Source organism: Lissotriton vulgaris, chromosome 5 (genome assembly GCF_964263255.1).
Source record: "Lissotriton vulgaris chromosome 5, aLisVul1.2, whole genome shotgun sequence".
Taxonomy (NCBI): domain Eukaryota; kingdom Metazoa; phylum Chordata; class Amphibia; order Caudata; family Salamandridae; genus Lissotriton; species Lissotriton vulgaris.
In genome coordinates, this window is record NC_141693.1 from 251,023,917 (window position 1) to 251,096,005 (window position 72,089).

Here is a 72,089-nt window from a genome sequence, read left to right on the forward strand (position 1 = left end):
TCAATGATATGGGTCAGGACACAAACATTCAAAGATTTTTATTTACTCTTTATGAAAGTGACCAAAATGATTTTCATCAATGCAAATGTAAAATGCAATTTCAAACTGGAAAAGTGGCGTTTGTCAATGTTATGTTATGTTAGTATGAATTTGTAGAGCGCACGTTCACCCTGGGGTTTCTTGGCGCTGTGTACCGCTGGGGAACCCGTCCCGGCTTTCCCTGTGAGATGGTCCCTATTGGGGATCCCCAAGGTGAAGCCAGGCATCCCCGGCTGTGAGGGGGCCGTTGTGGAGATTAAGCAAGCTATTGCCCAGAGTTGCAGCGTGGGACCCATGGTTAGAGAGGCACCGAGGCGAGATTTATCGAGCCCGCTGACATTGGGTCCGTACCCTGCCGTGTCGGGAATTGAACCCTGGTCGCGGGCCAACCTCTGCTTCTGGGTCTGCCGCCTCTAACCGGTGAGCCACACTTCTCCACTCAAAAGTAGGGAGACAACATGAAATGCCAGTATTTGCAAAGCACAAACAATTACCCCAAAGGGTGTCAAGGCGATGGGGGCTAGGATGTCATACAATGTGTCTTGTATTTTATTATTAATTGTCATGATTTTATGTAATTTTTATAATTGATGTATTGAAATATTTGCATAAATACTTTCATATCTTGAGTAGAGTGGTTCCATTTGTTTATGGGGACAGTTGGACTGGTATGAAATTGGATGCTTGATACAACGGAAAAAGTGCTATAATTTCTGTAATGATTATGGGCCATATGTAGGTAAATCAAGAATACAGATTCCTTAATACCGAATTTTACCGAATCGGTATTAAGTATTCGGTAAACGCGATGTAGATAACAAAAACAAAAAAAAAAAAAAAAATCGCTAAACATTACCGATTCGTTAAAATTCGGTAATAAATACCGAATGCGGACAAAGCGGTAATAAATTAAAATACCGAAATACAAATACCAATTCGGAGTTACAGAATACATTACCGAATCGGTAAATACTGAATCAATAATTCAAAAAAATCGTAATTCGTTGAATCAGCCAATCCTGTATCACCCAATTACCTCCCAAACAGGAAGTGGCCACACCCAGGCAGCTGCACAGGACCTGGAGCACACTGTGAGGCAGGCAGGCAGGCATGTGAGCTGAGGAGCCAGCAGCAACAGAGCCTCACAGCTACCAGCAAGAAAAAAAAAGACAACAACAAGCATTGAAATGGCAAGCCAGGACAGGGAGAAGGAGGGCAGTGACATGAAAAGAAAACTGAAGTTCAGTGACAAGGAGCTGGAGGTACTGATCCAGGATGTCAGCCAAGAACATCACAAGCTGTTTGGAGCACAGTCCCACCAAGTGCCCGAGTCACAAAAGAGGCAAATCTGGAGTGGCATTCGTGACAAAATCAATGCAATAGGTGTGACCCAGCACACCATAGAGGACATCAGGAAGAGGTGGTATGACCTCAGGAAGACAGCAAAACTAAGGATGGCAGAGAGACAGGGGCAGGCTGCAAAAACAGGTGGAGGAAAGAACAGAGCCCCAGCACCAACACCACTGGAACTGATGGTGGAGTCCACCATCCAGCCGGAGAGTGTGAGTGGCGTGGGAGACCCGGACAGCTCCGCCAGAGCAGCAAGAAAACAAGGTAAGAAGCATGCCAAGCATGCTGTGCTACCCCCTCCCCAACCCCATTCCCCATAGTGGCATAGGGGCTCCCACTCCACGTCTTACTGATTACCTGCAATGCATTATGGATGATGTAGTCAGAGGGAACTGATGTATAGGACAGTCAGGCTAGCAAACACAATAGCATGGTAAAGTAATTGGCTACGTCAGGACAATCACTGTGCTCTGTAGGCATGATGTTTAATGTAATTCCATTGCAGACAGAGCAGTGAGTACTTCTACATTTGTGTCATTACAGGCGATTCATCTCGCAGTGCAGCAGAGGCAAGTCAGCCAGGCCAGAGGGGAGGCAACATCAGGATGACAGCATGCCTACAGGGACCACAAGCTTGGCGCCATCACAGCCATCCAATCCTCCACCACAGCCATCACCACAGTGCCAGGGAGGGCCGCAATCCCCTCTCACCAGTCCCCACTGCGACGATAACCAACACCACCACAGTCAGGCAGGAGGCATGCCGTGCCCACCCTCCAGCAGATGGAGGAGTCGTCAGAGGAGGGCACAGTGGGCGGACATAGTCCAATACATCAGGGATCCAACAGGGATAGGGCTGGTACTCCATCCGAGGGCGCCCACAGTTCATCCCGACGCCGCAGGGCAAGGCCAGACAGTCCTGAAGCATCCGAACAGGGAGAAAGTGTGTTTGCTGGACTGGAAGGCAACATGCTGAAGGTCCAGCGCCTGCAATGGAGGGAGATGAAATCAATGCACAGGGAGGTGACACACATCAACAAGCACAAGCAAAGGATGGAAAAGGGCATCAGTGCTATGGAAGAGAACTTGTGCGCGGGGATAGAGAGAGTAGCAACCTCTGTGGACAACCTCTGCAGCCAGCTAGAGCAGGACCGTCTTGGCAGGAGCACGGAGAGGCAGATGCTCCAGGCCTATAACAAGTCCGTGAACCGGCTGGCCACTGCAACATCACTGATGTGTCGCAGGTCCATCGCCATGCAGGAGGAGATGGCGCATTGCAGCAGGGATGTGGCCAGGGGGATGGTGTCCATGACCTCAGCTTTAGAGCGCCTACAAAATGCTAAGGCAGCCACAATTGAAGGGAGGTGGGGGCGGGGGGAGATAACAGTGAGGAGGCTACCAGCCGTGGTAGCATTATGCCCTCAACCGCCGAGTGCAGGAGGCGCAGTGAACGCCACGGGGCTGCACAGGAACAGTCCAACACACCAGACAGTGTTGCTAGTGAACGTGCAGCGCGTGGACGCAGGAAGTAGAGACCTATGCCTGTTGCCATACAGGAGGATGGGTGATGTAACCCATGTCGGATTGGACATTGATCACAATACTGGAGGTGTGCCTAATAAAACACCTTAACATGTAACTGCTACTGGCTCTGTCTCGTTACTCACTCAGAAATAGTTTGCCGTAATCTCTGCCCGTCTCTTTCTCCCATCATGTTCATTTTTAACACCGGCTGCACAGAGCTCTGGCTGAGGGTTGTCCTCGTCCTCTGAGTCAGTTAGTTCCACTGCTGTTCCTTTTTTTGTGGCCAGATTGTGTAGCATTGCACATGTAGCGATTATCTTGCAACATTTGATGGGGCTGTACAGACGTGCACCTCCTGTTTTGTGGAGGCAACGGAATCTGCTTTTAAGCAATCCAAAAGTGCGCTCCACCACATTGCGTGTGCTCCTATGTGCCACATTGTATCTCCTCTCCCTTGGGGTGGTTGGGTTGAGATATGGTGTGAGTAGATAAGGCCGGAGGGCATATGCGCTGTCAGCTATGTACAGAAGAAAGCGCCATTAATTTGTGTGACCAACAGCTTGGGCCAGGGTGTACATCAGGGTTTGTCACATTGTCTTACCTAGTAGGTATCCGTCTCCAAATTCACCAGCAAGTAGACGTGTACGGATGCCACTGTTTGGAAGATGTACGAGTCGTGGCTACTCCCGGGGAATTTGGCCACAATGTCAGTTTTGATGTACTTGGCATTACATATCACCTGCACATTGAAGGAGTGGGTGGATTTTCGGTTTCTGTAGATATATTCACTTGCTGCAGGTGGGCAGATGGGTATATGGGTCCCATCGACGCAGCCAATCACGTGTGGGAACTGCGCAAGTTGGTAGTACTCCAGCTTGGTCCTCTGCAGCTCCGCCTGTGTACTGGGGAAGGCGATGTAATGTTCCATTCTGTCCATCATGGCATCACGGAAGGTGTTAAAGGAACGTGATAGACAGCTCTGTGACACACCACCCACTGCGGCTATCACACCCTGGAAACTTCCTAATGCAAGGAGGTGCAGGCAACAGAGTACCTGGACATGGGTGGGGATTGCGTGCGCCCTTGGTGTCTGATGCTCCAGATAGGTTTGTAGGTCCCGTATTAGGTCAAGGATGGTGTCTGGGTGCAATCTGTACCTTTCATGGATTTCAGGTTCAGTCAAATGGAACAATGTGATGCGTAGTCTGTACACCCGCTCTTCCCGTCCCCAGATCCTCACTCCTGCTGCTCTCAAGCGTAGCCGCCTTGTTAGGAGGTAGAGGCCTGCCATTGTGTTCACACTGTAGCATTTTGGGGCTGTTTTTATGCACTGCACCAGATTACCACCTGCTCTTGAAAAGTGGTAAATACTGAATCGTTATTACCGATTTTGGTCATATTCGGTAATAACGAGGTTTGCTACATCACATTTTTGGGGTTTTTACCGATTCATTATTTGTGATTCGGTATTCATTGTTTCGGTATATCAGGAATCGGTAATTATTTACAGATTCGTTATTATCGATGCTATTCGGTACTACGTACATCTCAAATGGCTAAAAACCGGTCAGTAATGCCGAAAAAGTCCAGTTTTCGGTTTTACCGACCGGTATTTGGCCACCTACATATGGCCCTATGTTGGATAGTTCCAAAGGGAATTTTGTTTTTTTAACTACCCAGTTATTTTGGTGCTGTGTCCCTTTAGACTCGAAGAGCTCCTCTTTAGTTTCAAGGTAAAGCTATATGCGGTCAGTGCAGTCTATGCCTGAAAGGTAAGTAAATAGCAAATAAAAGGGGTTGGCCGCCATGTTGAAAGGTAAAAATAATGTCAAGGCAGCCACCCCACCTTATTTTGGATTTATTTGTTATTTTTGCATTTGTGGCTCGCCTCACCGTGCTTAAGCTTCAGATGTTTAAAGCGCAGCACGCCGTGCTTTAGCATTATATGTCTAATGCGCGCCATGCCCAGATTGCTACATAAAATAAATAAATGGCGAAGAAAAGCAGTGTCCACCCGCCTTTGTCTATTTATTTACTTTTATAGCAATCGCAGCACACCACGCTTTAGCTTTAAACATGTAACGCTAAAGCGTGGCGTGCCGTGAATACTTATAAAGTAAATAAATAGTTAGAAAAAGCTTTACTTTGTACATTTTACAGTAAAGCAGACTTTAGTAAAATTACCTCCTCTGTAGCATCACGAGTTGTAGAAGTGGGATAACATGTTGTGTCTCGTACAGCAACTACAAACCAGAGATGGTTGCAAAAGCCAGATAGCACGCTGTGCCTACTTCTGCAAGACATTAATTAACTAAATAGTGCTCAGTAACTGTTAATGAAACCTAGAGTATAAGGACACATGTAAGAGGAGCTGTCCTTATGGGAGGTAACCGAAGAGAGGGAGGGACTACTAACCCTATTCACGAATCAAAAGCCACCATTTACAAAGGACAGTAAGAGGAGGCAATTGAAAAGATGAGAGGAAAATGGGCGGACCTTAAAGCCCATACCTGAATACTGCATGTCTGAAGACACAGCGCAAGCGCTGCCTAGTTGAGTCCTACAAATGAAGTGCGTTGGCATATATATTAGCTGGATTTCTATGCTTCCCACAGAATTTACACCACATTTGAGCGGTATCTGTATGCTTCCACTAGAGTTAGTAATTAGGGTGGAAGCCTAGAGATACTCCTCAAACAACACTAGCCGAATCTGAAAACTAGCAAAGTATTACAACTTGGCTTCGGGCAATAACCACGCCTCACACCAAAATGGGGTAAAAGGCAGCTTTATTGGAAAGGGAGGCAGAATAATAAATGCATACATATTATATACAAAACATTTCCTAAGCTAACACCCCAAACCCCTAAGCCCTGACCCCCTAACCACTATTTCCCCCATTGTACCTCCTGAACCTCCTTCCCAAAGCGCCTAACTCAGTCTCCTGCCTACTTCTTGGCTCCAACTTCTCTCCCCTGCTTCCCTCTGCCGGAACCTAATCCTAATGTCCCCAACCCCTTCCTGCCTGTCTTGCTTTCCTCCAAATCTGCCACCAGGAAAAACCCCATCGCAGGCGTTTTTCCTGTTTCCTGTCTCCCCCCCAAAGCCCATATTCGGAGGTACCTATTACATAAAAGGGGGAAAAAACAAAAATCGCCAAACAGGATAATCTTTATTAGATGAAAATAGTAAATACGATTAAAACCTACAAAAATTTGAAGCGCTGTCGCTATAACAGGTAGATATGTGTGAAGTAACGCTCCCAGGCATACAATAAATTACACAATAGATTAAACAAACAAACTAGTGCAGTTTAGAAAAAATACATTTTTAATATAATTAAAAGTTGATAATAAAATTCAGTGCAATTTAGTCAAAATTGATAAAATAACAATATGGTGATACATGTGTATTCACAGAAATTTTTTTTTTTAAAAAGGTAAGATGGCATCCAGTCGACGCGTTTCGACATTAAGAATATGCCTTCATCAGGACTTTACCATCAATTTCTAGAGTAGTACTCGTATACAAGAACTGTATTGTATTCTTGTGGTATTGATTTATTAAAGGTCCAGAGAGATGACACTTCCCCCTAAAGAGTTATGGTACGTTCCTCATCTGGGGTCTGTTTTTCGGTATGGCACCACGACTAATGTAGTTTTAAACAGATAGAAACCAGAGGTTATCTAAGCGCTGTTTCTTAAAGTTGCCACTCAATTATGTGTCTATTTCTTATAGGCGTAGTATCTACTGCTCAGTTAGACTGCCGTTTTGCTTATTACTCCTTTGTTTAAGCAAAAGGACGCTGGTTCTTTTTAAATCCGTTCTCCCCTCGTGGTCTCAGATTGCAGTATACGGCGGTAGCGTCACCTTCGCTCTCTTAGTGTTTCGCGCCGTACGCACGTTACTCCGGGACAGGCGGGGGTCTTTGTCGATAAAGGTTTCTCTTCCAGCGAGTCAGCTTTCAGGCTCCAACTTCTCTCCCCTGCTTCCCTCTGCCGAAACCTAATCCTAATGTCCCCAACCCCTTCCTGCCTGTCTTGCTTTCCTCCAAATCTGCCACCAGGAAAAACCCCATCGCAGGCGTTTTTCCTGTTTCCTGTCTCCCCCCCAAAGCCCATATTCGGAGGTACCTATTACATAAAAGGGGGAAAAAACAAAAATCGCCAAACAGGATAATCTTTATTAGATGAAAATAGTAAATACGATTAAAACCTACAAAAATTTGAAGCGCTGTCGCTATAACAGGTAGATCACATTAAGACCATCGGCTGTAGTCATAAGAAAAAAAAACACAACCAGTAAATCGAAACTGTCCATGAATGAAAAAACGAAAACAGTAACATTTTCATGAAAAAAGGAAAGGGTATGTGGAGAAGGAGGGACAGGTGAAAGAGAAGAGAAAATGACAACAAGGAATGTAGGGGTAAGAAAAGCTCAAATGTCAGTAAAACAGGTGCAATATTAATAAACTGAACAAATACAGGCCCACTGTCGCTGTAACAGTACCAAAAACCTTAACACCATGGATTCATGAGTAAAATACCAGCAAGCATGTCTTTAATATTCAAAAAATAAATTTTCTTGCAGATAAAGGACAGGTGTACCCCGTTGAGCCTGAAAAAAGGGAAATCCACTGAAGTCACTTCTTCATGCACTAACCAAAAGATTCTATTTAGGAAACCGAAACGCTGCAATTCTCGGTTCACTTTCCTACGAGCTCTTTCCACCGCCGTGTGGCTGTCTGCCCCTCTCCAAATTCTCCGAGGCATGAGCGCTGTTAATACAAGTTGTGATTTTGGCCATGTTTTCATAAAAAGTTCTATGTCGTTTTTCATCTCTATTAACAAACCCAGCCCCGAAAGTTGAACTAAATCGTTCTCCCCTAGATGCAGTAAAAAGGATGCCTGGCATGCTTTTATGATGAAATTCATCCATTAATGGTAAGAACTGGCCCCACTTCTTGCCGCTTTGACCCCGCCATGAGAGCGCCACTGCTTCTGAAGAAAAGCCCAAATTTCTTCCAAAATGCCTCTTACCTGCTTGTATGGCCGCCCATTTAATAAATGAATGGCCAATGAGCCACACTTTCTTAAAATATGACTTCAAACCTGTAAAGAAATAACAATTACATTCTTAAAATCAATTTACATGTTCCAACTTTCTAACATAACGTAAAAAGCTATCTGAAGACCACCTCCCCAATTTTTTTTATGTCCCCCACAGAAAAATCCCACTTGGCCGCTTTAGAGGCTGCCCCAATACGAAAAGAGTGTGTACCAACATGTTGTGGGTTCATACCAATGACTTTCAAAGCCGTTCTAAGGATCGCTAGCAATTGTGGCGCTGTAAAGCGAGACCCATCAATGTGGCGAAAAACAAATAAAGACACTGCGCCACCAAAACTCAAACCAGGCCTGTAAAGGACACAGAGAACCGCCTATAGCCTGCAAAGTAACAGTAGCACCTTTGCCCGTTTGGTCAGTCTTTCATTGTTCTAGAAAAATTTCAATGTGGGAAGCAGATCTTGAAACATTGGAAGTCTTCAAATCACCCTGAATGGCACTACCTAAAAGCTCCGACGCCCTGAACGCTCCAAAAAAGAGCCAAACCATGCATAACTTAATCAAATGGAATTCAAATTCAGAAAAACAAATATCAGAAGAACCATGAGAATCCTAGCTGACAAATGTAGGGATATGGGCTCCCTATGACATGGCACCCGCTTCCTTGCCTTAGCCCAACCCTGTAATATACTTTTACCCATCTCACCTGCTGAAGGCTCGCATCCCCAAAAATGACTTCCCATAGAATGCAATTCCTGCCAATTTGCCAGCAATAGTGGTTGGGGAAAGTTCTTTTGAATGTTAAGCATAATGACATTTACCATGTCATCTCTACGCTGCTGTAAACCCAATCCATTGCAAATTCTAAAAGTAGCACCTGCCCCTAAAAATTCCAGCCAAGCTCTTGTTTGCCAATTTGGTGCTAGAGAGTTCTCGACAAGCTGATAAGCGGTCATATCCCCAAACTCCATAGCTCGCTGGGAATGGGAGTTCTTCGCAAATACGCTCCGGGCGCCAAACCACGGAATCTCTCCCACTGAAAACGAGATAGGGCATCTGCAATGTCATTAGATATGCCTGCAATGTGTTTTGCCTTGAAGACAATGTTAAATTTTAAAAAACCCAACATGAATAGCTGCAACAACTTTAACATCTGTTTGTCTTTTGCCTTCTGCCCATTCACCAGATCCACCACGGTTTTGTTATCCACATTGAATAAGACAGTTTTATTAGCCAAATTGGGGCCCCATACTGCGAGTGCCACAATGAGTGGAAAAAATCCAAAAATGTTATGCTCTTCTTATGGGCAACCCAATTTTCAGGCCATCTCTCCGCACACGACTTACCATCCCAAAAAAGGCCAAAACCATGAGCACCAGATGCATCAGAAAAAAGTTGCAATTGCCAAACAAAGTCATCACCCAGGGACCAAAGAGATATGCCATTGAAATCTGCTAAAAAAGTGGATCATACCTCAAAATCAGCTCGCATGTGTGCTGTCACCCTAAGCCGATGATGAGGGAGTTTCAAACCAGACATTGAGAAGCCCAACCTCCTGCAAAAGGTCCTACCAGCATGAATTACTTTGCTGGGGCATATAAATTTAGCTGCAAAGATTGAGCCTCCAACAACGTCAACTTCTGCACAGAGCGTGAATGTACTACAAGGCTTGCAATTTCTAAAATCATCTTGTTAGGCAGCCTGGCCTGCATCGTAGTAGTGTCAATCTCTATGCCCAAATAAGTAAGGCAACAACATGGGCCCTCAGTTTTGTCCTCTGCTAAAGGGACTCCTAGGGTCTCTGCAAAACTTTTTAATTCACATAAAGGGGCTGCGCATTGTTTTGAATTGGCTGCACCCAGGAAAAGAAAAGCATCCAAATAATGTGTAACGCCTGTGTGACCTGTGCAAAATGAAAAACACCACTGCAGAAAAGAACTAAATGCTTCAAACAATTTGCAGGATATGGCACAGCCCATGGGAAGAGTCTCATCAATGTAGTATTTACCTTAATAAAGATGCCTAGTAATGAACAATCCGAGGAATGTATGGGCAACAGGCTGAAAGCGGATTTAATATCAAACTTCGCTAACTGTGACCCCACACCTATGTCTTTTATCAGAAGTAAAGCAGAATCCACTGACTCAAATTGCACCATGGAGTCCTCCTTTGCAATCAAATCATTAATCGAATAACCTGGCGGCCATGACAAATGCTGAATCATTCTGTATTCTCCCTCAGCCTTCTTTGGCACCACTCCAACTGGAGAAATAATTAAATTGTCCAAGGGGCATTGATCAAAAGGCCCCGCCATCCGGCCTTCTAAAACCTCTATCAACAGTTTCGCCCTTACTACATGTGGAAAACTCTGTGTCGATTTCAAATTCTGTGCAAACCTGGGACTTCTTGGGCCTTGGTAACCCAGCCTGAAACCTTCCCGGAAACCCCAATATAGAAAATTAGCATCCTGGGTGTCTGAATAATTGTAACCACTTACATAAAATGTCCACCTTGATGGGTGTAAAAGCCCTGGTTACCAAACTGTGGTGCAAATCCCCTCCCTCAACCGTGAAAATAGTTCCCCCCTTGCGCCTGTGCCCCAAAACATTGAGTGACTGCATGTTTACCTTCGCATCTAGAACACTTGTGCTTGTATTTACAGGGGTTCCTAGTGCAATAGCCTTTGTTGAAGTTCCAGCAAGCACTGGAAATGAGATTTTGCGGTCTGTTCCATGATCCCATGCCCCCAAGGGTTGGCCTAAACGGAAAGGGCCGGTAGGCTCCTGTTAAACCACTAGCCGTGTGTAATGATGGAGGCGGTCTTCGAGAATACATCCACTGAACCCAAAGCTAGTTGTCCACCTTCCCCCAAGGTTTGTCTGGCATCAAAGTTAAGCTAGCACTGAACTCCTCGTCATAATGGAGCCATGCGTATCCGCCAAACTCATTAGCCGCCTTCCTGATTATATCAATGTACTTAAAAAGAGAGACAGATTTATCAGAAAATTTCTCACAATACACACTAGCAAAAATGAGAAAAGCCGCAGTTCAGGAATCTATATTGGTAGGGACCAGTGAGCGTTTGGAAAGTTCCCAAGCTTCTTACTTAGAACCCTCTTTTGCTTGTATGTCCCTATGAAGCAGTTTAAAAACGTCAATGAAATCCCCATTCCATATTTTATCTTTCGAAGCCTTGCTCAAATGTGCACCTAAAGGCATAGCAACACCCATGTAAGGCAATAGTTTGAAAATGTTTACACTTTTAGACTCAGATTCCGCTTTGTGTGTAGCATCGTTAACCTGTACTGCTGGCGATATTTTGGATACCTTACCCCCTTGATTAACATCCTGTGAAGAAAAAACAGACCTTGCCCCATCAGTACCACTTCCCTTGTCCAATCTTATGCGTTTCGCTATCTGAACTGGATGATCACCTGACTTATTCAAAGCTGTGTGTTGTGTCGCAAGAGCATGCTTCACCCCTTTGTGCTGTTTCCCATGGGCTCCCGCTGTATCCTTATCCGATCGACAACTCTGTGAACAAAAAAACTAGACAAATCTATAGTAGACCCCCCACACCCTCTAAATTATTTGTCATAACAAGGTCCCTGTCATCAGAGTCTGACAATTCCTCGTCCTCCAGGGAGACATTATCCTCGTCCCTTGAGAAAGCTCCTACCACCCCGCCCCGCTTTAAACTCCCAATCTGACCAGTACTACTAGGTAATTCCCTGTCCCCCACCCCGCCATCGAACTTCCTCCAATTAACAACAGTTTTAAAGCGAGCTGCTCTCTTGTTCTCCAACGGTTTAGGAAAAGCCGCTGAAACCTTCCTGGTGGTTGGATTTCTGTCGTTGCAGGACGCCTGAGGCTTGTTGAAAGACGTCTCACTGCCCTTTGGGAAGCCTGACAGCGTTAAGCCCTGGTGGGACTGTAAAACGCTTAATTTTGCAGCCTGATCCCTACAGCCCACTTGTAGGCTCAGTAGTATACAGCGATCCAAAAAGTCCTGAGGTATCCATACCCATTCACCTATCTCTCCGGGATGATTGGCACCTAAACTCTGCAGCCCGACTGCTGTAGAAGGCATGTCCTTGGGAGAATTACCGACGTGTCCAGAGATTGAATTATCAAGCACAATATCAGATACCTGAGCTCTATGGACTTGCACGGATTGTGTTTGTGAAGAATGTTGAGAAGGAACATCTCGGTCTGCCAGGACATCCCCATGCTCATTAGAAATCATTGGCGATAGACCCCTCTCCATCTCAGCAGCCGGAGAGAAAACAGAGTCAATAGTCTTCAATCTGCTAAAAATACAAATTCTCCTTGCAATATCAGGATTAGTATTAGGCAAACTGGGTTTATTTTCAGACTGGCCACTAGATGGAGCCCTCCGCGCAGCAGATTCCTTTTTACCAGCTAAATGTGTTTGAACGTTGCCTCTCTTAAAATTGGACCTTTTGTTAATTTTAATAGCAGGTACTGTGTGACGTTTTGGTCTTTCCTTCCTTTCTTTATATTAGACTCCCTGGCAGTCTGAGGACCGATAGCATGACTCTGCTGCTGTGTTAATACACTGGACGACACATTTGTTAAACTCAAAGGCTCACCTTGTTCTAAGCAGCCGGTGAGCTTTCGCTGGAATGACAAGCAGCCACAGCTGCAGACACGCATCTTGCCGCCTGACGCTCCCTCCTCTCAAGGCCGACCCACGCCTGCGACAGCGTGCCAGGCACCAGAAGGTCCTCCCTACCTGCCTCGACTAAAACACGGAGCGCTTCCCTCGCTGAAGCGGAAGCTTGCTCCATGTTAAAGAATGTTAAAACTGCAAGTAATTGTGGAAAACGGGCCAAGATGCGGTCAAAACCTTGAAACGCCGTCCCTGCCTTCTAGAATGTACCTCAGGCACGAACGACGCTCGAGCTGCCCCACCGACTCGCGCCGCCTGTCCAATCAGCTGGTGCCGGCACACACGCGGAACAGGGCGAACCATATGCCCGAAATATCCCTGGGGTGAACACTCTGCGAGTGTCACCCCCAGGAGCCCATCAATAGGAGGTACAGAAAGACCTATTCATAAAAATATAGCACACAGCAGTACTGCCGATATGTTAAATGTTGTAGAGTCAGGAGAGGGAGGAAGGGGTAAAAAGAATGTCACTTTCTACTGCTGCCACCTCCAGAACCAGGCTGCTCGTTTCAATTTCGAAAGTGGTTCTTTGATCTCGTTTCAGTCCATGTGACAAAATGTAGGACTACAGAATGCACAGCACCAAGAAATATTAAAGCTCTGACGAAACGCTAACAGTAACCAGCCCCATATGCTCTTCTGCCTGACAACGGTCCTCTCCGACAGGAGGACACCCACTGGCTGCCACGGAGTCGGAAGGTCTCTTTTGTAATAAACTGATGGGTGTCGCTACCTGGATCGACACATCCAATTTCCCACAGAGTAGCAACCATTAACTCTCCTTCACCTTGTGCCGTCTGGCGGACCAATACATTCAGCCATGGTCAAACCCCGTCAGCCTGGAGCACCGGCCCACGTGCGGCGTAGTGACATCTTCCGGGGTAGCAATTGGTTTCTTCTGGGGTAACCATAGGGGCGGCTTTTATGGGAATCGGATGGGACGCCTATTTAGGGGAGGGTCATTTTTCTAACCAATTACACCATGTAACGAGAAATTACACCAGAAAGAATCCTTACTACGACCGCCTCTCGGTATATCAATTAATCCGAAAACAGCTTTCTGTTCCTCTTTGCGTAGCGAAAGGGGGACAAAATAAATGTCGGCATTTTCGCCAACAGGTAGGCAGTGTGATTTGAAAATAAGGATCGCGTAGTACCACCCGGTGATGAGTCGAGTGCAGCGTACAAGTGGTTGTGAACGCAGGGCTACAAGTGGAGGTCAGGTGTGGAGAGGTGAGGTTGGATAGACTGCATGTACCTGATGCCACCCGTTACAGTATGGCAGTCGGGGGGACCCGACAAGATCCGATTTAGGGTGACCAACTGGCATGGGTGTGAATTCAGAGCGGGGAGTGTAAAAATTCAGGACAAAAATTCAGGGCGGAGGGCCAAAATTCAGGACAATAATTACTGACACTACAAATTAAGTTGTGCAATAGTATGTGAGTAAATAGACAACAAACCTAAGTACAAGTCAAAAATAAGTGACATGCGGCCTCCCCACTTTCAAGCCCTAGAAAATCCCATATTGCTCAGGGTGTTTTTTCTGGCCCAAGGGAAAGGAAATAGGATTTTAGTGCTGCCCAGCACTTCAACAGTTGCGCAGTGACTGGGACAATGTGAGCCACTGTGTTGGGACCTGCCGAAACAAAGGCTGCCACTCTAGGACCACAAAAGTGAAAAACCCCTTTAACCCCGCTGTCCGCTTTGTAGAAGAAGAGAAATGGCTGTAGACTTTTAGAACAAAGGATTCTACATCCATTGAAAGTCCATTAATAGCTTGTTTAGCACAGTTATACAGGATATGGGCAGAACAGTTTGCAGGCAGGTCTCCATTTGCTCCCTTCAAATGCTGGAACAGAATGATGTCGTCCATAGTCAACACTTGCGTTGTCCCCACAGTATGCCGCGACGTGCTCCATTTTCAAACCATGGTTATTTAATTTTGTTGTGATCTGCTTTGCAATAGCTGTAGCAGTCTCTGCTGCATCCTCGTAGAAATCCAGCAGAGTGTAGGCCACACCGGAGGTGAAATTAAAGTGCAGCAACTAAAGTGGATAGAGTTTAAAGTTACCTTTGTTTGAGGCGTCACTGCAAACGGAAAAATATCCATCTTTTAAGTCTTCTTGTGCTCGCTGCAACGATAGAGGTGCAGGCACATTCAGAGTGATGCTCAAGGCCTTTGTGCAGCCACAAGATGCTTCCATCGCTAAGGATGAGTCGGGATTCATTACTTTCCTTTGCTTGATGCCACAATCCAGGGAGCGGTAGGAGATGTGATGCTTCACAGCATGGTACACCAGAGTCACCTCTGCAGCTATGACCTAAAATCTAAAAAAAAAAAAAAGTATAAGCACGCAAAGAAAAACTCCATTGGTGAAGAAAACAATGGCCACAATGGGGCTTAGAACTGCAAATTTAAACTAAAGTGTCGGCTGGTAACCCAAAAGCAATTAAGACGTGCTCTGAATATAAACAGAGTGAGAAAAGCGTGGTAAAGGCAAACTGACTTGGTAAACACTGCTGCACATTTAAAGAAAGTAACAGAAAATTGTTAGATGGCTCACCTATTCAGTTTTGGAGTCTTAGAGTGTGACAAAGCAAGAAGAGTGTAAAAGAAGTACATAAAACCCATGTCACATTATGATGAAGCAAGCAATTACTTACTTTGGATACTTCTGACTGGAAGCTTGGTTGCAGGTAAGATGAAATTGTGGCACTCAGTATGTGGAGTTATGTTTGGATGCGATGACACAACTTGTGCATGCTACTATCACGCAACATAGTTAGGCCTAAACATAACACTGGTACCGGAGAGTCAGACGTTTTTAGGCTGATCTGGTCATTGGAGACTGGGGCATAGGAGAAGCACAGCATTTGTAAAACTGAAATGTTTAAACTAACTTAAACAAACGTGGAATAAGGAGTCAGAGGCGGACTTGTTTGTTAGTCGGGCCCCATGACAGTCATTTGTATCCTTCAGGGCTACTGGCCCCTTTACTCGAAACACCATTTTCTTTCCTGTGTGTCCCCCACCCACGCCCCCTCCCGCAGTCTGATTTCCCTGCCCCCCTCCCATTCATGCCTTTTAGCCCGCACCCCTGTTTCAAATGCAATAGGACTCACGTAAATGTGAGTTCTATTGCATTGCAAACGCTTGTTTTTAAAGTATTGCGCACTAACATGCGCGCGCTGCCTTACATCTGGCGCATGCGCCAAAAATCTCCCACTCCACTTGGAATAACAGGAAGTGATCTGGATAGGAGGGTGTTTGGTTTCCAGGGCTCGCGCACACCACTCGTTTAATAAGCTGACTGCGAAAATTATGCTGATTAAGATTTTACGGACAACGGCTTCTGGCAGAAACAGAGGCTAACTTCAAACTGGGAACACATCCACTCAGAAGCCCACCTGTCAGCTATATAGTAAGACGGGTCAGACAGATACTGTCTCTGCACCTCAGAGGCACGCGTGGACGACACAGCTAATAAGCACATCGGAATTTCACACAGCGCATTAAGATTGGTTGAGGTGCCAAAAATTCTCCATCCTAGGTCATCATCTACATTTCGAGTTATGCCCACTCCAAGAAAATTTTCAGCCATGGGTTTGGCCAAAATACGACCCGGAAGTACTAGGGCGGACAGAGGTACAGCAGGATCTTGGAGGTCTCTACTGGCCAAAAGTGAGTCAAAAGTCGAAGGGAATGTTTATTGTATAAATAACGTATACAATTATTCACAAAAGGTACTGTGTTTAGTTACCCGATGATCCAAGCATAGGCTAATTGGCTGTTTTGATTTATACTTTCAAAAAAGGTGTTTTACATATAGCCCCATGAGCGAATGGTCTGTGGTTCGAGATTCTTCGGGGTCATGGGGACACTTCCAGGGGGTGATATCCGCCACAGTTTATACCAACCTGAGGGAGCGAGAAAAGATCTATTAACCCGTATTTTTTTCATAGCGGTAACTCAACAGAAGGTAATGGACTGTTTCACATGAGGACGCATTTCTTTATGGTAGGCACAGGGAGATGAAGGGATTTTCCCAGAATAGCAGAATGTTGGGCCGATGCCGAAACTTGAACCTGGTTCCCCATCGCCAAAGTTGGCGGCTCTGGCCATTACGTCACATCCTTGCAATCGAGTCTCTGCATTGATCCAACAACATTCTATGATTCTGGACAGTTGTATTTTGGAGTGCTTTACACAGGCACCAGTTACCTTTACTGGTGAGCTCCATGCTTTCCTTGTACTTATCCCTATCGCCCAAGACCTACATTTTAAAGCGTCCCGATGCTTCACTTAGGCACAAGGTGCTTTATAAATGTAACCAGATAGCGATGAAAGAAAGTGCAAGTTCGTATTTTTTAAATTACATTTGTTATTACAAAGGGCTTCAGTATGAGTGATAAGGAAGGACACGCTTGAACAGGGACGTGGTAGTGGTATGGACGTCGTTTGTGGTAGGGTGACCAGACGTCCCGTATTTCCCGGGACTGTCGCGGATTTCAGAGTACTGTCCCGAAGCTTTTCTTCATGTTAAATATGAGTCGGTTTTTAGAACAAAGGTCAAGTCCTCCTGCAAACCAAAGCCCTGTTGAAAGTTCTGCTCATGTTTCCAGAATTTTTACAGGCACATCTAACGTTGGAAATAATGTATCTGCCTCTTCCAAGCAGCGCAGGAGAAGGCCGGCTGCATGCTCAGAGGAGACAGAGTGGGAGGAGGGCAGGGGGCTCAGGCTGGCGATCATGCCATAGGCACGCATTTACATAGATAACATAGCAAAATATATATTTACACACACACACACACAGGGCTTTAAGTGGGATGGAAAAACTGGGGGGGTCTCGCAAAGTGGCGTGACCAACGTAATTAAGGGTCCGGCTTAAAAGCACCTAAGCTGAAAATCTATGCTTAGCTTCTCAGGTTGCCATCTGACTGGCAATTTGGAACTTCTGTCAATACATCCAGGTATACAATTCAGCAAGTAACACAGCCCTTACAACAAGCCAGTACTATTGGCTTTGTCAATGGGTTTTAGTTGCACAACATGAATAAGCAATAGCCATGGCTTCGTAGTACAGCATATTGAAAATGCTCCTGTTTTGAAATGATAAAACTATAAAAGAACAACGCTCCTTGAAATTCACATGAAAGACAGTGAAGGGATCAGTCTCATCACCTGCTTTTTAGAATTGCTGGTGCTGAACACAGGCAAGACCAGGCCCACTTGTGTGTGCGCGTATAAAAACCAGAACAGGCCAGAAATAGAAGTACAGGACTAAAAGATCAGAAGCCTTGAGAGCCCTGACATTTACACTGACAAACAGCCATGAACACCCCTTTTAAAGGTGTACTGACACGGAGGCACGCGATCTGCATCGACTTCCTTTTTAATGCATTGGACCGAAGAGGGAACTTGGAGGGGCGCATTAGAAAATGATCCAATTGTAGGTATATATTTACCTTTTTTTTAAATATATTTTACATTTTGTCGATTATACAGTGCATTGATAAGTGTGTGTATCCATGTATGTAGATTTAGAGAGTTTTTCGCTAACCTCAAGGCAACGGGGTGCTCTGTTAATTTATAATCCACTTATTCATGTTATGTAGTTGATTGTTGACTGTTTGAGGCAATTCTTGAGCCTCTGTTTACACAAAAATTGCTTACATAACCTGCTGTGGAATGGGAAGAGATGCTTGTTGGAATAGGGAACAGCTGTACCATCTACAATGCCTTAAATTACAACTAAGAAATTAATGGAGTGATTGCTTTCAAAAGCTATGCACTCTTAAGGTGCTGTCATTTATATGTCAAATTCACCAAGTTGTTGCCAGGAATAAATTATGAAAATGTGACATAGCGTGACATTTGTGATCATGACGAAGCGCTTACACAGTTATATATTTATAGCTTTTCCCTACATATTAATCAGCCGAAACGCTTCATTAAATTGCCATCAGGGGGCAGCTGCAGTCAGAAAGCGCTGCTTGTTGATTGTCGGCTTCACTAAATACAAACTTTGCTTTAGTTTGGGAGGGTAGGGCGGGGGAGATGCGCATACGAAGAATTACAGAGACCATTGCAATCAGAGCTTACAAGGCTTTCTGCAAGCTTTCAGTAAAGGCATGCAGATTGGTACAGGGGCACACAAGCACGGTGGCCTACACACAGTCTGTCCAAGTATTTAATTTGGGCTGCTGGATTTCACCACAGGCCGAACTCCACTGAAGACATGTTAAACCTCTTAGTTACTGCAGCCCTGCTTCTCTAAAGATCATCAACAACAGGCATTCATAAAGCTTCTTGTTTGATGATGTCAGCTCCAGTTTTCTTTACCTTTTGACATTCAAAAAGTGCCCCTTTAAAGCTGGCTCCTCTTAATATAGGCAACAGCTCCCCTGCACTTTATTTACTCTCCCCATGGGTGTGCAAGTTTACTTTATATTAGCCACCAAACTACCTCGTGGTAGAACATTTTAGAGGGGGCTGAATCAGATTCTTTGTCAGAGCGTACACAGTGATACCTTTACAGTGATACCTTTACAGCTACATTGCACTACTGTGCGATAATATGCTGCATCACTAAATACATATAAGGTCCCAAAGGCGAGACCGATTGCATTGCAAATGCTTGTTTTCAAATTCAGTGCTAAAACAGATTGGATAAAACCTCTGTTTTATCAGCCTCTTAGCATTTAAATAATAAGACATATGAATAGGAGGAATTTACTAAAAATAGGGATGTGTATTTATGAAGTGATCTGCACCTGGGACTTCTCGTTTACAACAGGCGGTGGAGTAGTGAAAATGAGTGGTAATCGGTGCCCTTCACTTAAGATAAAACAGGTTTTATTTTCCACGAAAAATTCTCTAGTCAGACAGCCCCAAACCAAATTTTTCACCACTGGACACAACCAATGCCGCACGGAGATTCATCTCGAACACACACGTTTCGTTGTGTAGATTTCAAACACTGTGATTGATTCCACTTCAGAAGACTATGCCTCAGTCTCCGGTAACCGAAAAGAGTGAGGCATAGTGAACATACACTGAAAATAAAGGCACATCGCGGCTCATGAGGCAAAGAAAGCAGCAACTAAACTTACCGATCACCAAATCGGAATGAGTAGGTGTTTGCTGAGAAACGGCTAGTCCACTGCAGACTGGTGATTCAAAAATGCAAACGGTAAAGTCTAAATAACATGCTCTGCATGTCCGGTAGTACCGTAGCTGTTCTCGTTGGCCCTGACGCATCAGGCCAATAAAAACACTCCTGCAGTGTACTAACAAGCTCTAGGATTGGCTGATGGCTTTCAGCCAATCCTAGATCGCTTTATTTGTCCTCCATAGCAACGATTGGAGGAATGGTTGGTGATAGAAAGGCACTTGAGCTGCCCAACTATTGGTCACGCAACAGCAGGTAAAATTACGAACAAATGGTGCGTTCGTTAAAGAAACCTTCACGGACAACGGACAGACGGCCGAAATTACGGGCTGTCTGTGAAATTTACGGACGGTTGGTCACCCGATTATCCCTGGGTGCTTCGCTTCGCTGAAGATAGGACGCCTGTGGATGATGATTCGAGGCCTTAGTGTCAGCCTATGATTAATGGAGATTAACGTTTCTGATAAGGGCATGGCGGCAAAGTAGTGGTAGGTGTTGACTGGGCGATGTTAGTGTTTCCTTGTGTCTTAATGCCCACCTGGGTGGTGAGCGACAGACCTTGTGCATATTTGTGCTAATCCCAGTGGCCATTAACAGAATATGGCGAATGTTCTGTTAAACTGCGGGGTTTTTGCGACCAGTGCCATGCTAGTTTCCAGTCACTTAATTGCAGTTGTTCGCGGTTCTCCCTTTAACTTTTCTAAAGGAAAGCCTGAACCTTTTTCATCCCTGTCAAGTGCCACGCATCAGAGGCTTACACATTTTAGTACTGTTGCGGGCATCTCTGCACTAAAACGCATTAGTCCGAAATACCTGCAAGTCCACCGGCCCCCTTTGTGCAATGAGTGACTGCAGTCATTACTCACTTCTTGCCTTACTGTACTGCTGCCTCAAGCCTGCCAATGCCGGCATATTTATTCAGCTGTCCGGGCATGGAGTCACATTGACATGGTCTCCATGTTTAGCAGTTGCCTAATACTCAGTAACTGTTTTGTTTCCCCATAGTGAGAGTACAGCTTTCTTTAATAAAAAAAACATTTTGTACCTGTCGGGTCCGGTTCTCCAGGCAGAGCTTTAAGTGGGAGGAAAAAACTGGGGGTAGGGGGGTCTCTCAAAGCGGTGTGACTGATGTAATTAAGGGCGAGACTTAAAACACATAAGTTAAAAAACTGTTCTTAGCATAGCGTGTGCTGCCCGATTTGTATTTTGCTGTTTCTGTCATTGCATCCAGATATGATACAAGTAATATGCCTACAACAAGCCAGGAGTATTAGCTTTGTCAATGATTGTTAGTTGCATAAGATAAAGCAGGAGCAACTATGGCTTGTATATAAAGTTGGAAAAGCTTCCACTTAAAGACCTGGTGACATCACAACGACATTCCTGCGTTTCAAAAAGAGAAGGGAAATCCAGAGAGAAAATGACTCTCTGTAAAGGATTTTCCTTCCCCTATAACGCTCACCTGGCATGACGCCATGCTGTAACTTCTCCACTAGTGAGAAAGAAGTGAGCAGTGTGAGCACGCCCAAATTGATGTGTTTGCTGTCACTGCAGTCTGGGGAAAAAATGGACCGCCTTTGCCAGGGCACAAAACAGAGCCCGATAGAGACCCGTTTCGAGGCCCCCTTTAAAAAAACTGCCGGTGCTCAGTACTGGTGAGACCCGGCCCACTTAAAGCCCAGCCTTGCATGGGTCCAGCACCTACTATTGTTGTTCCTGCTGCACACCACAGTGATTGATCAGGAGGCAATAGTCCACTCTGTCTTACAGATTAAGTTCCTTTATACTCTGGGCCTAATGAGACATGGTTCTACCTGCGTGATAGACCCTTTTGAGTGCTGTGCAGTGTGGGCGCAGTGCAGGATTTTTTTGCAGCTCCAACCATGGCTGGTCAGAGCAGAATACATGGTACTCTGCTCAGTCCTGCCTTATACCCTCCACATTACCCCCCGTTCCCACCCTTTTGACAGACGGTTAACTTCTGTTTAAAAGCGGATTAGCTTAACAAGTTCACAAGCATCACAAATAAGTAGATGGGCTGTTACAAGTCAGGGGGCAACTTCAGGTGCAAGTAGTTCACCCAGGTACATTTTTATTAGCATTCTGGTAATTGCAGTGTTTCAATATTTATTAGTAATGTAGAACTACTTGTATGTACATTAAAATGAAAAACAGAACTGTTGATTACCACAGTTTTTTTCCTCCATTAGCTTATACAATGTCAGTCAAACTGTCACATAAAAAGTATGCAAATGACACGCATAAGGATACTGCAGAAAGAGGAATGTCATGCATTTGCATGCAGAAAATGTGGCAGCTATTTGTTTTGCAGCATTTACATGCAGTTACCATGTAAGCAAGCAGATGCTGGTCTCTCACGACACCCTTATATTGCTCATATTTACATTATGTAGGACACCCTCCTGGTGTGTTATGTACCAACCCTCTCTTATCAATAGTTGTAAGGGTGCTTTTAAGTGGTGAATGAAAGGCAAGCAGTGTTCATTGTAGGCAGAAAGTACGTTATCTGCCAGTGATGGGCAGAGGTCTTTGTACTTGGTAAGTGGTTAAAAGAAATCGGGGCTGTATAGGTGATTGACTCTCCTGCAGATGGTGAGTAAAGTTTAGCAGAGTGCTTGTCTGTCATCACAGTATGACAGGGGGCCTTTTGCTGTTAAGTAGAGATCTCATTGCTCTAAAGAGGTTCTTGAACGTAAGCAGGTTGCATATAGTGGTTCATTGTCATAGCGACCATAAGTGGTGCCCGGGAAAAGTGGCATGTATCCCATTTTTAGGTCAAAGCCTAGAGCTGCGCAAACGCGCAGTCTCGCTGGTGAGATTTAGTGATTTCACTAGCTGGTGATTTCACCAATTGGATGGCGTCACAGTTTATGCTAAACGGTGGCCAGCCATTTGGAAAGAGCATCCACTGACGTACAGTTTTCTTTCTTTGAGCCGTCCCACTTGGATGGGTTCACTTGACTTACTCCCGTCAAGTGAACCCCGCAAAAGGATTCTTATCTTTATGGGGCCATGTGTTTCAAAACTCATGGCCCCATAAATATAATAAAGTGTTTTGCGATGCAGACCGTGCTTGTTCTCCAGGGCCACCAGGCAAACGGACGTGATACAGAATGATAGAGGACGGAGACCCTTACTGGAAGTCAGCGTTTGAGACCCGTCGTTTCGGAATTGGTTTTGAAAGTGTACAAAACGGGCGTATTGCGGCTGGTCGGCTTATTTAAAGTGTACAAAACAGGCGTATTGCAGCCATTCAGCTTACTGAAGCTCGTCTCTGTTTTTCTTAACTAACATATTTTCTTAATTATATGTATATCGGTCGTTTCCCATTCCATCATGACCGTCTTGTCCGATTTAATTAGACTCAGTCTTTATGGTAGGCGGAATACGAATCTGAAGCTGTCTGCGCAAGTGTGAGAGTGCCACCTGCTTTAGCGGATGCGCTTAGATTGTATTTGTCAGAACCTGTACGCACAGGGAATGTTCCTGATAATTGGTGCTGCGAGTTGTCCTGTATCCGGCTGACAACGAGCTGGGTTACCAGGGGCTCCCTAGACTAAGATGTGTCTTCTGAGTCCAGGATTACTTTTTAGCAAGTGGTCTCTTTTGTGGCAAGAGATCACCCCCGGGAGCTTCATCGGGTCAGCGAGTCTACGCGGGACGTTGGGGGACCGGTGCTCGTCTTCTTATGCAAGCAGCAGTCATCGTGTAGGAGCCTTGCAGCAATACTGGGCAGTGGAGTTGCTTTACAGCTGGAGTGCAGGGATTTAGCTGTGGTGTACTTGCGAAAGTTGCGGTGCACGGAGGTAAAAAGGAGGGGGGGCTTTGGTTGTGGCACTGGGCAGTGGCAAGGGAGGGACTCTTTGCAAGTGTTTTTGTAGTTAAACGGGGGTGGGAGGGGGCTGGATCAGGTGACCCCTGTAGCCTCTGGTTCCTGCGGTTGCCCGGTGCGCTTAACTGAAGACGCGCGTGGTGTCCCTGTTTGTGCTGGGAAATGGCGTACTTCATTGCCATAGTGGGTACACAGATATAAAGTGCTACTATTCCTGCTGTCCAAAGTACTTCCCCCTCAGCGCCACAAGAGTCTGTTAACACTTAAATTGGGAATCAGTCCCAGAAATAAACCCCTCAGTCACACCTGCTACCCAAAAGTCCAATTTCAAACGAAACAATTCCTACCATGCTTGCGTGGCCGCTATACTTCTGTGTTTCCCTAAATACCGCCTCTTTTGGTCATGGCGCTATACAACCCCTTGTGCCACAGTTCAGCCGTTATCACCACTGTCCTGCCCCCTCCTGCTGCCATAAACAATGCCTCCTCGGGTACCCTTTCACTTTCTTTTCCGGCGGCTGGCCGGGCTGTGAGAACCTTCTTTCAGTCACTCCACTTAACCGGTTACCTGGCACATCCCGCCACCAATCGGAGCTTTGGCCTCCTACCAATTGTTGGCCGAGCTGGGGTGATCGTCACCAATAGCCACACTGCCTGCAACACGTTCCACCAATAAACCTTCGACAGAGAAACGAGGCGTTGCGTAATTTTCATAGAGAACTTCGGAGAGACAAACAAAGGTAGCGGGGAGCTACAGAAGATCTTTTTTTAGTTGTTTTAGGTAGGCTGCGCGGTGGAACAGGACTACGGAAACATTTACCTTCGAGGGGGTGCAGTGAATGAAGGGGACCTGTGAAAGGTGAAACAAGTTCATCTTCTTAACCCCTTCAGCGCGGCGCGAATTTTCGCGCTGTGCTGAGGGTTCTAAGGTTCTAACGGGCTCATGACGGAACGGTTCCGTCATCAGCACAGCTCACCCGTAGCTGATGACGGAACCGTTCTGTCATCAGCATGGAAGGGGTTAAAGAGACAGCCACCCTGATTTACGGTTTCAGTGGGATTACACAAGAGACCAGGCCACAGGCGTAGGCCACATGTCATATGTGCATACTTGGCCAGTCGTGGAGGTTGATGGCTTTTGCCCTGTCAAGTTTCTGTGATGGTGTATGTCAAAATTGTTTTGTTTATCAACCTGTCGACATCCCCAAATCCATTCTTAGACCAGTGTGGTTTTTAACCTCCAAACTACTGCGTGCTAACTATAATTGTTACACTGCCTAGACCTTGCTTTTGCATCCTACCGCTATGGTGAATTACAACTCAGAATATTTTGTATAAAACAACTTTGAATCAACAAATACCTGACGAGTTTTTTCTTCTCACTTTTTTGTTGTTAAAAAACTTCCCTACCCAGTTTTTAACTAGGAGTTTGTACCAAAGTTTAGCTAGCAAATTTAAATGAGGGGTAACTATTTGTTATTGGAGATTCTGGATGAAAAAAATGTATCTGCCGTACCCATATAAATATTTTTTAACCAAACCGGCAAGTACATTTATTTTCGGGTATGCTGTACAAACGGACACGGAAGTGGTACATGGGACAAAGCAGATTGGGTGATTTACACGTACCAGAGTTTTTGAATATTGTATGCGATCGGCTTGCAGTTACAGAAAAGATAACCGCATGGACAAACATAGCTCTTTCTACAAAACAAGCTAGGCATGCAACAAGTGTATGGCTTCATTTCTATATGTATTATTGTCAAACGGAGGGAGGAAGAAAAAGTGATCACTTGATCAACAGACACTATTTACCACTCGGGTTGGTGGAAGGGCCAGTCACAGCGTGTGTCCGTACCTAAGAATACAACAACGAGGGGTTGCTGGACTGTTCCAATGTAAAACTAGGGAAGATTTAACTGGCGTGACCAAAGGTGTAGGAGTAACACCCTGGGGCATCCATTTTGTTGGATGGATTTGCCTCACACACCCAGAAGGGTGTCATGCTTCATCATCGGCGGTTGCTCCTCGTCGGGGAGGCGGTACAATCCCCGACGGGCTCACCTCAAAGAGGGGCTCTTTGGCGGAGATCTTTTTATCCAACAGCCTTATGGTGAGGTGTGGGTGTGTGGGCAAGATGGTGTGTGATAGTGAAATGGGATATTAAAATGTAGCTAGGGGTACCGGAATTCACTTTATTCTGGGGGTCCCCTGGCTGCAATTAAAAACAAGGGACTAGCTCACTAGGTGTCAACAAGTTAGGTCAGGTGACCCTAGATGAGACTAGGGGTGAAGATGGTCGACATGTTTCTCGCAATGGGTAATAATTGCCCTATGCCTACTGGTCAAGAACTAAAAAGCCACATGAGGGGTCGGTGGGACAGAACATCAAGGATGACCAGTAGGACAACCCACAGAGGTAAACATACACCATCACACACATGACACTAGCATGTTGTTTTTCACCATTTTAAGGTCCTGATGAATCGCGGGCAATTATTACCCATTGCGAGAAACATGTCGACCATCTTCACCCCTAGTCTCATCTAGGGTCACCTGACCTAACTTGTTGACACCTAGTGAGCTAGTCCCTTGTTTTTAATTGCAGCCAGGGGACCCCCAGAATAAAGTGAATTCCGGTACCCCTAGCTACATTTTAATATCCCATTTCACTATCACACACCATCTTGCCCACACACCCACACCTCACCATAAGGCTGTTGGATAAAAAGATCTCCGCCAAAGAGCCCCTCTTTGAGGTGAGCCCGTCGGGGATTGTACCGCCTCCCCGACGAGGAGCAACCGCCGATGATGAAGCATGACACCCTTCTGGGTGTGTGAGGCAAATCCATCCAACAAAATGGATGCCCCAGGGTGTTACTCCTACACCTTTGGTCACGCCAGTTAAATCTTCCCTAGTTTTACATTGGAACAGTCCAGCAACCCCTCGTTGTTGTATTCATTTCTATATGCACATATTTACTCTGCTTGATTAGCTAATTATTCGCCACCAACTTCCTGTGGCCCAGATCCTTGTCCCTGATCAATTTTCATATCCGAAAACATAAGAACGATCTCAAGCATTTTAAAGGTGCATGTATCTGTAGGATACTAAGAAACCAAGCTCATGGATCCCCAGTTTCCATCATATTCACTTGATGGCAATATTAACAAAGGAAGTAATACTGTGTCCTGTTCATGTGGGCAGTGGTGTTTCTTTGTGCCTAGGCAATCTCCGATACCCTTGAGGTCTGTTTACCCTCTAGCTGTCTATTTTGTGGTGTTATGACAATCTTTGGTTTGGTAGATCAGCCCAAAGTGATTGCACCACATGAAGTACGTGAAAAGCATGCAGCAGTAGATGCACCCCCACCTTCACTTTTCCTCCTAGATTTCTATGCCCTATTGCTTGGTACTGAGCAGATTGTTTTGGTCTGCTGAACGCCTGTCATCTGTTTGGATAAGGAACTCTTTTTGAGTAAATACATAAAAGATACAATGAAAACTTAAATAAAAGTAAACCTAAATGGGAAAAAAAATAAGTTCAATACCTCAGTTATAAACCCAACATTTGTAGTATTCATAGCCGCTATTTATTAAACATTTTACAAATCCCCTACTTGGATTTGTATATGTACAGCAAGAACGTAGAGCAAAGGAGAACCTTTACCTTAGTAATACCTGCAATAGAATTGAAATGTTGCTACAGTGGGCACCGGATAACTGAATTCAAAAAGCGAAGGGTCAGGAGCATCTTACATCAATTATATACTAGACAACATTATGTTTAGAAGTGTATTAGGCACAGGGTGATGACATTTTTCGAGAATCAAACCATTTTTGTGGGGCAAAAGGTGAAATTCCGGTCATAACCCAGGTGTCTAGATTGCAAAGTCAGGTTTTTAGGCCTTAAATTACATTTTTCCCCAATGTGCAATAATGTACCATGGAGAAGTTGAGTTGTGCCCCCATACAGAAAGGAACGGTCGCTAAAAAAAATCTCAACTGTATTTCTTAATATTTGTTCCATATATTTTAATTTTATTTTTATAAAGTTATCAGAACGTCTCTTGTTTAAGAACAACTCCTCTCAACAATGTCCACTGTTTACAATTGTTTTACATCTCAAAATCTACTTCTTAAAATGCAATGCAGTTAAGTCGCTGCGTCTCAATTTTGATACTTGGACAGTCAATTAATTTATTCAAAATCAATTATTGGACATTGATGGTACTGTTAGTAATGGTCAATCCTTTTCCTTCCAGGGTTCTACCATTTTGTCTGGGCCCTATAGTTCCACACGTGTGTATATCTTCATATATCATGATTGTTATATATATGAACAAGGGCGGTTACGCCCGAAACGCGTCATTGCTGTTTTAACTACCATTCGTATGCTGCAGTAAAAGAAACTGTTACCTGAATTGTGGTCTGTCTCTGTCTTCGCTTCGCCGGTCCGAGGGGATTGGAAGTAGCGACTGGGAGCTTCATTTCATATATATATATATATCAATCAAACACTCAGTTTTTTTCGTGCTCGCGAACGACAGAGATACGGACACTTGCTTGTTTCCTCTCGAAGCAGGTATTTATTTTTCAATTATTTTCCGTGAACTGCCATGTGTAACCAGATGCGTTTCGGCGAACGCAGTCGCCTTGCTCACTGGAACTAAAGTGGAGATATATAGAATTCTCACTTGACTTTCAGAAATATAAGATTGCTATCTATGTGACTATAATAGCCTTTTATATGCTGTTGTAGCAACAGATTAGTTATGTATGGATATTTTGATGCATTTCTGAATTACTTTGTTTTGAATCCTGGCCCATTTCTGCTACCTATTTAAATAGTAAAACGTCTCAAGTCTGTGTAGTAACTTCCTAGGCGGAGGTATGAGGGGAGTTAAAGTTAACCTAGTTGATTATATAGCTCAAAATTGCCCGATAGTTGTAATGGTAGGACAACAACCTGGACACACAATGATGTACATTTTCAATTAGATGCTCACACTGGAGCTAAACTTTTTGTCTGTCTCTGCCTGCATGAGTTTCTGTAGTTCCTTTCAGTTGAGCTCAGAGCTGTGTGGAATAGTATCATTTATCCAAATTAAGCTGGGCCTTTGTAATGTGCTTTAGTACTGTCTTCCTCGAACAGACGAAGGATCTGAATGAGGAAAATAGTCATAGAAAATTACCCCTTTCTGGATAGTGATTTAGGGCATCATCACTCTAACTGTCCTCAAACTACCCATAGCATCCCTCCTTAAGGATTTATCTTTAATGCTCATTTGTTTAAAAACTCGAGTTTTCTACTTTTAGGTGTACTCGCTGAGAGTTGGCCTCATTAAACAAGCATTAAAAATGCAATAGGTCTCGCCTTTTATTAAGTTAAAGTCATTTGCTTTGCTACACAATACCATTAGCAAAGCAAATGCCTTTAACTTAACCAAAGGCGAGACCTGTTGCATTTTTAATGCTTGTTTATGATGTGAGCTTCATGCATTATCTGGGAGGTCGAGGGTCATTAGTGGTTGGGGGTGTGCTGTAGCGGTGTTCCTGTAATATTCAAGGGGATGGGGTAACCAAGAGTTTGCTGTTAATAAGTAAGGTGCAGCATGGATTTTGGCAATATGTGAACTAACATTGCTCCTATTGTTGTGTCAGTGACTAGTTCCAATGAGTGAAGTGGCAGGGGTTCTAGCGATGCATAAGGGTTATTCTGACCTTGAACGGAGTTGTGTCTTTTGTTACTAATGGGAACTTTGCTGGATAGCTGTCAATGGTACATGAAGGGGTACAGATACTGATGTTGTACTAGAGCTGCGATAATTATGATAACTAAATTGGTAGGACCTTTACTAGGGAGTGGTGAAAGCTATGTTAATTGAGGATGGTAATTGGGCTACTGGGTATCCTTCCTCAATCTGAATTTGTAGGGGTGTGAAGGGGGCTGGAGTCTGAATATTATTATCAACAGCGTCCCTTTCTACTTATTTTATTTTCAGGCAGTTGAGAAGATGACTACCCTGACCCGCCAAGATCTGAACTTTGGCCAAGGTAAGGCTGCTGACCTCGTGGAATGGAACTGACTGTGTCTAAAGTTGGCATTGCTTTCACAGTTACCATATTCTCTCGCTGGATTGCAAATCAATACATGTTACCGGTCAAGGAGTTGGTTTTAGTCTTCTTGGCGCGCTATCGCCCAATCTGTATGATAGTGGTGCCTGATTTCAGGGTCTGGGATGGTGTAAAGGTCAAGAACTATTAGACAATATGTCCCTGAAAACTAGATTCAAACAGCATTGGAAAAATAGTCAGTAAAATAAAGGACTGACTCATAAGGGAGTTCAATATCTTTTGTTTAAGAAAAACAGTAAAGTTTTATTGCCCCCTTCGCTGCGGAGGTTAATCCCCCGCTGTGCTGGGGGGGAGGGGGCGCGCACAGCGCTCCTGTGCTCATGACGAGCTCAGCTCGTCACAGGTGTATTACCTCCCGTGGAACGCTCAGCACAGCAGGGGAATTATCCCAGCATGCGAGCGTTCCTCGGCTCATGACGAGCTCGTCATGAGCCTCGAATAGGTTAAAATATTTAAAATATTTTATGTGTAATTGGTTGCGATGAATACATCATTCAGAGGACACTGAGAATCGGTTGTTAAGCAGGCACTATTAGGAATAAATGCAATAATGAGCAAAATCATTAAAACAGATTAAGTTCCAAAATGCAATAAATCGATAGAAAATCGGACAGTCTCCCTAGAAGCTCAGCAAAGAGTCTGGGTTACCCCCAAATTTGAGTGGTTTTATATCATTTCCTAGCCCAGAAAGCAATGGAAAGTGTAATGTCGGCATGATGCAGGGAAAAGTATCAACATGTCACTGCTCTGGTTTATTCATTTTCACAAACACCCACCCTCCTAGCACTAACCCATTACATGAATTTTGGTTCACCCCTTCTGGCCTAATGTAATTGATGGTGGCAAACAAGAGGAGCCTTGAATGATGCAAATAGGCTTCCTCCGTAGCTTCTTTCAAGAACAATTATTCATTAAAAAATAGGCAGTGCATATTTTGCTGCATGCAATTTCAAACGAGAAATGAACATGCAATGAACATTATGAAACAGCAGCAGCCATTTTCTCTGATTGAGACGAGCCTAGGTAGGCATAAGCCAAACAAATGCATTTCTAAACAGTTCAGTGTTTTCATTTCAATTACAAGAGATTTATATTAATATGCACATATCATTATAATACATTACTTTCACAAAATTAGCTATTTTGTCCTTACTCGGTGTGTACCAGTTCTATGAGGCCCTTACCGGGGCAGAAGAGACAGATTGGAAAAGATAACGCACTAAGACCAACAGTGAATGTGAAATAAAATGCTACTAACCATAGCAAGTGCTGTAAAGAAAACTAGTTTGCTTTTGCATTGCTTTCTATTGACCACTTATGCATTGTCTTAATTCTACTTATCATTGTCTACAGAAAGATTTAGCATCTGAGGAGTCAATCTTTCGGGAACACATAGGTTCTGGGATAGGCCAAAGTAAATATGTTCCGTGATTGTTGTGAGAAATGCAAAATATGTCCAAGAGCTCCAGTGAACACTTCCACATTACACTCCTTGGCACACACTGGGACACCATCACTATTCCTGAGATGCATACTTTTCTAAGTGAAGAAATACTAATGTCTAAAGGCACAGAGTGGCTATTTCCAGCTAAATGTGCCACTTGTTGCTCTGATCACAATCAGCCCAGCATGTTGGCAGTCTGTTGAGAACACATGCTGTTTGGGTAGCAGATTGAGGTATTCGCTTCGGTCTTGCAGAAGGTTAACGCTGAACTGTGCAGCATAACTTTCTTAGATGAGTGCAACAATGTTTTTTGCAATACAACATTGCTGTAGTGTTGTCTCTTAGAAAGAGAACTCCTAGCTTGTGAACTCGATAGAAGTTGATTTTCAGTTCCAAAACCATAGTTTGAGCACCTCAAGCTCCACCACCGTAGCACATTTGCTGCGTTCTAAGCAGTCTGATGTTTTAGTCCCTTTTGGATCTGGAATGGCGAACAGTACACCTTAATTCAGACTGTGTTCACAGCACATCTTGATTCATACTATGTTCTAGTGTTCACAGTAGAGATTGTAGTTGAGGCTGACTGGCAACTGCATTTCACAATATTCTGGTTGTTTTTGATTCACGACTTCTTATTTACAGTCTCTCCATGGGTACAGCTAAACGGTACATGCTCTGAGGCCCAGGAATCTCTATATCCACCATGAAGCTAAGAAATAATTTTTCAGAAAATGTCTTCTATCCAAAGGGAAAGCTGTGCTTATTCAAGGGCTTCGTGTAACTACTACTAAGTTGATGGTGTTGAGTTGGTTTGAAATTTGGACTCTTCCATCCATCATCTGCAGCATAATGTGTAGATTTTAACAAAAAAAATGGTTTCTAGCTCAAATGCTTCAAAAGTTAATAAAGCGCAGCAACACGTGTTGTCGCGCAGAGGAAGGCTCCTTGAAAAACTTCACTGGTCTCCTTTCTTTTGCTCATTGCTATATGTAGGTGTTAAAATGAGGTGCAGCCAATGCCTAGACAGTAAAGTTTAAAAATGGCAAAATACTGAAGTAATACTGTTATAAAATGTGCTGAATTATGCCTTATAATTTGCCTTTTCTTGACGCTTAGTTTACTCAACACTGCTGCATAATTTGGTCCTCCTCTGCCTCATAATTTTAGTGGCCCTGATTAGACGGTACAGGTGAGGGTTTTTTGGCTAGTAGCTTGAGAATCACTTCTAGGCAGATTTCACAATAAAGGGAATTGTGGAATGATTTCCATAGGATCACACAGCAAGAAGCCTAGTAATATGCATACCATGCACAGCTCAGCAACAGCATGTATTCATACTTTGACTTAGTTGTTCTGCCTTTAAGTTTCAGTTTCAGAATATCTTTCGGAATGTCACGAACACGCGAGTACAACCTGTTTGGGTTTTTCAAACAAAGTGATGTTAAACAGGTCAGAAAGCATTGAAGATGTGTTGCGAGAAATTTTACAGACCCAAACAGCCATTAGAAATCAAGAGATATTGTCCAAAATAAGAGAAACCTGGTGCATTTTAAGAGCAAAATGGGCTACAGTTCAAAGCTTAACACCAGTGGTAACCTATTCCGAATACTGAATAAAGCTCCCTCATGCTGAGCATACTTTGTTAGGGCTTGAATTCTGAAAATGTTTACTGAGGGAAGAACCATTTCAAAATCCTTGTTTAGGAAGCAAAGGAGAAAACAATGACTAATTTACCCATACACAGGCAAGCACTTTAAAAATTGGTCTGGGTTCAATAGTTACAAATGTGTTCAGAGATCTATTTTCCATAGAAGTTAGCATATACATTTTGCACCACAGACGTGGGACAGCACAAAGAAGACCAAAATGGATCAGTGTGTCTCTAGTATTATCAGGATTGTGATATAAGCTGCTAACGACCAGGTTTTAAGCTAACTTCTCTTTTATAGGCTATAAGTCTTTTTATTCTTAGGGTAGAGGGCCTGTTACCTGAGCATGTAGTGACCTGTGACTGTTACCAGCCATGAGGTTTTGGCCTTGGTCTCTGTTATTCTCCCGTCTGCTTTGAGCGGTGTATATAATTTGTACCTATTTTACTGAACATCTGCCTGTTTTTGTCTTGCTTTATCTCTTGCCATGGTGCAGACTTGCCAGTGAAACGCGGTAACTGAACCGCTCCTGTGGACATAAATATGGGTGTCTACAATTGCATTGCCAGTCAGAATACATTGATGTTAATCTATTGGTTATCTTCTCCCTGCTTCCTTTTTGTTCCACAGTTGTTGCTGACATTCTCTGTGAATTCCTGGAGGTAGCGGTCCATCTTATCCTGTATGTTCGAGAAGTTTATCCCATTGGAATTTTCCAAAAACGAAAAAAGTACAATGTGCCAGTCCAGGTGAGTAAGAAGTGGTGTTTACTACAATTATGGGTAGCAACGTTGACCATAACATACAATGGAAGTATTTGGCTCTTGAGATTATTCCTGATTTAATTACCCCTACAAATACTAAGCAGTAGTCTATGGAGAAAGTTTCCACCCTATACTTTGGGTGTCAGTGGTGAGCTGTGTCTTTTTCATTTATCGGTTTTATGCTTTAACGCCGCCATGTCTTTCGTTTGTGTTTTTTTCTTCTCCACAGATGTCCTGCCATCCAGAGCTGAACCGCTATATCCAGGACACACTCCACTGTGTGAAACCCCTGATCGAGAAGGTGCGTATCATAGGGGACCGTAGAAAATGTTCTAACATTCTTTCAATTCTTAAAGTTGGCCATTTGGGAGCAAGAACAAATAAACAGTTGTTGAAATATAGAGCTAACTTATTCTGCTACTCACAAGTGATTGGAGATATTCTTTAATTTTTTATATATTATATGATTTAACGAAGTGGATCCAGGTGGTGTTTATTTCCCACCGTCCTAGCGCATGAACTTTTGGATAGTTTCCATGCTTTGCTCCTTGTCTGCTGTGATTTGTCAACGTATGGTTTCCAATTGTTTTGCAAACATCAGTAAAATTGTCCACGGTATGGTACTCACATGTTCTATGGGCCTGGACACGCATTGAGTTTGTATTCTTCCCTGCAGTGGTAGGCTCATCAGGGCAGGTCTAATTTTGTTATTCCAGTTTGGCTTGAGCAGCTCTGCATTCCTCTCATTGGCAATCTCACATTATTCAGTTGCAAGGACACTTCGGGTCTGTTTCACAACTCTGATTGGCCAATGCTTGCCTCGTGTTGCCTTCCTTTGGTCACACACAAGATTTGGGTTCTGACTAATATTGCTGATTGACAAAGACTGGTCTAGTTTTCAGATTCAGTTTTCCCTGACATGTCTCAGTCAATAATCCATTTGTGTCCAGATAGCCAGAACATGTCTAGGAGTTGTCATTCCTTAATGGACAGAAAAGGTCTGAGGTTCTCATCCTTCACATTGTATATTGGCCCAGACCGCTCCGACACTACTGCTCACTATATATTCTTTTGTTACAGAATGACGTGGAGAAGGTGGCAGTAGTGATCTTGGATAAAGATCACCACCCAGTAGAAAGATTTGTCTTTGAAATAACTCAGCCGCCTTTGCTGTCTGTGAGGTTAGTTTTAATGCCTTCCCATGTCCCTTCTATGCATGAATGATCTGAAACAGCCATTTCTTGTCATCTCTCCAGAACTGATTTGCTGCCTCTTCGCTTTGGTCAGTTACATCTGCTTTCTTGTGTTTGCACTTCTAGGGCTGATGCTTCTTTAAAGTTCTGAGGCTATCCCTGCTTAAAGTTTTTTTTCCCAGGGGTTGCTCGTCTTGTGGGAATCACTCTGGGGTGCTAATCATTTTATTTTGTCTGCGTTTGCCATTATTATGGGGGTTCCTAGACTGTTGCTCTCTTGCAAACTCCAGGTCCACATTCTGTACTTGAATGTGGATGTGAGCTGACAGTTGCAATGGGTTGTGTGTAGAGAGTGTTTATTATGTTCGAAAGGTGCATGTGTAGAAGATGCATGCTGTGCTTGCAAACTAGGTTTGCATGCTAAACTTAGTGTACCATTTGCAGGCCAATGGTGATAAATGCTGTCTTTTGTAGAGCTTCATTAATCACACGTGCCAGCTGTAAGCTCTCTATGTAACAGGTTACATTTACATCAATCTAATGGGTTTCAGCCTGCTGACATTCTATGAAAGGATGGTCATGTGTTGCAGATCATAGCAGATGTCATTGGTGAACTTTAAACTCACTGATTGACTCTGCATTTGGCCAATCAATGAAGACTATTTGCAGAGTTGACCCCCCTCTCTCTCTCTCTCTCTCTCTCTCTCTCTCTCTCTCTCTCTCTCTCTCTCTCTCTCCGAGCTGTCTCTCTCTCTCTCCGAGCTGTCTCTCTCTCTCTCTGAGCTGTCTCTCTCTCAAGCTCTCTCCGAGCTCTGTCTCTGTGTCTCTCTCTCTCTCTCTCTCTCTCTCTCTCTCTCTCTCTCTCTCTCTCTCTCTCTCTCTCTCTCTCCGAGCCGTGTCTCTCTCTCCGAGCTCTCTCTCTCTCTCTCTCTCTCTCTCCGAGCTGTCTCTCTCTCCGAGCTGTCTCTCTCTCTCCGAGCTGTGTCTCTCTCTCTCTCTCTCTCTCTCTCCGAGCTGTCTCTTTCTCTCCGAGCTGTCTCTCTCTCTCTCTCTCTCTCCGAGCTGTCTCTCTCTCTCTCTCTGAGCTGTCTCTCTCTCTCTCTCTCTCTCTGAGCTGTCTCTCTCTCTCTCTCTCTCTCTCTCTCTCTCTCTGAGCTGTCGCTCTCTCTCTCTCTCCCTCCGAGCTGTCTCTCTCTCTCTCTTTCTCTCTCCCTCCGAGCTGTCTCTCTCTCTCTCCGAGCTGTCTGTCTCTCTCTCTCTCTCTCTCTCTCTCTCTCTCCGAGCTGTCTCTCTCTCTCTCTGAGCTGTCTCTCTCTCTCTCTCTCTCTCTCTCTCTGAGCTGTCTCTCTCTCTCTCTCTCTCTCTGAGCTGTCGCTCTCTCTCTCTCCCTCCGAGCTGTCTCTCTCTCTCTTTCTCTCTCCCTCCGAGCTGTCTCTCTCTCTCTCTCTCTCTGAGCTGTCTCTCTCTCTCTCTCTGAGCTGTCTCTCTCTCTCTCTCTCTCTCTCTCTCTCTCTCTCTCCGAGCTGTCTCTAGGTCAGACCTAGAGAATATGATGGATGCATTGGATAACCAACACAAGTATAATTTCGAGCGTTGTGTAAGACTTGAATGCACATGTGTGAGACTTTATTCTCTAACAAGTGAAATGCCTAGGTAAAAAACAATTGTTCTAGAAAATACTGAATGGCAGAGTATAGTTTACAGAGGAGATACTTGCTCCATTCAGCAAACAGAAACCAACTGCCACTGCAGTGCATTTGGAGTCTGTGGAACAACGTAGCTGCTATGAAGGGTTGGGAATCTTATATGCTGCAGATAGTTAAGTCAGCAGGCTGTTGTGTGGAAAAACGTGCCTATTTGTATGCATTATGTTCCAGCAGTGCTTCAAAACCTTTCTAGGCAAATGTGCTCAGAGGTTGTGTGCGACACCTAGAGTGGGAGGTTTGCTTGCAACACTGTGGTAATTCACAAAATGCGCCCAGTTTTTGTAGTGTTTCAGCACTATTTGTTGGCTGAGGGCTTGTGCACTTATGATTTGTTGATAAAATTTGACCTGCTCCTGACTTTACTTACTTGCGAGTTTTGCAATATGGATTGGTGCGCTGTCTTTCTGTAATACGGTTTCATCTGGCTTCTCCGTGGTTTACTCTTCGTAGCTCGGACTCCCTGCTGTCACATGTGGAACAGTTACTGCGAGCGTTCATTCTGAAGATTAGTGTGTGCGATGCAATGCTGGACAGCAACCCCCCAGGTAAGAATGATACCCCAGATGCTCATAATCCCGGAGGAAGCCACAACCCTGCATTAGTGATATCCATTCTGGCACACAGCAATGCCATAGCACCTTCTCCCAACAGTGCATTAGTTTATCACATCCACCACAATCCTCATTTGCGTTGTGCTTGATCAAACCCGCTGTATGTAATTAACTGCCTACCGTATGCAGATTTTGGTGGCTGTATCCCAAACTTACTATTCAGGAAAGCGAACCCTCAGCATGTATTTTATAGATGTATAATTGTAAACCTCGATGTGATCAGCCAAGCACCTTGTGAAAGTGAGCTTCTCGACTGTCCTTTGGATGTCTGTTGTTTGGAGGATTATATGAAGGCCTTTGTCTTGGATGTATGCAAGTACGTTGATCTTAAAACAGTTTTGAATCTAGTAGGTTCGGGTATGGAGAGAAACAGGTGTGCCTAGAGCTGTTTTTTAAATCCAATTGGTTATTTTTTTTCTGTTGGTTTGTTCACGGAATGTAGTACCATTGACTGAAGCAGGCACCTGAAATAAAGCTGTTGTAGGGATGAAATGATGTCTGTATGTGATGGCAGACATTGATTTGTCTTTGATGCATCCATGGTAGTTAATGAATTGGACCTGTGCAAATTGTGGTTATACTGAAGGTAATGTTGAAGTGAAGGCTTCTGCGCCTCTACCCTGTGTTGTATTTGTACAGTCAACGATGCTGTTCCTCTGTAGCAATCAAAACAACATGCTGAAGATCACTTGTGCCTCACCAATTGTATGGGTGTGAGTGTTGCCCGCTGGTTTTCAGACAGAAAAAATATTTGCTTCAGTAGTCTTTTGTAATAGTCTCTGTGTAATAGTGTCTGCAGTTTATGATGTTTTTCGGACTCCATCATTATTGCAGAGCATAGACCTAATACTGGGCTCACCCGTATTTCCTTCTTGTTGAGGATTTGATGCCCAGTGAGCCTTAATAGTCCTTTGGAGGCAAATCCTTTTCGGGTTTGTGTTTGGCAGTCTCAGGTCATTATTTGCATTCGTTCTGCTCATCAAGTTAGCAGCAATTAAATAATAGATGTGGGAGTAAGAAGTTGGCAAGGTGTGTGGCATTTGTAGTGAGGCTCCTTCTAGTACAATGATAAGTTGTTTATCTGCAAAATATTGAACATTTTCTGGTTTGAGATACAGGATTTGGGACAGTGGTTTTAGTAATTTGTTAAAGAAGGTAGATAAGTGTTCAGCCCCGAAAGCCTCTCTTATTATGCACTGATAGCTACAGCGGGAACCAAGCCAGTCGGTTGGTGTCTGTAGTGTTTTGAGTGCTCTTAGAGTAATATTTGGACAGGATGCACAGTTGAGTGTGATTAATATTATTATTATTATGTTTTGTTAACCGTGAAGTCACCCATTGACCCTTTAATTGACTAGGATGATTTTTGTTAGGGAGAGGACTGAAATTTCTGATGGATACATCTGCCAGTGGATTCCTCACCTTGTAAATATCCCCTGCACCAGCAGCATTCAGCAATTTTTGTAGCTCTCTACGCCGATGAGGACGACGTCACAGAGGCACGGCTCCGCTCGCGACCTCGCTGACGTCACCAGAGCCATAAGAGAGCCACGTCGGCGTGATGACGTCCGTTCCCTTTTTTCCACGCCGTTGGCGCTAACGGTTTTTTGGGACTCTCCGTAGTTGTATTGCTACTTTGTGCATTCTGTCTCGTATCCTGCTCTCTTTTGTTTCTCTTTTTGAAAGATGTCGTTGAGGAAGTCAGGATTCAAGCCCTGCAGGGAGTGCAGTGGAGATATGTCCATAACAGATCCTCACGACAATTGTGTTTGGTGTTTGTCATCGGACCATGACGTCGAGGGATGCGTTTCCTGCAGAAAAATTTACCCGAAGGCTCTGAAAGAAAGGGAAGCCAAGCTGTTCATGGCAAAGATGCGAAAAGAGAAGAGGGGCCGGTGGAGATCCAGGTCGAGGTCTGGCTTGAAGTCGACGTCTGGTCATGCTTAAAACCCAAGAAGCACAAGTAGAAGAAGAGACACGGCTCTTGACACCGTTCAGATAAGGAAGAGGCTCAGAAGTAGACCTCGACAGTTCATCAACATCGTAAGGACTGTGTGTCTCCTTCTTCTCCAGAAAGAGCGACTTCTCCTGTGGCTTCACTGGCGCAGTCGCCAACGCCGATTCCTTCTTCATCTCTGGGAAATTCTCCGGCTCCGGTTGAAGAGGTACCAGTACCTGAAGAGCCGTCTGCTGCAATGGATCCACCGTCGGCACCGGCAGGCCCGAGTCCTGTGATGCCTATGCCTGAGCGTATTCCAGGCGAGTACCCTCCTTTTCGTGGTCCAGGGCGAGTGCCCTCCTTTTCGTGATCCAGGGCAAGACCCATCGCATTATCTTAATGCTATGTATGGTGTATTTGCGACGGTAATGTACCCCTCTGGTGCACCTTCAGGTCCCATGGGTCCTATGGCGTTTAATTTGGGGGTTCCTCAAGCCTATGCTCAGGCTCCCTTTATGCCTTTTCTTCCTGCGGCTCCGTCCTGGCATTTTCCGACGCCTATACCACCATCTCCGGCGCTGCCAGCTCGACCTCGTACGACTTCGGTTGTGCCCCCGGATCCGCGTTCGACGCCGGCTCTGAATCCATCGGAGCCGTGTACGACTCCATCGGCGCCGGCCCCCAGAATAAGGTCGAGGCGGGATGCACAAAGGTTATTGGAAGAACAGCAATATAGGTAGGATGAGATGGAGGAAGGTGAGCTTCAGGAGTCAGAGGACTTCTTTGAAGACTCGAGTGGCAAGTGGACTGGATATGTCACCAGAATTGGAACTCTCTCCTCCTTCGGAGGTTCCCTCTAAGGATGTGGCTCCCTACCACACTGTGATAAGGAAGGCAGCTGATCTTTTAGGTCTTCAGCTCCCGACAGCGGAATTTAAATCCAACAGTTTCTCCATTCTCCTTCTGCTATAATAGAACCTTTGTTGTCATTCAATGACACCATCACTGAACCGGTTATGGAGGTTTGGCATAAGCCCTTTTCGGCTCCGGCAGTCTCAAGATCTGTTGCTAGGAGATACAGGGCGGCTCCAGGAGATCCGGAGTTTCTTACTTCCCATCCTTCACCTGAGAGCCTAGGTATCCAAGCTGCCTGTTCAAAGAAATTGGATGGTGCTTTTCCGCAAGTTCCAGGTGACAGTCGAAAAGACTGGATCAGTCTGCTAAAAAGGTGTTTTCTTCGGCGTCTATGGCCCTAAAGTTCACTAATGCTACCTGTCTTTTAGGCTGGTAAATTCATGCCGTAATGTATTCTGCTGAACTGCTGGCCCCAAAGTTATCGGAGGAGGACAGGAAGAATTTTGATGAGGTCTTGTCCGACACGCAGGCTGCTTCACGACAGGTGATCCAAAGTGGTTTTGATACTGCGGACTCTGTAACCAGGATGATGGGGTCTTCATTTGCATCTAGAAGGAGTGACTGGCTTAAGTCGTCGGAGTTCTCTCAGGATGTCCAGGCGACTCTTTTGGACCTCCATTTTGATGGCTCTGGACTTTTTGGGAAGAAGGTAGGTGCAGCTTTAGAAAGATATAAGGACAGCAAGGCTACAGCCAAGCCCCTGGGTCTGCAGACACAGCCTAGGGGTTCCTCTTATAGAAAGTACAGAGGCTTTGGGAGGTCGTCCTTTCGCACCTACAAACAGCCTCAACAGCAGAACACCCTATATAAGTCCTATAGGGACAGGAACAGAGGTCGCCCACGAGGTCGTCAGCCCTCCTCCTCTACCTCTCACCCTCTACCTCTCACCCTCCCCCTCTTACCACAGCAGAGCAGCCCTAGATCCACCATTCTGGATCATGTTGGTCCTGTGGGGGGTCGGTTTACTCATTTTCTGCAAGATTGGGAATCGGTCACTACAGACCTTTTGGGTTCTCAATCTTGTGTAGATTGGGTATGCCCTTCCCTTTCGGGAATCCCTCCAAATTACCCTCCTTGCCAAGGGGCTTGCTCGGAAAACCACCTTCTTCTCCTACAAGAAGTCCTAGCTTTACTAAAAAAAAATGCAATAGAGGTGGTGCCAGAGCGGGAAAGGGGTCAGGGATGCTACTCCCAGTATTTCCTGATACCCAAGAAGGATGGCAGGTTACATCCAATCCTTTTTTCTGAAGCAAGAAAAGTTCAAGATGCTCACCCTAGCGCAGGTTCATTAAGCGCTGCAGCAAGAGGACTGGATGGTGTCGATCGACTTGCAGGGCGCGTATTTTCATATCCCGATCCTGAAGTCGCACAGGAAGTATCTCCGTTTCACGGTGGGGGTCACAACATTATCAGTTTGCGGTTCTCCCCTTTGGACTTACTACTGCACCTCGCGTCTTCACCAAGGTGATTGCAGTGGTGGCAGCCCATCTCAGAAGATCGGGGATCCCAGTTTTCCCCTATCTGGACGACTGGTTGCTCAAAGCAGTCTCGCCAGAGAAGGTGCTTCATCATCTGCAAGTGACAACTCAGCTGTTGTACAAATTGGGTTTTTCGATAAACGTGCCCAAGTCTCACCTGGTGCCCCTTTCAGCGCAACCTGTTCATAGGGGCGGTACTGGACACTACTGTCTATCGAGCATTCCCTCCTCCTCAAAGGATTTTCAACATTCAGGAAATGATTCCCTTGTTTTACAATGGAGCGGTCGTTCCAGTCCTGAAGGTCCTTCACCTGCTCGGTCTGTTTGCTTCCTGCACCATGCACGCTGGCACATGAGGCCCCTCCAGTGGTGCCTTCGCAGCTAGTGGTATTAACACTACGGAGGTCTCAGGGAGTCGATCAGGATCTCCAGGGAAGCTGCTGCGGATCTGTCTTGGTGGAGCGTGAAGGGCAACCTATCTCAAGGAAAGCCCTTCCTTCTTCCTCCATCGGTGGCGACAGTGATTACGGATGCATCCACTTTAGGGTGGGGTGCTCAACTGGGGGACCTGGAGATCAAAGGCCTTTGGTCTCCAGAGGAAAGGTTGCTTCACAACAACCTTCTCGAGTTGCGGGCAGTACGTCTGGCGCTCAAGACCTTCCTCCCTTCCCTTTGCGTGCAGTCGGTTCAAGACGTGACGGACAACACTACCGCGATGTGGTATGTCAACAAGCAGGGAGGAGTGGGGTCGCATTGCCTCTGCAGAGAGGCTCTGTCATATAACTGGGCCTTGTGTGTTAAATTAGCATGGCTTATTAGAAGTTTAAACGCCGTTTTTCCTCTCTGCTGCTTTTGAACACGCCACATTTATTATAATTGTTTAGAGTATCGTAGGCTGTTTTGCTTCTCACAAGAATAATATGTTTTCAGCTTTGCTTAGTAAGCTATGTCTGTACAGTGAGTGCCGCGACCTTCACGGTTGTTTCAACACAGTGGCTTTTGTTGGGTCTGATCTGTGCACGTTTTTAGACATAACACATAGGCAGCTGTAATCAACTCTGGCCTTTGGCGCGTTTTATAATACACTGCGCAGAGCATGCTCACATACTTGAAGATATTCTCATGCTGAGAGTTGGTGTGGAAGACGATGTGATTTCCTTCTACTAATTCCAGAGGTATGGGGCCGCCCGTCTAAACCCAAAAGAGACCTTCTGTAGAGATAATATACTAGCAAGGGAGGGTCAGATTGCATTACTATATAGCATTCTTTCTTTTAGCATTTTACCATGCTTTCACCCTTTGTATTTTATGGAATTGTAACTATGCTGATAATCTTGCTGCTAATAATATGCTTGCTTGTATTGGCTAAGATACTGCGTCTGAGAACACGGCATTAGAAATAAACATTTCAAACTTACTAGTGTCCTCATTGACTCCTCATTTTGGATTGGTATGGAAGTATAACGAAAGAGTGTTCATGTGTTCCACGTTACCTGAGGTGCTCTAAGTCCATGTTCGGGGTTGTCGCAATCATTGGGGTATGGAAGGTCCAATGAGACACTGTTAGCTAGTCTGGTAGGGGATGTTGGATACTAGGGTGAGTTTTTGGCACACCCTATTTCACTGAGGTTCCAAGTCTCTAAGCACAGTTCTGTGTATGAGCAGAAATCCCTGCTACAGCTCTCATCTCTGGTCCTGGGTTCAGGACCATCAGATTTGTCTGATGGCGAATCATCTGGCCGGAGTTCTGAACGTGCGTGCAGAACGTCTGTTGGCAATTCTCTGCCGACCACGAGTGGATGCTTCATCCGGAGGTGGTTAGTCAAGTCTTTCGGACGTGGGGAATTCCTCAGGTGGACCTGTTTGGTACTCAAGAGAATGCTCACTGTCCATCATTCTGCAGTTTCCAGTTTCCAATGCAGGGGGCGTTGGAGGACACGTTTCAGTTGAGTTGGGGTGCACAACTCCTTTACGCGTTTCCTCCCATTCCTCGGGTTCTGAGGAAGATTCGCCAAGACCGGGCCCAAATCATATTGATCGCCCCGGAGTTGCCAAGAAGGGTGTGGTACACAGATCTTCTCCACCTCTCCTCGTGCCCTCTGCTCCGTCTCCCTTTCAGTGCAGATCTCCTCTCGCAGTTACGGGGGCAGGTTCTACACCCCCCACCTCCAGAGCTTACACCTTCATGCCTGGAGATTGAACGGGGCAACCTGAATTCTTTTTCTCTTCCTTCTGACGTGGTGGACTTTATTCTGTCCGCCAGACGTCTATCGAACAAGCCTATCTATTCTTATAGGTGGTCTAAATTTGTCCATTGGTGTGAGCAGGAATCTATTGACCCTTTAAGGGCTTGTTTATCCAACATTCTTCAGTTTGCTCTTTCTTTGGCCCAGCAGGATTTTGCTGTGGCTATTGTGAAAGGTTATTTATCGGCATTCCTTTGCTTGCCGGATCAGCCGTCTTTGTTTAAGTCACCTATTTGTGTTACGTTTCATTAAAGGCCTTCTCAACAAATTTCCGCCCACTCCATTTATTGTACCTCAATGGGACTTAAATCTTGTCTTAACCTACTTGATGGGTTCTCAGTTTGAACCTTTGCACAAGTGTCCTTTGAGACTGCTGTTTTTCTAGACTGGTTTTCTTGTTGCAATTACCTCTGCAAGGAGGGTAAGTGAGCTTCAAGCTCTGAGTTTGAGACCCCCGTTCTTGACTATCCATGCTGAAAGGATGGTACTCAGGACCAGGGCTGCTTTTGTGCCCAAGGTGGTAACTCCCTTCCATCTGGGGCAGTCTATTACCCTTCCTAACTTCTATCCTCCCCCTCACCCTTCCAAGGAGGAGGAGCGGATTCACCGTCTGGACCCTAAGAGGGCAGTGAGTTTTTACCTCGATAGGACTAAAGACTATTGTGTGGACGACCAGCTCTTTGTGGGTTTTGCTGGCTGCCGGAAAGGAAGAGCGGTGCACAAGCGCACACTTTCCAGATGGATTGTCTTGTGCATCAAGATCGGTTACTCCTTGGCTGGTAAGGAACCTCCAGAGGGTATAAGAGCTCACTCTACTAGAGCAAAGTCTTCTACATCTGCTTTGTCTAGAGGTGTTCCTGTAGAGGACATTTGTAGAGTGGCAACTTGGGCCTCCCTCCACACTTTTGCGAAGCATTACTGCTTAGATTCCGAAGTGAGGAGGGATGGTCACTTTGCGCGCTGTGTCCTACAGGATTTTTTGGTGTAAAAGAGTTGACACCCTCCTCCGGGAGTGGGACTGCTGTGGGATTCTATTCACAAGGTGAGGAATCCACTGGCAGACGTATCCATCAGAAGAACAAGTTACTCACCTTTGGTAACACTTTTTCTGGTGGATACAGTATCTGCCTGTGGATTCCTCACTGACCCAACCGCCTCCTCGTTGTCCACTCTTCTATACCTGCAAAGTGTTTATTTTATGACTAACTTTCAATGGAAATGTTTAATTGTTCTTGCTTTTTGCATTGATTTCACACTGTGTGTTAGTTTGAATACTATGTATACTGTACCTATTTATGTCGGTCTGCCGTGTGCCTTGGGCGCACGGAAAAAAGGGCGGAACTGACATCACGCCGACGAGGCTCTCTTGTGGCTCCGGTGACGTCAGCGAGGTCGCTAGTGGAGCCGTGACTGTGACGTCGTCCTCGTCTGCGTAGAGAGCTACAAAAATTTACGAATGCTGCTGGCGCAGGGGATGTTCACAAGGTGAGGAATCCACAGGCAGATACTGTATCCACCAGAAAAAGCGTTACCGAAGGTAAGTAACTTGTTTGTTTGGTTTTGATCACATCCCTGAACTTTGTTGGAGTAGCATGGGTTAACTGTGATGTTCACTTTGTTGATTATACTAATTTGTTTTGTTAGTGATAGGTGTTGGAATGTGCATTTCATAGTTGTGGGGTTCAAGACATGATGCACAAGGGTTGTTGTGCAGCTTTATATCTGTTCTTCGTGTTTGTTGACGATGCTTTGTTGTAAGAGCACTGTGATGACCGGCTAGATTCTCAGATAGCTACTAGATGATCAACATGTTCCTCCATCTCCTACTATTCCCTCTGTCAACCATGGCCCTAATTCAGACAATGGGTTTAGTGAACTGCTTTAAAAACAAGCATACCAAAATGGAGCATGCACAAATATTTTTAAGGGAACTGAAGTATGTGAATGAAATTATTTTCTGATCCCAGGTGAACTCTGTCTACACACGCTGCTCTACTCAGCATAGAGATTGCACCGGGACACGGCATTTTAAATTGTTAACATGATTTCCATTCTTTGTTTTTAGGTTGCACTTTCACCTTGTTGGTGCACACACGAGAGGCAGCCACACGCAACATGGAAAAGATTCAGGTCATCAAGGTATGGAGAGGTTTGGCACTCCCAGTCCATGGTTTAAATGTGGGAATAATGTAATTCCTCTGAACCTCTCTCTGTACATGATTGTCCTGATCGGACAAGTATTCTTAACCAGTTTAATATTCAGTCCCTTCATCGTCCGTAATTCCTCTGAACCTCTCTCTGTACATGATTGTCCTGATCAGGACAAGTATTCTTAACCAGTTTAATATTCAATCCCTTCATCGTCCTCTTTTTCTTTGGTGATATGTCAATATAAACACAGAGGTAATTTACTTCTGAGTAAATTGCACGTGTCATTTGCTCCTAAAAATGCAAGTAACTTTACCAATTGGGCTATTCACAAAATCTGTGTGTAAAGTTACTAAAAAATGTAGACTTGCACATCTCCACCCCCTGAAAATGTGAGAGGAGCCAAAAATACAAGTGTAAGTTAATACTGGGGAAAAAATGTTGTAGATCCAGCCCCACACAAGGCCACTACTGGTACCGAAGCGCATTCCCAAAGAAAATAATGGAGGCAAGGACTTACATTTACACCCCATAGGAAATAAAGTGAATACAGTTATTTAAAATAATGGAAAATATAACTAATTATAATTTAATAGTAAACAAATGTAGAAATAGTCGATTTTTATTATGTAAATATAAAATATTGAATAAATTCTAAACATCAATTTGAATATTTGTTATTGTTTAATATATATTTTTTAACTTTAGGTGGGAACTCATTTTGGGATTTAAACTTGGAAATAATTTTAGTTTAATATATTTACATTAACCTTCTTTAAATGGTGTTGTAGTATGTCTGTATTTCTACATTGAAAATAAATATATAACATTAATTTACATTTACATCATGTACGAAGATGGCCGCCGGACAAGAGCCCTAGGGAAGAGCTCTGGGGGTGAGGGATCTCCTAAAAACGGAATAAATCCCTGAAATACCCTGAAATACCCGGAGTGCGACACAGAATCTTCAAAGCTGACACTGCAGGTACAGAGCAGTGGGCAGTGATTTGAAACAGAAGGCTCAAATAGTGAAATTGCGGGAGACAACAGACTCGGGCAGTAAACAACAAGGCTGACCCAGCTTACCGGACTTCACGGACGACGGACCTCGGAGGACAAGTCCTTCAGATTGGACAGTCGGAAGGGGAGCGGCTGTTACTGGGAGCCATCCGACGTCAACCTGAGCTGCCCGGTGCCGATATTGAAGAGGCTGCTGCGATCATACCCCCGGCGCTGGACAACAGGGGTATTCGAGACGGCACCTCGGATGATTGCGAGTACAACCCGATCACGGCACGGAGAAGGAGCGGAGCAGCACTAAGAGACAAGGTACGAACAGCCCCGCCAGCGTGCCCCCCCCCCCCCCTCCTCCTTAATACAGACGAGGAAAATTAACCCGGAGAAACCAAAAGAAGAGTGAGAAAGCGGCACGCCTGACTCTAAAATGGCGGCCGCTTAAGACATTCTCACGCGATCTTCTCATCACCCCCATAAGCAATGACAAGCGATTCAGCCCAGATGATATAGCGGAGGAGGTCTGACAATAGGGCACTTGTAAGGAGTAAACATTTAACACGGACAAAACAGAAGAAGGAAAGGGTCCAACGCTATTATCATGTCGCCAGCTCTGATCAACAACACAGGGCATAGACACTGAAAAGGGACTATGTACCCATCGCCACCAAAACATCAACACAGGAGCATAGAAACAGAAAGTGGTCCGTGTACACATCGCCAGCAAAGTATCAACAGGTGCTAATTGTGATAGATCTTAAATAATAGAACTTATGATAGTTCAATCCATCACGGATAGGGGGCAAGATGTATAATAAAATGAATGTGGACCTACTACAGTAGTGGAAACTTAGATAATGCCCTCCCCCACAGAATAACAATAAACACTGATAGGGGAAATTTCGAAATTTTGAAACTCTGATACGTGATCTATCTGCCATTACTGGGAATAATAAGGTGATTACCACGATTCACTGACAAGGGATCAACTCAGATCAAATCAACATAATTTGACAACAGGAAAGTGAAAATGGATGAAAGAGGCCGAGTGACGATAGGCCCTAAAACACAGACTATAAAATATCCCTCTAACCTATCTAAAAATGCTGCCACAAAGTTCAAACACAACACATTGAGAAAAAACCCGGACATGTTGTTCGCTGACCCATACTTTGATATGGTTAAAGGCATCATAATGAATGACTTGATTTTCCACACTAATAAAACAGCGAAATGGCGCAATGCCCTCATAGAAATGCTGGCCATAACAGATATGAAAAAGACCCCTCATGGCACAAAAAGAAGGACTTCCCCATCAAGAAGTTGCAATGCTGAACTATGCATCACTTTATATAAAACGGGAATAGTGTTGATACAAGCAGCCAATAGGGACCTCGAGGAATTTGAGAAGACTTTCCCAACAGTAAAAGAAACCCTGGAGAGACCAGGATACCAACTACCCATGAACCAGCATGAAGCCACGCGGGACAACAGTGTCAATGCAACTAGAGACATCATCCAACCAGGGGGCCATATCTCTCTAACTCCCAGCGTTGGAAATATAACGGAAAATGAGATGGTATCCTTGGAGAATAAGACGGAAAGAACAGGGAGGTCTCCCAATCTGGCTAATGAAGAGCAGAGCCTGACCCACAAGGAAGAGCTGATTCAAGTTACCAGCAGAGAACTCGAACGCTGAGCTAACTATCCAAAACTTAAAGGAATCAGTAGGACCAAACCTGCAACTAAACCTGACTCTACCAGATATCACACTTGAAAACATCGACTCCAATTCTAGAGACATCAATCAATCAGATGGCCAGAACAACCAAACCCCAAGGAAAGAACAGTTGCCGCTAACGCACAACTTCACCGTGCTGGAAGAGTGTACCCCAGCTCCAAGAGAATCTCCCCAGGAAGCCAATGATAGGAGCAAGGTAGATGATATCGACCTTCCCTCTCCTTCCTCGAATACGAGACCGGAATCCCACAGATCCCTACACACAAGAACATCCCTTACCAAGGAAAGATTTGTGGGAATGAGATCAGATCAGTTGCAGAGAAGAACAAACTGCAATACTCATCCGGCCATGTCTACCTCACACAAGAACGCATTCCGAACACGGAAAGAAATTAAGGAGCTTCAGAAACTTGTTGGTAACCTGGCGCAAAACTCGTTGAAAGTCTCACAGACAATTGGAAAAATCTGGGAGACGATGATAAGTACTCACACCAAGGTCTCACACATCCAGAATCTGGTAGTTAGAAACAATAGACCTAACAGGACCAAACCCTTGTCGAAGGAAGAAACTAGGGCCTTACTCAGGTCTTATGAACAACCTGCCCGTAGTAAGGAGGAGAATATCAAAACAGTACCTATTGACCCTAGTAGAAAGGCCAGAAAAAATGACAGGCAAGCAATTCACCAAAATCTACAACATATCCAGCTAATTGCATCTGAAGTGGATAATGGAAAACTAGTTAAATCACAGAAACCCCTGACCTGCCTTCTACTTAATTGTCGTTCGGCAACTAAACATGCAGCAGACATAGCCGCCCTCATCATCAATAAGGAAATTGATCTGGCCATCCTCACGGAAACATGGCTCAATGAATCATCTTCTCCTACCATGGATCTCTTAATACCGCCACAATATAACATCGTCAGACTAGACAGACCAAGGAATGTGGGAGGAGGCATAGCTTGCATTCACCGGTCGGAGATCGAGGTCGGCCATTTCCATTCTGACCCCTTAGAATCCTGTGAATACCTTGGTATTAATGTGAGAACTCCAACGAATCAAAGTTGCAAGTTGCATATACTTTACCACCCACCAGGAGAGAACGCAAAGTTCACCGAACAACTGATGGAGATCTTAACGACCAACTCTAATTCGGACGCCAATAACATATTCCTAGGTGACTTTAACCTCCATTGGAATGACGGCGGTGACAAACTGGTCAACTCGCTTAAGGACTTCCTCAATGAGCTAAAACTTGTACAAGCTTGCAACCAACCCACTCATTCACGAGGAGCGACCTTAGACTGGATTATCTCAAGAAAGGATGAGACATCTATCCTTGCTATAGACCCATGTGACTGGTCTGACCATCACATCATAACATTCGCGATACCCACAATGACAAAGGGCAGGACCGTGCAACCACGCAAGCTCAAGAAACTGACCCGAGACACAAAAGAGGCTAACATTGATCTACTGGTGAAAAGGTGTGAGAAAGACCTGAAGCCACCCAGCAGTAAGCAAAATGTCAATGAGTTGACGGATCACTACATAACCTCGATCGGTAATATCGTCAATGACACCATGCCCCAAAAAGTGAAAAAGGTATCAGAGAAATCAAAAAATCCTTGGTTTAACGAATCATTAAATGAGGACAGGCGCAAACTGAGAATGGCCGAAAGGAGGTGGAGACAACATCCCTCCTCCCCCGAGCTGAAAGCACTCAGAAAAACAAGGAAAGAATACAACAAAAAAATAATCAACTCCAAAAAAGAATTTATCAGAGATGAATTGGACAATGCCAGAAACAGACCACGTAAACTCTTCGAGATTCTAAAACAACAATCAAATAAACTAGCCAAAACGGTTTTAGAGAATACGAAGACTCCCATAAGCTGCGAGGAATTCTCCGTATTTTTCACGGAAAAATCTAAATTGCTTGAAGATGATCTTACTAATGCAGCAACTAACCTTAAGACATTGCCTCCACCTAGTAAAGAGACCAATATCTCCCCAGAGAGTCCCCAAACTAAAAATAAGGCAAAATGGGACACTTTTGATCTATTCGACCAGGAAAAGATCGCCAGAACGCTGGCGGAACTCAAACCGAATAACCGCTTTCAAGACCCTTTACCAGGAAAATGTGTAAAAGAAATCAGCCACACCCTAGTTCCAATTTGGACCGAGATAATAAACACCTCACTGGCACAAGGAACCCTCCCGGACTGTCTAAAAACAGGGCAGGTGATGCCCATACTCAAAAAACCGACAGCTGATGCTACAGACCCGAACAACTATCGGCCAGTGACCAACATCCCCCTACTGGCTAAACTCATTGAGAAATGCGTTCAGGGCCAACTAAGTCAACACATTGCTAAATTCTCGCTTCTAGACGATTGCCAATCAGGCTTCAGAACAGGGCACAGTACTGAAACTGCGATCCTGCACATTGTCGATGACGCTCTACAAGCCCTAGACCGAAATCAATCTTGCCTACTGATCCTCCTAGACCTATCTTCAGCATTTGATACGGTAAAGCACGAAGTGCTAATGACCAGACTACATGACAGGATGGGTCTGTCTGGAAACGTGCTGAAATGGTTCAACTCTTTCCTACAGAACAGGTCTCAGCGATTCCTGGTTAACCAAGCAATCTCGTCCCCGAGCCCCAACACAGTCGGGGTCCCACAAGGCTCAACGCTGTCACCAGACCTATTCAACTTATATGTAGAACCTCTCACGGAGATCCTCCAAGAATCTCAGGTATCCTATCACATGTATGCGGATGACACGCAATTATACTTAAAGATCGCCTCCCTTGAGGACATTGACTTAATGAACAAGACACTAAAGAGTGCGTTGCGATGGTTAACATTGAACCATCTGAAACTTAACGCCCAGAAAACAGAATTCCTACTTATCTCACCAACAAGGAGCCAATCGGAAGTTAAAGAGTGGACTAAATTGGTGACAGCGCTAAACTGCACCCCGACCCTAGTTAACTCAGTCAAATCACTAGGAATTACACTAGATAAGAACCTTGACATGAAAAACCATATTAACTCGTTGGCCAAGAGCGCCCGCTTCCACTTGAATTACTTAAGAAAACTGAAACCCTTTATCTCTGAGACAGATCTAAAATTGGCTATCCAATCACTAGTCATCTCGAGGATCGAATACGGCTGCACCACATTAGCGGGCCTACCAAAATCATCCACAGCACCACTAAAAGCCTGCCTCAACGCAGCGGTGAGACTCATTACGGGAACGAAGAAATTCGATCACATATCTCCTCACCTGAAAGCACTAAACTGGCTACCTTACGAGGCTAGAATTCAAATGAAGATGGCCTGTATTACGCATAAAGCTGTACATTACAACACGCCTAGATACCTAGCCAAGAAACTTAAGCTCTCAGGAGGTAACAGAACAACGAGAAGCGCAAAAGATTTGCTATTACGACCAGCCTTTTTCCACAAGAAAAAGACCTACAACCGAGCATTCTCCGGAGCTGCCCCCAGAATCTGGAATTCACTCCCTCCAAACATCAGGAAGATTCGAAATACAACAACATTCAAACGAGAACTGAAGAGCCACTTGATGAGTAAATACCCTACTTAGAGAAACCTACCGATCACTGGGATGTACAATTCAGCTAACTAAGGACCGCCCTCTTCCTGGAAAATTGGATGATCATCAGCGGATAAGAAAATGATGCCGTGCACAAGCCGAGACTTGGCACTCTGCTGCTACCTCATATATGTGTGAACTTTAACTATATCTCACAGTCATACTATAGACCTTCTCTCTCACTTGATTTATTTAGCCATATATGTGGAACATTTATCTATATGTCACAATCATACTATATATCTTCTACCGCACCTGATTTATTTATACTTATTATCCTTGATAAGCACTGGGACACCTTATAACCCTACCTCAACGAGCACGGCTTGTTACTTTGACACAAGCCAAACCTTGCTCGCCACTTATTGTTAATTGCACAGTCATTTTGAATATATTTATTTAACCTCGTCCATACTGTATATCGCTTTCTACCTCATTATTCTCTTGTTGGCACTACTGCTTTTATAATGCCTATATGTAATTCTTTCCTTGTTAAGCGCTCTGATACCCACGGGTCTTGTTCGCGCTATACAAAACACTATAAATAAATAAATAAAATAAAATTCATATTTAACAGAAAAGTATTTGACAAACTTTTTACAAATTTAATAACCTTTTAAAATGTTCCCTATACCTCACCATACGGCGATCTCTGTCCCAGACTGTGGAGCTCTTGTTTTCAAAAACTACAGGCATCTTTTGCCTATACTTTACCATGCAGAAATCTCTGCCCTGATTTCGGGCTTTCCATCGGTAAAGTATAGGGAGAAGTACAATACGCATGGTGTGGTCAGTGAGTAATTGCGTTATTTTGAGGATTTCATTCGACACTGCCCTTTTATCTTGTAGCCCTTGGTATCTAGAAGAGTCCTAGATTTGACAATACTGTTTTAAGCTGTATCATAATAGCTCTCCGTCTACTGCCCCTTTAGGTAAGCCTTCTCTGCTTCCTATCGCCATGAGAAGGTCAACTGTAAAAAGAAACAACCTGATTGAGTAATTAGATTTCATTCCAATTCGATAATATGAAACCAGAAAACCTGGGATCAGTCCTGGCTTTCGCACTTGACGAAATAGTGTGATTACGGTTAATTGTCCAATTTCACTTTGCCTTTAATAAACTACAAAATTGTTCCTTGTGTAATAGAAACCCAGGCCACCCAGAGGGTGTACATCATAACGGGCTTGCATCCAAGTTCACTATTGACATTGTTGTCAGGTGGGGGGAAGGCATGCATTTTTTTTCTAGTGTAATAAAACAAAATAAATACACTCATCTATTCCGATGTACACTTCTGCATGTTACTGAAAGACATGTTTTTGGATTTGTAAGAGATTTTATCATATTTGTACACGTTTGTTGCAACATGTAAATTATGAAAGTGTTCCGAAAGTTAAGTTGTGCAGGTCACCTCATTTGCTTCTTTTCTTTTACTTTAGTTAGCATGTAAATAAACCTTAGCCTGTTTATTTAAGATATTACTGAATGTTAGTGCTCTTTAAAGTAAAAAGCAACCCCATTTACTCGTCCAGCTAGGGATCGCATGTGAAGATTAGGAGGGCCTAATGCAGCCCCAGACATATATTTATTTTTTGAGTATCACTGACCTAAACCATTGCCATTTTTGGTATCCTATGTAGTTCCGTCTAGATAGTTTCCCTACTCACTAGATCTATTTACTGCTACTTCCTGGCATCTTGTATTGACCACTCATCTACCACTCGTGACACCTTGGGCGCTCTCAAAGCAACTGTCTGCTTAATTCATTGCTAAAGGGTAGTTTAGGGTGCATACAGGGATCGCTCTTCAAAGATTTCCATTTTTTAATGTTTGAATTTGACTTGAAGGGAACTGGATACTTGATCTGAGCTGATGTAATCCCGTAGCTAAAGCTGGCAGATCATATCTTCTGGAGTGTTGTCAGAGGCGCAGTTAAGAAAGTAGTGAGGAAAAATATAAGGTCCATGCCTTGCTAATGTTAAAATAAAGTAAATCTATGAAACATTTAAATCACAAAAGTAAAAGAAGAAAACTAATCCGGAAAACCTGGAACCTTTCAAATGTCAATCATGGTCATTGAGGAATGCTCCATAGTTGAGTAGAAATTCAAAGAAAACTCCAGTTGTCACCTAAGGTAATGTCCCAAATTCAGAGCAAATGTGCCCGCCCCCAAGCTGTTCTTGGACAATGGCCAAGCCCTCCACTGATCTCACTGACCTCCCATTAGGGTTGAAATCACTCTGAAAGTCCTGCATCTTCGTTCTTTGTACCTGTTCTGCAAAACATCGTTTCGGTTTGCAGAATTTTCTTCTACTCTGAAAACACTGTCATTTCTCACTCAGTTATTTTCTACACCATAATCCTCTTGTAAAGTGCTACCAGGAATTTAGCCAGCCCAACACCTGCACAGTTAAGGGAGCACTCTTCTTTCTAGAGGCACTATATGATGTCCCTAGAAGACATAGCAAGGGAGTCTCCTCCATTGATATGTACCAACACGATAGTGTATACTGTAGGCCACAGTGGACCAATGCCACGCTTAACCCATTTTATCTCCAGAACGGCTATTGGACACAGTTTACATTTCCAGCAGCCGTTCTTCACCCTTTGACGTCTGTGGCCCCCCACTGAATCACTGCAGGATTCCAGGGACCCTCACAAAAATGCAGAAACAAGTATGCATCAAACAAATACACAAATTGCAAACTATTTTAGTTAACTCGGTAACAAAAAAATACAAATATCGAAATTTTAAGGAAAAGGTTGGACTTTTTCGAAGTGTAGTTTTTTTTCTAATAGATAAAACAATATGCTGGACTTGACTTAGGCACACACACATACTTAATCACTGCCCAAGACTCTTTATCCTCCTGAGCGGAGTGTATGGTAGATGTGAAATGGGTATTGGAAAGTCCTATTACACATCTGCCACAATTGAAAATGTCACATTTCAAGACTTGCTATATTTATTTATTCGCCCACCCCCAAAACACACTTTCTTTCTTATCAAACATGTTTTCCTTCTCCAACTGTAGTTTAAACATGCTCCTCAATCTGTTCTTGCATGTGTGCATTATACATTGATCCTGGTAGGCAAGACCGTCTAAAAATGAATTCACTTATTATTGGCTTATTCTACCTGCCTTACTTGGGTGGGCAAAGCAAACCCATATTTTATTTTCCTTGGAATGTTTGGCTAGAAGAGACCATTACTACGTGCACATGTCAAAACCCTTGCTCTCCTTTTCTTGTTGTGGGTGTCTGATGGTCTTGTGAGGGTGTTGATGTCCCTTGTTATCATTCTCTTTAATGTGTAGATCGTGGAGCCTGTTCTCCGATGCTGACAGTGCTTATTATTCCTGTTTGCAGGATTTCCCATGGATCCTTGCTGACGAGCAGGATGTTCATATGCAGGAGCCCAGGCTCATCCCCCTGAAGACCATGACTTCAGACATACTGAAGGTGAGCACCAACCTCCACCTATCTATCTGGTGTGATACATAGGACTGCTCCACTAGTGTGAATACACCACTCCTCTCCATGCCACTATGATCCTGATCGACCCAATAGTCCTACCATGCTAGTGAAGGCATGGAAGACATTGGTTGGTTCCGGTCCGCTGCTCATGATTCTTCATGTAGGTTCAATGGCGGGGGTGATCATTGATTATTTAAGGTTAAGAATGGGTTGTAGCTGCTGCATGACTAAGGAACTGGAGGTATTATGGTTAGTGCTGGTCCAGGTTTCTTGAAGAATCCAGGTGAGCATCCATTTTCAGAAGAGATAAGGAGGACTACTGGTTCAGAAAGTTGGTTATCTTCCGTGCATGTCAGGATTCATGTGGGATAAAGTTTGCACAGCTCTGGGATATGTCATGGTTGCTGTATAACCAAGGCTCCAGAAATATCTTGTTCATAGAGGCAAGTAACTCATGAACAATATGTGAATACAGTGCAAGTCTAGACTTGGTACGGATTGACATTGGTTTCTCTGTAGGACTTCTGAGTAGGTTTGTGATCAGTGGAGCCCCGTGGTACGGATCCTAGTCCGTTTAAAGCTTGAGCGGGATGCCTGACGTCTGATTAATGGTTTGTTTATGAGGGTGCTTGTGGTTCTGGGTTTCTCTTTGACTGTCTTCGTTACCTAATGTGCTTATTACTCGCACCTGTCTTAGCTAGTCATGGTATTATTTTTCTGGCTCAGTGCACAATTCTCTTTTTATTTTATAATAGATGCAGCTCTACGTAGAGGAACGAGCCCAGAAGACTGCTTAACTTCCATTTCCTGCTGCAACGTTTTCCAAATAATGGTTGCCTAGCTGTCCCTTTGAGGCTGCTTGGGTCTCACATTTTTCATTGAACCTTGGACACTCTGTACCACTCGCTCTAGGAGTCTGGGTTCACTGCCCTGCACAGTTGCCTCTTCTAGTGAGAGCCCTTGCACCAACCAATGCTAGCTTTTACTGGTGCCAGTACAAGGCTGCACAGCTACAAGTCCGAGGCTCTTCGGCTGTCGATCCAAACCTCTACATCTCCCAATTCCAGGCACAGCTTCTAAGCGCTCTTCATCACTGGAAAATGTTCACCTGGTACATTACAATAATGGTTGGTGTGGGTGGAAATTCAGTTGTAATTAATTGGAGAAGTTATCTGACCTCCTGGGTCAAAAATACATCTTCAAGATTGGGGTGCTCTTGTGGTTTTTAAAAAAATGAAAAGTTAAACCTTAGAGTGCACCTCTTTGAGAACATGATGCACTTATGATTCTTTATTGGAGCGGATTACAACTTGATGAGCATCTATAGTTCATTTCTTAGATGGCAGGGTGTACTAGAAGTGCATTACTGTGCCACGAAATGGCTGATTAAAGCTCATTTCTTGTTGTATGAGGTGCACTAATGACACTTTATTGCGCGGAGGGTGTTTAGCCCATGAGATACATCTCTTGTTTATTCCTTGGCATGAGTTGCTATCAGAGGGGTAAAACGAATTCTGTCCTTTTTTCAATCTGACATTTCCCATTCTTAAAGTATTATGCTGAAAAATTAATTGTTTGTTATTAAGACTTTTGGAAATTAAACCAGCATTGTGTTTTTTTAGTAAGCATAATTTGCTTCAGTGTCAGACTCTGTGTAAAGTTTTCTAACATTATTAGATCTGCAGTCACATCCCTTGGACATCGCTGCTACTTAGTCTCCCTAGAGCCTGTTTTGTTGTCACTGTCACAAATCATGTCCATATTTTCAAGCCCTAGGAGCTGAGGGCAGTTATTGCTGATCTTGTATGCCTTGCGAAATAACTGATCATGATTAGCAATAAAAAGAGAACTTGTTTATGGGGGATCTCCGCTCCCAAAATACGTCTGTGTATGAAGAAGTAATAATGTTAAAACATTATTGAGTACTATAGCCTGCTGTAGAGGGCTATATACCTATTGTTAAAGGCCATGAAGCCAAGGCAAGTGCCTATAATGAGGAGCGGGCCTTTAACAGCCGGTAGAGACCAAGGCAGAATGACTATAAGGCTATTAGAACATTCCACCCACTGAGGGTAGAATGTTCTAAATTAAAAACGAAGAAACCGAAAGATAAAGATTGGAATGTTAGACAGTTATACTCCTTGAGCTACTTCACTGTCTTCAATGGACCTCCCAACATTCCTATGTTCAAATATAATTTATTATATTTCGCATAAAAGAAACGGTACTCGGCGAGAAAAGCATTGGGCTGAATTCAGACAACTGCATGCATTTTATTTAAACACAAACACTTAATTTTGATTGTAGGTGTCTTCAACACATCTTTCTCAACTGTGCCAGCATTAGGAATACCAAATAACATACCGGTTGTCAATGAAATTGAGACCTCAACATTATGCTTCAGATAATTGAAGACCTCTAATAAAAGTCTGGTTCTTGGCAGGAAAGAGGGGTGAGTGGGAGAAATCAGTCAACCCAGGTATGATGTGACATAATCCTAAAGATGGAGTTTGTGATACTAGCATTCCAGCAGATTTATAGTGCTACAGGCATTAATGCTGGAATTCCAAGTTTTCCATCACAGAATATACAGTCAAGTCTTGAACATGCCCACGTACAGGAGCTCCTTCAAAGTTTTGAAAACGTACGTTACAGCTATATAGGCAGATTTAATTTTCATGTAAACTCGAACCTCTTCAACAGAAACTTAAGGGGCTTGGAATACTTTGTGAGCCAATTTAAAGGCAAAAAGCAAAGAAATGGAGCTAGCTAGGTGGCGGGTTCACAAAACTGAAAATTGACAGTATGTACCTTGCTGGTAACCAGCAGCACATATCCTCCCATCATACCCTGAATCTGCAATTACTTTGTTTCATACTCTCACTTCCATAGTATAGCATACCCGACCTTTGGTCTCTGTGACCCTTTCGCTTACCTTACAGAAAAGCATCTTGATTTCTTTCTTTTTGCTTAAAAGTATGATCCAGACGTTTTTGACTACAGAAATGTACTTCACCATCAGTTGGTGTTTCAGTTTCTAATAGGAATGACTTCAATGCTTGTGAAGTGGACTCCAATGGAGGAAGAAAACAGGAAACACAACCTTAACAGCATTGTGTAGTCTTTCTCCCAGACTTGCATACCCTGGAGGAGCATGGAAAACTATCTTGGGGGACTTGCAAGCACCGAGTGAGGAATTCGACTAAGAGGTAGGCAGGAAATTGCTAGAAGTTTGTAGTAGAGTTGCATAGCTTTGGAAAGGCAAACTGATCAATGATGAGGCAGATTGAATTAAGAGTATGCTGGTAGGTAGATCAAGAGTTGCAACGATTTCAGACCTCCTTTCTGATCCTTTACCTCAATATTCCTAGTTCTCTCCCTAAGAAGTAATTGCTATTTCTCTTCTTGTTTTGAAATCCTGCAACATTTCGAAAGGAAGCTGCACAAAATGTGCTCTTGCATCTAGGAGATCATATACTGAGGGAGTTCTCCAGACCCCCAAGTAGTTAAACACCAAAACAAGATTGCGTTCCCAGCCAGTACCATAATCCAGAGTGTATACGACTATTCATCTTTCTGCAAAAGCGACACCTCCTTGACTAGAGTGTATTCTGGCTGATAACACCACAGCGGACAGAGGCTTGTTGCCAGATTGGGGTAAATAATGACTTTAGCCCCCTGTTAGGTCCCCTTTAATAGCTTCACTAAAGGGCAGCCCCACCACTTTCTGTGATATCTGGTCTGAGAATACAGCAACCTTATTTCAACTACTTGGAAACTCTACAGAGTAAGCCTAGAACTACATCATATTTTGATTGGGTCCTCTTCCGTATTAATAATTTCTAAGTAATACAGTTAAAAAGTGAAAGTAAAAATTGTTTTAAAAAATTGTTTATTTTTCAAGCAACAAACCTACAGATCGCAAAACACTTGAATTACTTACTGAATGGTCAGTAGTCCAATAATAAGAATTTTTTCCCCATCCATTGCTGATGAGCATCCCGTTTAAATTGTACAAATGCTGTTGATTGGGCCTCATAGGTCCCAATTGGAGTACATATTTCCTTCTCGGGGATCAGAAACTTGCAAAAGACTTGCAATATTAACATGTCTCTTTTCTCCAGAATGTGTTGGATCTTTCCTCCTCGCTTCCTAGCAACCCTGGCTCTTGTGTACAAATTAAATTAGGAGCTGTCTCTGCAGCCAAAAGAAGGGTCGGTAATGACGTCAAAAACTTGTTGTAGACAGCTGTCCATAACATTGTTTTCAAAATGTTTGTAATAGTATTCACTACGATACTTTGGGCATGATTTATGTTGTCACGACAACAGAGGGGTATTATTTTACTTGTTAATCTCCATATCCTTGTCGGATTTTCAAACTAAGACACTGGTGATCGTCAACTCTTCAGTGCCGGGCGCCATCCAAGCCCATTGCATCCTCCAGTATTTTGACTGGGACAAAACATTCTTCTCCCCAAAGCAGAAATTTCCCCTGGCAAAAAGAACAAAAAATGTAACTCTATGTGCTGAAGGATGTGCAGCTTATCGGTGACCGCTTTGAAAAACGTTTAGCAGCTCATTTACCTGACCACTAGTAGAGATCTCTCTGCAAGACCAAGCAACTGTTTGTTGATGAGTTTCCAAGTGTTCAAATTTCAAAACAAATATAAATGTAAGCACCCAGTTGGCCCTTTAATCTCTTGTTGACTATCTTTGACCATAGATATTACCCTGCTGCCTTTTGGCTAGGGTTATGCTATGCTAATACCATGCACATACAAACAGTTGAGGTGCCATATTCCTCTAAACTATTGGTGCTTGGATATTACCATAGCCTGGTATTTATGAAGTCCCTTCTGGCTCATGCTTGAAACCTAGCATCCAGCAACATATTTGCAACCTCCTTTTCTTCAGATAGTAATGCTATGGAGTGTGCTGTGGATGAAGAGATGCATCATATGAAGACACTTGGAAATACTGAAAGCTTTCGGGCTGGATAGGAATATTTTCCCAGGCATTGCCACAAATCCCAAGAACTGAGTTAACTCTGACATAGGATTAACCTCAATCAGTCACAACTAAATTGGACTTTTCTCCATCAAAGAGAATCTCAAAACAGTTCAGACATCAGCCTTCCGCAACAACATGAAAGTATACTCCCACTGGAAAGCAATGACTTCTCGCTTTCTAGTTACCTCCCAATTGAAGGAAAGCATCTCCAGTCGCATCACAGAGACAAAAATATCAAAAGGAATATGAATGCTTACTAAGCGTTGATGGTCAAAACACCTGCTCCTCCCTTTCCCCTGAAAAAGTTGTCTAGCCCCTAGTAGAGCCGTCTTCGAGTAGAGACTTACAAATTATTTCACCGGTTGCTTTAGCAGTTAGATGTATCATGCCAGAAAAATAAAGGGGATTTAGCCTGATAGTTTGTGGCACAAACGAAGGAGATTAAAAAGTTCAGACAAAGTTGGGCCTAGGGTCTAAAAGCACATGCCTCAAATGTAATATGTGCAGTTGAAGGGCATACGTAACCTCTTCATTTTTCAGATAAAAGGGACTGCACGTAAAAAAGACAGATACACAATACGGATTTTCAATTTAAAAAATGGGTTGTACTGTGATGATAAAGCACATAAGTTGGTATAGAGTGCTCGTACATATTTCTCCAATGGAAACCAAACTGGTTCCTTTAAACTTTATTCATGACTAAAGAGCCTCTTTGTCTATATTAAATACCTCTCCCATAATGCTAAATGTATAATAGGCCTCACGAAGAGCTAATAGCAGAATTTACTCATGGACAGGACAGAAAGATAATAAATCTAGACATTACAGAAATGTACTGGACTAAGGCCGCTCCGTAATTGTAATGCTCACACGATACAGCAGTGTTGATAATTGTCGAGTTGCAGTAAATAACCCAGTCCAAATGGTGTTTTCCAAATGCTTACCACATTTGGAGAGCCAGATATGAGGATATTCAGGAACAGAGTAAATATGGCATCTGCATCGGTGAATGACGCGACAAACCAAAACTAACTTGATCATATAAAAGGAGATGGAAGTCAGAGTATTGTCATTTCACAAGGCAGTTTGTTTATAGCAGTTGGAGAATCATCGTGGAGCCAGTGTCTTTCGGTAGGAACATCAGATTAGAAGACTGACTTTCTAATTCATACCTAATCAAATCGTAGACCTCGTCAATAACATTTCAAGGCCATGTATATATGTACCTATCTGAGCACTCACTATAGTCCGCCGTAGAAGGCTATACCAGCTATTAAAGGCCCTCCAGCATTAAAGGCCCCGAGCCGAAGGCGAGGGCCTTTAACAAGGGAGAGGGAATTTAATAGCGGTATAGCCCGTCTACGAAGGGCTATAAGGCTATTAGAACATTCTGTAACACAACAAGATGAGGAAGGGTCCAAGGGGTGGCAATATTTATAGACCGCTATCAGCCTAAACCCCCAATTTAAACTGTTATCAAAAAGAAAGGCTAGGTAGGGTCTGTACTCAGGACTGAACTTCTCAAAGTGGCAAGAATGAAAAGAAATTGAAAAAAAAGAGTTAGATAGATGTGTGCAACTAGATGGAAATGAATCCCATCAGCCCACCCATATGGCGGAGCCTCATCTGGGATTAGTTGAAGGGTCCTGGTCCAGATAAGGAGACACACCTGATGAATTGTGCGTTTACTCCAATTCTCCAGGACCGCCCAGAGAGTGGATTAAATGGTGTGAGAAATCAAGAAGGGTTTGCAGTGCAACAATGAATGTGAAACCAAAAGTCAAAGGATGGTGTAAACTAAAATTGACTACCATGATATAAGGAACATTTTTATTGGGAAATAGATCATGGGGTCAAGATTAAAAATGGAGTGTAAGACAGTGCAAAATAATAACTGCCCTAAGAAGATGATATAATGGTCGACATGTTTCTGCTATCTCAGGGGCAGCTCCCCTGCTTAGCTTTCATCAGGACCAAGTCTTAGTTATACACTACTGCAAAAGAAAAAGGTGCCACAAATATTTGTTTGTGATTATTACCCAAAATGTGAAAAAATAGGTACCATAATTATTAAATATTATAAATGTTACCTAATACTTATTCTGGCTATAGCTCTCTACGCAATGTACTCACTGCGCCCATTCTGCCAGATTTAGTCTTATGGGATTCTTTCCTGTAAGAAATAAGAGTAAGACACATGGTATGTCCATTATGCAGCTCAATCTAACTCTAACATCAAAAAACTGCAAATTCAAATACAGTGTCTGTCCGCTTGCAACAGCGGTGAAGCAAATAATGTTTTGTATCAAGTGATTCATTTACTTACCCCAGTAATCTAGGGAGTAAGATTACTGGGGCCTCTCCTGGCGCCAACTCAGGGATAGGAGGCCCGCTCTGAATTCATGTGGAAAAAACAAGTAACAATGAGGATTTTATCTTTCCAATTAAAATCCCTTGACTGTATATCCAACCTATATGCATCTAGATTAGGTGCACAAAACCAACGTTGGTATAAAAACAAGGTTAAAGCGAAAATGGCTGAATGCAACAGGATGGTAGGTGAACAGTTTATCCTTTCTATAGCTGTCTATTAATTATTAGTGCTCTGTATATCGGTAAACAGAGGTTCCTTCTGACTAGCTTCTAGGCAGCATCACAGAGAAAAGCAGGCAGAATGACGTTGAAGATTCCCTTACTTGTCCGTCGGTACCTCTGGCCTCTTCCTGAGGCTCGGGGGAGGTACCGACTGGACGCCGTGTGTGTACTAATATACCCGCTGATGGAACGCCATTGGTTGACTTATCTGGCGGACCAGAACGAAAGCATGCGAGATAAAATGAAACACTGAGCGCATGTGCAAGGATGCGTGTATCTATTGGTTGATAATTCGTTCATGAGTTAATCTATCAGCTGACCGATTTTTCAGTCTCTTATGTTAGATCGGCATTACCGTAGTATACTCTACGAGTGATTTCCCCCGTGTATGTTTGTGAAATCCCCGCTTGAGCAGACTCGTCACAAAATCACATTTATCGGAAGAGATGAGTCAAAACATAACACCGGAGAAACTAATTTAAAACACAGCCTCCTATTGGGTTATCACGGCTTACAGGGAGAACCATTGGTCGATGGTGGGCCAATCAGAAAACTAGAAGCTACCTCACCGGTGTTGACGAGAAACCTCAAACCCAGCTCATTTATTAAGAAAAATGTATTTAAGTTTGATGATCATAAAGCCATCACAAGGATTTGGCTACGAGATAAAATGAAACACTGTGCGCATGTGCAAGGATGCGTGTATCTATTGGTTGATAATTCGTTCATGAGTTAATCTGTCAGCTGACCGATTTTAGAACATTCTGTCACAAGAGGACAGAATGTTCTAACAAAAAAAACAAAGCCTTTTGGGAGCGTGAGGGGATTGGAATCCCCTCAGGTTCCCTGAAGCCTTTGCTCAGGCTGTGAACAAAGATGCATTGGAATGTTGGAGCTCCAGGCTTGTACCAGACATTATAAGCCCAGAGCACTCCATTGTTTTCAATGGAGCTCCCAACATTCCAATGTTCTAATATTTTTTATCACTCTATTGGTTTTCTAGTACATTCTTATTTTGCACTTATTTTTCAATGGTAAGTAAATTCTTTAAAGTGCAGTAAATCGAAATCGGTTTAGTGAGTTCTGATCCGGGCCAGACCGACTACATATTTTCTTTTGAATGGGCCGCAACAGGTTGGGAGATGTTCACAGTGATCACTCGTTTCCAGAAAGACAGTAACCTGTTGGGTCTAACAGTCTCAGAGTTCTCAGTGCACTTTTCTCCATTACCGTGGTCCAGCCAAAAAGGGGTCCTGATGCTGGGGATACAGGGTGCTGAAGATGCTAAAGAGATGCAGTGAGTGTTCCTGGGGCCACCATCCATTAGCATTAGTTGTTTTCTCTGGTGTCAGGACTCTTTCCCATGATTCAGCATGGAAGTCAAGAACAGGTCCAGTCGTGCCTGGACAACTTATCTCCTGGTTGCACTAGCCTCAGCGGTGACTTACAGGTAAGTAAATGTTTTCCAGTGTCCACTTTGGCTACAGGTTCCATGGACTTGGAGACTCTCCCAGCATGCACCTCAGGTGTTTAAAAATCACTTGTGCCCCCTGTTAAGTTAAATATGTCAGTCCGGGATTAGCTAATCACATATTCACTTTTGGAGGATAATAGCACATGCACTACAGCATCATCAAGTTTTCAAGTTTTAGTTTATTTGATTCAGTTCTGTTGCGAGAATAACAATAAAATTACAATTTTGGTTTTAAAATTATCTATCTAATACAATTTTAAAAATGATTTTAAAAAGTTATACACTTTGATAGATACACAGCATCATCAAATCAAAACACATTGTTCGAGGCATATGAGCTGCAGATCACACACTATGCATAGATCGCCATCTGGTGTTGGGGCCGGATGTTTGCAGTTTGTTATTGTCTTGTAAACGTCTTTGGAAGTCACGAGTTGGGTGATGTACCAGAGCAGGAGCGGATGGAACAAGGAGTCTCCGAGGCCAAAGAATCCGACGTCGAAGACTTCACCCTGGGGCAAAGGGTCGTAAGTACTGACGTCGCCCCTCCACCCACCCATCCAAAGGCCTTGGTAACACCTTCACCTTTGGGCTCAGGTGCACACCATGACAAAACTTCAAGAAGTCCACAGTCAAGCCTTCAGGCCACTCTGGGTCCAATGAGCCTATCCTCGGTGGCAAAACTCCATCCTTGGCACCGGCCAAGGACAAACCGAAAGTGAAACCGAAAGACAAACCATTGTCTTCGTCCGCGCAGAAGCTTGGTCCGACACCAGCGCATTCGGCACCAGAACCAAAAGAGACTCAACCATCAGATCCGAAAAAATCCTCGGAACCAAGGAAGCCACCGGTTCCGAAAGCCACTTCGGATCCCCAAAAACCATTGGAACCGAAAAAACAACCCGTTGCAAAAACACCTGGCACCTCCAATCCGAAAAAATCATCGGAGCCATCCAAACCATTGGTTCCGAAGATTCCAACCAAACCTTCGGAACCCACAAAATCTTCCCAAACCAATCCAAAGGAGCCTAACACAACTCAAAAGATTGCCGTACAAGCATTCGGACCCCAAAAAATCTGCGCCGAAACACCGCGGTTCACAGGAAGAGCTTTTTCAACCTGATCCTTTACAAAAGACTCTAGAAATAGACCCAGAAACAGGGTCTTTAAGGATTAGTCCTTCCAACAAAAGGAAAATGGACAAACCTGTACCCTCTCCACTTCCACTAAAGAAAAGGGATATTGCCACTCCGCCTTTTAGGATCCCTTCTTCTCCTCCTCCTCCACCATACATTTTTCCTGTTCCATCTCCAACAGCTGAATCTCCTTGACCTCTAGATTAGGATGATACCACCGGTGACGAAGGAGATAAAGAACCTCTACAGGAGCCTATTCCTTATATCCCAACTTACCCATGGGGAAATTATGGCACACCAGATGTTCCTGATGTACCACAGGAGGACGTCTATCCGTCTAGACCATCCCCTGCAGAGGGCACTATAGGATTCACACAACTAATACACAGGGCTGCACAATACCACAGGGTAAACTTACATACAGACCCCATAGAAGAAGACTTCCTCATGGACACTTTTGCAACATCACAAAGGTCCTCCTCTATTTTACCAATGTTAAGTAGGGTAATTAAACACGCTCCCGAAGTCTTCAAACACCCAGTTAGAGCTACAGTCTTCAACCCTAGAATAGAGACAAATTATAAAGCAGCCCCAACTGACCCCACATACATTAAGAGACAGCTTTCATTAGAATCCCTCGTTTCAAACGCTAGGAAAAGGGACAATTTTCAAACATCAGGGGATGCTCCATCACCTGACAAAGAATCAAAACTCTTGGACGTATCTCCCAAAAGAACATCGTCGCAAGCAGCCAACATATGGAGGATTGCCAACACACAGGCTTTACTAGCCAGATATAATAGGGCGCACTATGATGAGCTAGAGACCCTACAACACCTTCCAGATCAGTATAAAACAAAAGCCCATTATCTTATAGAGGAATGTAATCTTATTTTTATTATTAATTAATACCTCCATTCGGTGTGCCCTAGATACTGCAGATACAGCCTCCAGAGCCACAAATACCAGTAACCCTTTACGCAGGCACGCCTGGCTAAGAATATCAGGGTTTAAACAAGAGGTTCAAACTACTATACTGAACCAACCCTTTGACCAACAACATTTATTCGGACCAACGGTGGATTCATCTTAAGAGAAGATGAAAAAAGACACTGACACCGCCAAATCAATGGGAGCCTTGCAATCACAGGCTCCCAGAAGCTCCTCCTATAGGGTCGCCTCCAGAGGCTTCATCACAGTTAATGCCTCCTCTTCTTATAAAAGTCCCACACAAACCTCATCTGTCAGAGGCTATTACAGAGGAGGCCACAGGGGCAATAGCAGGTAGAGGCAAAACTACCAATACTCGTACTGCTAGCACCTCAAAACAATGACTTCCATCGCTCCTCCCGGACCATCCTACACCAGTCTGGAGACGAGTAACCCAGTTCCTACCTGTCTGGAACAACATCACCACAGACCGGTGGGTGAGAGAGATTATCCAATCATGTTATTGCCTGGAGCTCACTGCCACTCCCACAATATTCCACCCAAACAGCATCCAATGTCAACAGAAAATGTAATGCTTCTAAAACAAGAGGTGTCTTTCCTACTGCATAAACATGCAATAGAGCCAGTTCCCCTTCACCCTCAAAACACCAGAGTTTACTCCCTATACTTTCTGATTCCAAAGAAGAATGGAACCCTGAGGCCCATCTTAGACCTCACAACATTAAACCTATACATACAATCAAACCATTTTCACATGGTCACTCTTCAACAAATCCTTCCCCTGCTCAAACAAGGGGACTTCCTTGCCACTTTAGATCTCAAGGACGCCTACTTCCACCTTCCTATTCACCCTACTCACAGGCAATATCTTCGGTTTGCAGTAGAAGGTCAGCACTATCAATTCAAAGTACTCCTATTCGAAATTACCACAGCACCCAGAGTATTCACAAAATGTCTAGCAGTGGTAGCAGCCCATTTAAGAAGACAACAAATTCATGTCTTCCCATACTTGGACGACTGGCTCATAAAAGCCAAGTCACATGCACACCACAATCCAACTACTTTACGACTTAAGGTTTACAATAAACGTCCCAAAGTCTCACCTCCAACCATCCCGCATCTAACAATATCTAGGTGCCGCAATAGACACCTCAAAAGGCCTTGCATCTCCCAATCCAGCCAGGATAGCAAGCATGCAAACCCTCATAACAAAGTTTCAACCACAACACTCTGCCAGTTCGATTGTTTATGCAACTAATAGGGATGATGACCTCTTGCATATTCATAGTACCTCATGCAAGACTCCAGATGCGCCCTTACAGGTATGCTTAGCACGTCCGTGGAACCAAGCTCAAGGTCAGTTAACAAATCTGGTGTTGGTGGAAGGCCACACACATCGCTCTTTGCAGTGGTGGAACACCCAAAAGCTTTCCAAAGGACGACCGTTCCTAGAGCTGGTTCCACAAATCGCATTAACAGCAGATGCATCCCTCACCGGCTGGGGAGCTCATCTACTGTATCACACCATAGAAGGCAGGTGGACACCACAGCAAAAAGCTACTCCACATCAATCATTTGGAGCTACTAGCAATATTTCTGGCGTTAAAAGCATTTTAGAAACCTGTATCAAACAAATCTGTTTTAGTCTGGATGGACAATATAACCGCAATGTATTATCTACAAAACAAGGGGGGACACGGTCTCTGCATCTCTCTCAACTAGCACAGAGCATATGGAGATGGGCAAATCCTCACACCATATTCCTCTTAGCCCAACATCTTCCAGGAATACAGAATCAGATGGCAGATCCGTTGAGTCATCAAACGCAACAAATCCACGAGTGTGAACTCCACCCACAAGCCCTTCAACAGTTTTTCCAAATGTAGGGGCATCCAGACATAGATCTCTTCACCACACATTTAAACACAAAATGCCCAAGCTTCACCGCCAGATATCCACACCCATATTCCAAAGGCAATGCAATATGGATGAAGGGGTCAGGCAGATTTGCGTATGCTTTTCCGCCTCTCCCACTCCTTCCACTAGTGGTACGCAAGCTGCAACAACAATCACTAACACTGATCCTAGTTGCTCCAACATGGGCCAGACAGCCATGGTACACAACCTTGTTGGGCCAGACAGCCATGGTACACAACCTTGCTGAAACTATCAGTCTTCCCCCATAAAAAACGATATCTCTCCGCACAACTGTTAAGGCAGAACCATGGAGAGATCAGACACCCAGATCCAGCACAGCTCAACCTAGCGATCTTGCTCCTGAAATCTTAGAATTTGGATACCTTAATCTTCCACCTGAATGTATGAGTGTCATCAAAGAAGCTAGACGCCCCACCATTAGAGCCTGCTACGCAGCCAAGGTGAGAAGATTTGTAATATACTGTAACAATAACACAATCAATCCTCTAGATGTGTCTATCCAAAACATCATGTGTTACCTACTACATCTTCAAAGATGTAATCTAGCTTATACATCAATTAGATTACATCTGGCTGCTATAGCAGACTACTTGCAAAACAGACAACATCTGTCATTGTTCAGAGTACCTGCCATTAAAGCTTTTATGGAAGGTCTCAAAATAATAATTTCTCCCAGAGTACCACCCTCTCTAGTGTGAAATTTAAACATCGTCCACACTAGGTAAATTGGTCCTCCATTTGAAGCTCTACATAAATGTGAGGTACAATTTCTTACATGGAAAGTTGCTTACCTTGTGGCTATCGCATCTCTCAAAAGAGTCAGTGAGCTACAGGCACGAACTATTCAAGAACCATGTTTACAACTCCATCATAACAAAGTGGTTCTTAGAACAAATCCCAAATTCCTTCCAAAGGTTATTTCTCCCTTCTATCTCAACCAATCAGTAGAGTTGCCAGTCTTCTTCTCGCAACCACAAACGGAAAGAGCTCTTCATACTCTAGACGTAAAAAGAGCTCTTCTTTACTACTTTGATAGAACAAAACCTTTTCGCAAATCAAAACCGCTTTTTGTTTCCTTTTCACCACCACATAAAGGCAATCCCATTTCAAAGTCTGGAATAGCAAGGTGGATTGTCAAATGTATACAAGTTTGCTATAAAAAAGCAAAGTGTATACTTTCTATTACTCCTAAAGCGCATTCCACTCACAAATAGGGGCTTCCATGGCATTTCTAAGAAACATTCCCTTAGATGGTATCTACAAAGCAGCTACATGGTCTACACCGCACACATTCTCAAAACACTAATGTGTAGATGGTAACCAAAACAACAAGCTAGTGTGGGCCAAGCTGTACTCTAAACACTATTTCAAACTACTGCAACAGATACTGGTGGTCACCGCTAAAGGGGAAAGTACTGCTATGCAATCTATGCATAGTGTGTGATCTGCAGCTCATATGCCTCACACACGCCCACCCATCTCCCCGGCTACCTTTATCTGTTCCAGTATTATCTTAGTTAGATACAACATACATGGACATCTCTTTCTGTACTCACAAAACTCCATCATTTCCCTTTTTCGTGAAAAAACAATCTGGAGATGGAGTCGATGCCCATGCGCACTATTATCCAAAGGAGGAGTCACCCAACTTGCGACTTCCAAAGACTTTTACAAGACCATAACAAACTGCAAACATCCGGGCCCAACACCAGATGGCGATCAATGCATAGTGTGTCAATCTTCAGCTTTACATGCCAAGAACAGTAGCATACTGGTAAGTAGCATTTTCCTTAAACCCCACTATGGATTTTATCAACAAAAAAGTTTACTGTAATGACATTTTGGGGATTATACTATTTTGCCCTAATCTAGGACCATATAGATTTTTTTCATTACTTGGATAATGCTGTGTGCGAGGCAGATGTAGGCTCCATATGCATATATGTTTATCCTAGGGAAACCAAAATGTAACACGGATAAAGAAAAAAAAACATGGGATTCCCATTTCAAAGCCTTTCTAGAAGTTTCAGGCCCCCAGGTAATACAGGTTTAGACAATTATAGAAAATGGACAGAAGAACATTAGAGACAATATTTTTGATGCCCAATTTCAAATGTATAGCTTACTGAAATAGATTTTTCAGTGGGCTAAATAACCTCATGCATTTAATGCTGTCATAAAATCACGCACAACACCACCACATTCATTAATGAAAACGTTTATCATATCTGTTGGTATGCAAATACAAGCACATTAACCCCTTGGGTGCGGCCGAGATTCTGCTCCTGTGCAGCGTTTTTAATGAGTGGGCGGGTTCGCGACGGCCCCCAGCCGTCATCAGCACACGAGCACTGTGATGCAGGACGGCTGGGGGCCGTCATCAGCACCGAAGGGGCTAAAAAATACAATCACTAATTATAGTGTCCCCAGTGAAGCAAAACCACAAAAACTAAGAATTTAGACAAACCTGTATATATATATTACCTACTGGCTATCGCCAGTAGGTATATATAGTTAGGATTAATTCCCTATGGGATTTCTGAAAATTCTATGTCTAATAACTTTGGCGTTTGTGGACGGAATCGGCTGAAATTTTCAGGAAAATGGCACATTTTGTTTCTGAGCAGCCCCTGAAAATTTGGTGGGGTTTCGTCAAGGGGGGGCTGAGAAAAAAGGGGGGTCCCAAAACGCGTTTTTTGCATTGAGTTTTCCATAGGGCGGTTGGACTCACTTTTAGCTCGAACGGCTGAATGGATTTGCACGAAACTTGGCAAAATTGTAGGGACTGTTAGCCCGATGTGCCTTTGCTAGGTCTCAATATATGTGCTTCAGTGGATTTTGAGAAATTAACGTTTAAATCAAGATATATATCTGTAACAGCGCTCCGGGCAGCGATCCGGTCCGCTTACTTTTCGCGTTTCGGAACTTTGCGTGCAGAAAGCTGATTGGCTCTCCGGTGTCTGTCAACATTCTAAACAGTCCGGAGCGGCCGCCATCTTGTCTCTCGGTAGGATCGAGAGAGAAGAAGAGGTGAAAAACGAAAGGGGAATTTAATGAAAGGGGGCAAGGTATCCCCCTCTTGACCCCCTAGGAATGTTGTTGGGGTTATTAAAGGGTCCCGTGGGGAAAAGAAAAAAAAAATGATTTTTCACGGTAGAAGCGCTTCACGGGCCGCGAACTGGGCCG

At 43.9% G+C, this 72,089-nt stretch overlaps 1 protein-coding gene and 1 long non-coding RNA gene across 3 annotated transcripts; one reads left to right on the forward strand and one right to left on the reverse strand.

Moving 5' to 3' along the window:
- Positions 1-7,082: 7,082 nt before the first annotated feature.
- On the reverse strand, positions 7,083-19,947 carry LOC147710623 (uncharacterized). Its single transcript, XR_015295869.1, has 2 exons — positions 19,791-19,947; positions 7,083-15,003 (listed from the first exon to the last, which is right to left on the reverse strand). It is a non-coding gene; the product is annotated as an uncharacterized LOC147710623 (long non-coding RNA).
- Positions 19,948-20,025: 78 nt separating this feature from the next.
- On the forward strand, positions 20,026-57,428 carry MAD2L2 (mitotic arrest deficient 2 like 2). 2 transcript variants are annotated; one of them, XM_086921300.1, is made up of 9 exons: positions 20,026-20,104; positions 29,708-29,759; positions 33,564-33,682; positions 33,927-33,998; positions 34,778-34,878; positions 37,047-37,141; positions 45,851-45,924; positions 55,690-55,782; positions 56,553-57,428. In XM_086921300.1, the coding sequence occupies exons 2-9, from the start codon at positions 29,720-29,722 to the stop codon at positions 56,592-56,594; spliced, it is 636 nt and encodes a 211-aa protein (XP_086777426.1). In that variant the 5' UTR covers positions 20,026-20,104; positions 29,708-29,719; the 3' UTR covers positions 56,595-57,428. The 2 variants fall into 2 exon arrangements, with proteins under 2 accessions (XP_086777426.1, XP_086777425.1); XM_086921299.1 differs by having other exon boundaries at positions 20,030-20,337.
- Positions 57,429-72,089: the final 14,661 nt, after the last annotated feature.

Bases quoted from the DNA above. Each gene is read 5' to 3' on its own strand.
- MAD2L2 (XM_086921300.1), top strand. From the start codon at position 29,720: ATGACTACCCTGACCCGCCAAGATCTGAACTTTGGCCAAG. The intron at 34,879-37,046 runs GTTAGTTTTAAT...TACTCTTCGTAG, and splicing joins CCGCCTTTGCTGTCTGTGAG to CTCGGACTCCCTGCTGTCAC. The intron at 37,142-45,850 runs GTAAGAATGATA...CTTTGTTTTTAG, and splicing joins GCTGGACAGCAACCCCCCAG to GTTGCACTTTCACCTTGTTG.